The sequence below is a fragment of the Chenopodium album genome, chromosome 19, assembly GCF_948465745.1.
Source record: "Chenopodium album chromosome 19, dcCheAlbu1.1, whole genome shotgun sequence".
Classification (NCBI taxonomy): Eukaryota; Viridiplantae; Streptophyta; class Magnoliopsida; order Caryophyllales; family Amaranthaceae; genus Chenopodium; species Chenopodium album.
The window spans coordinates 1,141,992-1,210,184 of NC_137852.1; the positions used below are offsets into that span (position 1 = coordinate 1,141,992).

At 36.4% G+C, this 68,193-nt stretch overlaps 8 protein-coding genes and 1 pseudogene across 9 annotated transcripts; 7 read left to right on the forward strand and 2 right to left on the reverse strand.

Annotated features, from left to right (window-relative positions):
• The first annotated feature begins 297 nt into the window (after window positions 1–297).
• Window positions 298–7,838, forward strand: LOC145595279 (uncharacterized). Its single transcript, XM_081651664.1, has 4 exons — window positions 298–862; window positions 1,722–1,898; window positions 3,081–3,494; window positions 6,801–7,838. The coding sequence occupies exons 1-4, from the start codon at window positions 533–535 to the stop codon at window positions 7,698–7,700; spliced, it is 1,821 nt and encodes a 606-aa protein (XP_081507790.1). The 5' UTR covers window positions 298–532; the 3' UTR covers window positions 7,701–7,838.
• A 2,872-nt stretch (window positions 7,839–10,710) lies between these two features.
• LOC145594966 (uncharacterized) lies at window positions 10,711–12,852 on the reverse strand. Of its 2 annotated transcripts, none has more exons than XM_081651317.1 (4): window positions 12,614–12,852; window positions 12,370–12,484; window positions 12,001–12,118; window positions 10,711–11,553 (listed from the first exon to the last, which is right to left on the reverse strand). In XM_081651317.1, exons 1-4 carry the CDS (start codon window positions 12,712–12,714, stop codon window positions 10,886–10,888), a joined length of 1,002 nt encoding a protein of 333 aa, XP_081507443.1. In that variant the 5' UTR covers window positions 12,715–12,852; the 3' UTR covers window positions 10,711–10,885. The 2 variants fall into 2 exon arrangements, with proteins under 2 accessions (XP_081507443.1, XP_081507442.1); XM_081651316.1 differs by having other exon boundaries at window positions 10,711–11,568; window positions 12,614–12,851.
• Window positions 12,853–20,956: 8,104 nt separating this feature from the next.
• LOC145595171 (glycosyltransferase BC10-like) lies at window positions 20,957–22,535 on the forward strand. Its single transcript, XM_081651546.1, has one exon. The coding sequence runs from the start codon at window positions 21,003–21,005 to the stop codon at window positions 22,299–22,301; it is 1,299 nt and encodes a 432-aa protein (XP_081507672.1). The 5' UTR covers window positions 20,957–21,002; the 3' UTR covers window positions 22,302–22,535.
• Window positions 22,536–25,368: 2,833 nt separating this feature from the next.
• On the reverse strand, window positions 25,369–31,820 carry LOC145594475 (RNA-dependent RNA polymerase 6-like). The gene is made up of 3 exons (XM_081650783.1): window positions 31,614–31,820; window positions 27,150–29,905; window positions 25,369–26,555 (listed from the first exon to the last, which is right to left on the reverse strand). The coding sequence occupies exons 2-3, from the start codon at window positions 29,877–29,879 to the stop codon at window positions 25,662–25,664; spliced, it is 3,624 nt and encodes a 1,207-aa protein (XP_081506909.1). The 5' UTR covers window positions 29,880–29,905; window positions 31,614–31,820; the 3' UTR covers window positions 25,369–25,661.
• A 1,342-nt stretch (window positions 31,821–33,162) lies between these two features.
• On the forward strand, window positions 33,163–38,598 carry LOC145595128 (SPX domain-containing protein 1-like). The gene is made up of 3 exons (XM_081651495.1): window positions 33,163–33,564; window positions 37,112–37,238; window positions 37,962–38,598. Exons 1-3 carry the CDS (start codon window positions 33,274–33,276, stop codon window positions 38,405–38,407), a joined length of 864 nt encoding a protein of 287 aa, XP_081507621.1. The 5' UTR covers window positions 33,163–33,273; the 3' UTR covers window positions 38,408–38,598.
• Window positions 38,599–39,821: 1,223 nt separating this feature from the next.
• LOC145593547 (putative carboxylesterase 17 pseudogene) lies at window positions 39,822–40,775 on the forward strand (annotated as a pseudogene).
• A 1,505-nt stretch (window positions 40,776–42,280) lies between these two features.
• Window positions 42,281–47,913, forward strand: LOC145594882 (DEAD-box ATP-dependent RNA helicase 15). Its single transcript, XM_081651227.1, has 12 exons — window positions 42,281–42,402; window positions 42,534–42,655; window positions 43,150–43,250; window positions 43,698–43,870; window positions 43,985–44,216; window positions 44,352–44,470; window positions 45,063–45,119; window positions 45,202–45,386; window positions 45,984–46,128; window positions 46,224–46,307; window positions 46,953–47,016; window positions 47,559–47,913. Exons 2-12 carry the CDS (start codon window positions 42,540–42,542, stop codon window positions 47,567–47,569), a joined length of 1,287 nt encoding a protein of 428 aa, XP_081507353.1. The 5' UTR covers window positions 42,281–42,402; window positions 42,534–42,539; the 3' UTR covers window positions 47,570–47,913.
• A 1,147-nt stretch (window positions 47,914–49,060) lies between these two features.
• On the forward strand, window positions 49,061–50,230 carry LOC145596064 (putative F-box protein At4g17565). The gene has a single exon (XM_081652495.1). The coding sequence runs from the start codon at window positions 49,061–49,063 to the stop codon at window positions 50,228–50,230; it is 1,170 nt and encodes a 389-aa protein (XP_081508621.1).
• A 7,693-nt stretch (window positions 50,231–57,923) lies between these two features.
• On the forward strand, window positions 57,924–59,198 carry LOC145596065 (uncharacterized). Its single transcript, XM_081652496.1, has 3 exons — window positions 57,924–58,367; window positions 58,440–58,591; window positions 58,751–59,198. Exons 1-3 carry the CDS (start codon window positions 57,924–57,926, stop codon window positions 59,196–59,198), a joined length of 1,044 nt encoding a protein of 347 aa, XP_081508622.1.
• The last annotated feature ends 8,995 nt before the right edge of the window (window positions 59,199–68,193 follow it).

Here is a 68,193-nt window from a genome sequence, read left to right on the forward strand (position 1 = left end):
CAGATTCGCAACATCCTCCCCTCCTTTCAAGTTTGTTTACTGCAGAAGGTCTCTCGGGATATTGTCCGTCCTGCTCATAATCTTGCTACTTCGGCTAGGAAACGCCAGTTAGTTAGTTATCAGTTTTAGTTTTTTTTTTTTCGAGTTGATCTTTGTCAAAAAAAAAAAAAAAAAAAAAAAAAAAAAAGTCCCTTTTCCCTCTAAAACTATTCAACCTAATGACATGAGAATGTAATAAATTATATTAATAGCTTTCTTAGACTAAATCCTACCCCCAAATTCAGAATCCTTTTTCTTCATTCATCTTTTTTAATTCTCCACAAACTTCTTCACTAATCCACCATTTTCATCATCATTTCCGAAATTTCTTCATTAATTTTTCCAATTCCAACATTTTCCCCCCAAAAAAATTACATAAAGACTCAATCTTTCTTTGCATAAATTACACCATTTTCTACCAAAAACAAAACAAAAAACAGAGCATTTTCCTCTGTTTTTCTTCCTCTATTTTTGAACAATTTGGATTGAAAAGATGGCAATTTGGTCAGGAAAAGGATCAACAACAAAGAAATTCCAAGTAAAATTGAAGGGGTTTAAGCTTGAAGGATTACCAATTCTAGAAAAAGAAAGTATAAAAATGGCAATTGAAGTGATTTGGGAAGGAGCTCAAAAGTCTGGATTTTCTTCATTATACAAGAAATCTCATCAAAATCGAAGTGTATTTTCCAATGAAATTGAGCTTCTGAAAGTGGGTGAACCCATTGAATGGAGCAATGAATTTGATCATACTTGCAGTTTTTCAATTAATTCTAAGGACCCCACTTCATTTGCTCCTTGGATTGTTTCATTCCACATACTTTCGGTAAGTTTTTGAGTAACTCTGTTTTTTTAATGAACATAATTAATTATCTGACAGTTTCATGTGTTATGATCATTTTACTCCGTATATAACTATTTTGGTGAGTTTACATTTTTAATTTTCGTAAATTTAGATGTTTACATTTTCAGGGTTACTTAGCTTAATGTTCCAATACAATACACTGGTTGTATACTTATATGCAAGTTTTGTCACGAAATGTTTACGAATACTTTTTTACTCTTTCTCAACTGCCTTAGTTAACCATGTTTATGTGTATGCAAGTATAAAATTGGATTCTTGTTTATATGAGAAAAAGGGGTGGAATCATTTTTGTGGATGTTAGTTTGTTTTTATCCTCCAATTTTAGTTGGAAAGATTTTCCTAGATTTTATTTTTATACGGAGTATTAAAATTACTTTCCTGACCTTAAAAAGCATCATAGCATATACTCCGTACTTAGTATTTTGATAATTAATTACAATTTCGTTGTTGTGTTAGGGCCTGTTCACATTTACTTAATTTCAGTTCAGTTCAGCTCCAATCAGTTCAGTTCAGTTCAGTTCAGTTCCAATCAGTTCAGTTCAGTTCAGCTCTTAATTTCCCTCTCACATAAAATATTCATTTCAGCTCAATTCAGTTCAGTTCCAATCAGTTCAGTTCAGTTCAGCTCTTAATTTCCCTCTCACATAAAATATTCATTTCAGCTCAATTCAGTTCAGTTCAGTTCAGTTCCAATTAGTTCAGTTCAGTTCAGCTCCAATCAGTTCAGTTCAGCTCAATTCAGTAAATATGAACAGGCCCTTAATTTGACGTAATTATGAATGTTGAATGATATAATTATTTTACCTTGCTAATTTTACAGGGGAAGAGTGAAGAAACGTCATCATCATTAACATCATCAAGCGGTAAAATGCAAGTAATAGGGAAGACAAAATTAAATTTAGGAGAATTATTAGCTTCAAATAAGGAGGCGCAAATTCAGCAAAATTTACCCATTTCTTTAGAGTTGGATGAAGTTTCCATGGAAACTTCTCTTCAAGTAAGCAACATTATCATCATTTTTCTTAGTTTGCCTTTTATCATACAAAGTATTAATGATAACTAATGATATGCTTTATCTTGCTCGAAATGGCTTATACATGTAAAAGTTGGAGAATCGAATGCTCATATGTTCGTTTTGCCTAAAATTAGTAATGTGACAATTGAATACCGATAGAGTGAACGTTAACTTAAAGTGGAATCAGAATCTTACAAGTACCATTAAGATTATTGTTGAGAACTTTTCATTTTGTTATAATCATAGAAAAGACTTGATGAAAAAGAATTTCAACCCAAAAATAACTTAAGAAAGACAAGAATGAAGGAAAAAGGTTAGCATAGATTCTGTATAGTATACCATTATTTTAGATTTAGTATAATTTCATGTGATCGTAGTTGTCTGGTCAATGATTTCCATTGCAAGAAGCCAACCTCAATTGACGAATTCTTTGTACTCAATCAACATCTTCTCCCTTAAGTTATTATATAACTTTCTTGTCAAACATTGTTATAAACTTATAATATATCGTGATACCAATGTGTTTGTTTTATTCATATATATATAATTCGGAGTATATCCTTGTGCTATTAATCGAATAAAAATACTTTAATAAGCCAATTTGATTATGTAATCATCTTTATTTTGTTGGTGAGTCAAATACAAAATTAACATTATAGTTTTATAATCCGTGTCTAGAAACCAAGACGATTAAACGACCAAAAATAAACCAAAAAGTTACACGTCTCTTGAGGAAGAGAAAAAGGCAGAACATTAAATTATTGTTGTTCTACCTCAAATTATTTGATTATCTTTAAAGGTTGACTTTACTCATCAAAGTACATTGAAATTTGTCATATACAAGTACTTCGTACATGTCAAACTATGTACTTTCTTTGTAACTATAATGTGAAAATGTCATACATAACCTTATTTTAATTGGTAACGTCTTTGCCTAGACATTTTTTTTTGAACTATGCTAGGTTGCTACACAGTCTGAACTAAAACGATATGCTTTGAGTACTTGATAATTACGAATAGCTTTCCATTGTTTATGAATATGAGTATTTTTAAGAAAAAACGACAACTTTTGATTTAAGGACAAGTATTAATGATTGAAATTATGCATGACGAATTCTCCTCAGCGGAAACTAACCTGGTATATGCAATATTGGACTAATGCAGGTAGTTGTGAGCTTCATAGAGATGAAAAACACCTCTCACTCGCGTACATTATCTCACGACTCCTTCGGAATCGTACAAAACTCGGGTGACACGGCGAGTTTGTTAAGGAGAGTTAATAGTCAAGGGGCTTCATTAACACAAGATAAGGCTAAGAAAAACAAGCCTAGGCTATTTGGGAAACAGTTCAGTTTGAAGAACTCGGGAGAGTCTTCAGCAACTACATTCAACTCTGAGAGTGAGTACGTGGTTGTAGCATCTAGCAGCAAAGGCGATGAGTCAAATAACTCCATGACTGAGTCGAAGAGCTCGCTGAGCTCGGAGACTCAGTTGGACTTGGTGAAGAAAGGAGGGTTTTGGATATGGAAGAGAAGAAAATCCATGAAGAAAGTTGATCAGAAGGCTGACTCTAGTGTGGTATGTATACCTTTTCTTAAATTTACAACGTATTATATAACCTTAATTAATATATGACTACTTACGAACCAAACTAGCTTGGTGAAGTTTTGGGATTCACTGGCCTTATGACCTTACTTACATTACTTGAGAGTACGGGGATTCCCTAATCTACCCCTATACTCTCAAGCGTTGACTTGCGTATTAATTTAGCTTTTGTATTGCATGATGCTTAATTGCATATGCACTATCTATATTAATCATCTACTCTTTTGTGAAAGAAAGGTAGAAGGGACTTTAATAATTGGCTGTTAAAAAATAAAAAAATAATAATGGACAAAAACTTACAGTAAAATACTACCTCCGTTAACAGTTATTTGCAACATTTGCCATAAACGGAAGCTACCAATTATTTGCAACAAATGTTTTTTTTTGCCTCTTTTAGTAAGTTTTGTTGTATAAAATGACCAAACTGTCCTTACTTAACCAACTTACTCCTTTAATTATTTCACTAACCATATACTATTATAAGTTTATAACCCTAACTTAATCATCTAATCTTACAAAAAAAATCAGATCTTTTTTCAAAAAAAAATATCAAATCTCAACATTCATCTTATTCATCAAATTTCTCTCTCCTCCATCATCAAATTCTCACTCCTCCTTCATCTTCCCATCTTCTGTCCAGATCTGGAGGTGGTCTCCCGTGGGTTTCGTTGGTGTGGTGGTTGTGGCATGGGCGGATCTAGGGGGGGTTCAAGGGGGTTCATTGAACCCCAAGATTTTTTGAAAAAAAATTATAAGTTTTGATATTTTTTTTTTTAAAAAAAAAAAGAAAAAAAATAAGGTTAAAACAAATTTTTGTGAAGTAAATAAACAAATATGTAACTCTGGCACATTGGTAAGTGAGTGACTAATTGAGTAGTGAGGCTCCTCTTGATTATGGGTTCGAAACCAACCACCCTCATTATTTTGCTTTGTTTTTTTTTTTTTTTTTTTTTTTTTTCCCCTTTCGATTTCTTCCGTTGTTCTTCATGAGTTAGTCCATAGTTGGTTCAATAATTTTAGGAGGAGTATGTTGGTCATTTTGTTAAGTTAGAGAGTCAAATGAATTTAGAAGTTAATGAGTTTATTTAGTGGGTTTAATCATGGCATTATACTTTCAGTTTTGTAGCTTATTATTTGATGTTTGTTAGCCTACATATATGACTCTTGTATTTAGTGAATTAAGCATGAAGAAATATTATGAGTTCTTTATTTTACTTGCTTCATACTTATCTAATATTATTATTGTTTTTATCCTTTAGTACGTATTAGTTTCAACAGTCTCCTTATTCCTCTACTCCTCTTAATTCTTAATCTTTATTTGTTTGTAAATTAGTGATAATTAGATTATTTATTGATTTGTTTAATTAGTTTTGATATATTGTTGACATACAAATTGAATTTAGAAACTTAGAATTTAAAATTTTTACTTGGTCTTTTAATTGATAATTAGAAAAAAATTTCATTGTCAAATTTGTGTTTATTGGGGACTTGGGATTTTTGTTTTTCGTGTAATATTCATTTTTTGCAAAATAATTATAGATTTATCATTTATAGAAGTAGTAATGTTTTAGCACGCTTTCAAAGTATAAAACTCGAAGAATTCTTTTGTAGGGTTTTTTTTTTATTAATTATTTTGTAACTGTTAAATCCATCCATTTGTAATAAAAAATTTGAACTTATATATTGAATATTTAATTAATATATGAGCATCGTTTGTTTTTTAAGATTCCGAACCCACAGTTCGGAATTCCTGGATACGCCACTGGGTTGTGGGTGGCACGAGCTTCGTGGAAGGTGGTGTCATGGGTGTGGTGGTTTTGTGGGTTTCGTGGAAGGTGGTTTTGTGGGTTTCGATCGGGTAGTGGGTTCTAGGGGCGGCGTGGTGGTTGATTTTCGAGGGTGGGAGGCGGCGTTGATTTTCGAGGGTGGGTGTGGTGTTGGGTTTCGATCGGGTAGTGTTTGTTGGCGCATTTTGGTGGTTTTTGGTGGTGGTTGTCGGTGGGTTCGTAGGTGTTGGTGGTTTTCGGTGGGTTTTGGGTTGTCGGTGGGTTGGGTGGGTTCGGTGGTGGTGGTTTTCGGTGTTGGGTTTGGTGGTTCTGATTATTTGTGGTTTTTTTTTTTTTTTTTATTATTTTTTTTTTAAGGAAAGAGTGGTTTATTTTTAATTGGATTAGTGCTTAAGTACATACCCTTATATTTCAATAATCTTGTTTTAAAACTTTTGCCTAGGAGTCCGCGCATGTCCCTTTCGTTGCAAATAACTGTTAACGGAGGAGGTAGTATAAGGTTTGTAGCAACAATATATAGTTGCATGTCATTAATCATTATATCTACAAGAAAAGCCTTTTACTAATTATTACTCCATTTTAAGGAAAATGTCTTTCTCCTAAAAATAAACCTAATGAGGACTTAAGGAGTCAAAATTCAGACTTTCAAAGACATTTTAGGGCCATTAAAATCAAAGTGCATACAACAAGAGTGAAAATGCTACTGTAATAGAGAGAGGGCCCCATCAATGCTAAAAAGAAAATAAAAACGCACAAACAACAATGTAGATGGGTCCCAAGAATTTTGTTTTTGTAAAAGGGCATAGCATATAAGATGTCAAAGAACACAAAGGTTGGCAATACAATCCAGTTTTTAGGGAGAATCATGCTTCCTCTTTTTTAAGATTATGGGGTCTTTTATGGATCCCACATTTCCTTTTTCATTGTTAATTATTTTGATGTTTATTTTTCTTTGAGTGGAGGGTAGGGTTCATAATTCCATGGATATGCAATAATTTATACAACATCATGTTTTTGAACATTTGGAATCATAGTCTTTATATAGACATCCTTCTATATTAGTGTATGTTATACCACTAGCACCATCTTTGATGTGAAACCATCCAACTCCATTAGCCTTAGCGAATCGTCGATATAAAAAGACTTAGAATTTATTTTTCCATTAGCCTTAGCGAATCGTCGATATAAAAAGACTTAGAATTTATTTTCCCTTTTTATCTTAAAATTTCATTATCAAAACATATTAATCCTGTATGAATTATGTATATACGAAGTTCATTATTAAAATTTATTTGGCTGTTTATTTAAACTTATTGATTTCTAAGTGATACATTTAAAAAAATCTTTGCTATTGCGAGTATGTTGAATTGTTGATGCGGATTCTTGATGCAATAACATATTTGTGACTTTTTGAGTCAATAATGCTACACTAAAATTATTTTGCAGTTATATGAGCAATCTATAAACTTATCTATGCACAATCATTTTACAGGATGCTGATGTTGAGAAGTCTTGTAATCCTAGCAGTTGGGAAGAAAGGAAATTGGTGAGCAGAGATGGGAAAACAAAGCTCAAAGCCATTGTGTTTTTCGCCTCATTTGACCAACGTAGTGAGAAGGCAGCAGGGGAGAGTGCCTGCGCTGCAATTGTGGCAATCATCGCCCACTGGCTCCAACTCAACAGAGTCATGTCGTTGACAGGACCGGTGTTTGATCGCCTCATCACTGAGGGCTCCTCCGAATGGAGAAAGCTTTGCAATGATGAGTCAAATAACCCTGACCGCCATTTTGATCTTGAAACCATCATAAGTGCTGAACTTCGACCCCTTGCTGTCCTTTGGAACAATTCTCGCTTTGGGTTCTTCTATTCGGATGAATTTGACCATCTAAAAGACGCTGCTTCCTTCGATGAAATTTGGAAAGAAATCAATACAGACGTACATGAGTTAGAGCCAAGAGTTTATATTGTAAGGTGGAATGAGCATTTCTTTATACTAAAGGTTGAGGCTAACGCGAACTACATCATTGACTCCCTAGGAGAGCGACTTTATGAAGGGTGCAACCAAGCATATGTCCTAAAATTTGATGATTCAACATTGATGCTCGAGAAGAACGAGGAGGAGAAAGGCGAAGATAAGGTGATTTGTAGAGGAAAGGAGTGTTGTAGGGAGTACATGAAGAGGTTTTTGGCCGCAATTCCGCTGAGAGAGCTGAAAGAAGAAGAGGCAAAGGGTAAAACAGTTGATGTGTTTGCATTGTATAAGAGGTTGCAGATTGATTTTCATTTGAGTTCTAACAATTCTTCTGCTGCTTCTACTGCTAATACTTCTATTACAGCCTCTCCTGATACTGAGCCTCACTTACTTGGTGATAATGAATATGTACAGATTTAGACTATAGTTTTAATTGTGTATAGTTGTTTTTATTACTATGTTTTTGGTTAGAAACTTAGCTTAGGGCAAGAAAACTTCTTGGGTGTGCTGGTGAGAAGTTCAATTGTGACCATTTTTCAATTAATTGAAAAGTTTTGTCCATAATATCGAGAATAAAAAAATAAAATTACTCCCTTCAACCCTAAACATAGATTTCTCTTACGATATATATATACTGTAATTCAAGATACAAATTATAAATATTAAGAAACTTTAAATAACTAACATGTTAGGTACTTAACACACTTGTTATAAATCCTCACTCTTCAACAGCCACCGATTAGGGAAAAGAAAGGGAGCAAAAGTCAATAGATTAAGCTAATGAAACTTTTACTGATGTTGTTTCACTTTATAATAGCAGATTAACCTTCAACCCACATTATACCTTGCCTTGCCTCAAGTTAATAAATTCATCCTCAACAAAATGATGTGTGTGTGACTGATCAAAGGCACTTTGAGGGACCAATAATGTTATGTTTATGTTATGTTGGTGGTTGTGGTGGGTCATTATATTGTCCACTTTTGAGATGTTATCCACCATTTTTACTTGTTAACTAGACAAATTTCCCTGACCATATATTTGCTTCATTTTTTTATTATTTAATAATTTTTTAACATATACTTTAGATTTTTATAGAATTTTAAACCCTTTTAATAACATTGGCTAGTCTATTCCAAATATCAAAAGTTGAACTTTGGGCCACCTTCAAATTTACCTTGGAAAAAAAAAACTAATTCAATTTTTTTTTTTTTTTTTTTTTTTTTTTTTTTTAAGAGACTAGAAAAAGGCATCTCTTTGCACCCCAAGCACACAAGTCAAAACACCCCATTCTTCTACACAAGAACACAACCTAAAAAAAAAAGTCAACCTAGTCTATTATTTGTCTTTGCTTACTCTGTGCTACAAATAATATCCACCACCTGGCACTCTTATTCATCACACGTCTTTAAAAATCAGAATGTATAATCAAACATATCAATGAATTATATGGTCTAATGTTCACCAAGTGATTGAATCAACTCGAACGAGATTTTTCCAATTTAGCCAGAGGCCTCTGTTTCAAACCATGGAGTGTCTTCTAGTTCAAATCTAGATTAGTCAAATCTAATGGAATCTGATCACATTTGTACGTCTATAACAATAGTCTAAAACATTCAACTTTCAGCTGAGTTTTTAGATACAAAATACGAAAATGTATATCAATCAATCAATCAATCAATCAAAGCCTTAATCCCAAAAGTGGGGTCGGCTAACATGAACCAAATTTGATTATTCCGTGTAGTCATCAACATAAATCTTTCTCCTCCATCCCTTACGATCCAAAACTTCATCCTCACGTAAATCCATGCACTTCATATCCTTCCTCACTCCTTCCAACCAAGTCATCTTTGGTCTCCCTCTTCCTCGTTTAATCCCTCCATGGTCCCACTCTTCCACTCTTCGCACCGGTGCACCCTCGGGTCTCCGTCTTACATGTCCAAACCAACGCAGACGATTTTCCCTTAATTTATCTACAATGCCCGCCACACCTACTTTCTTGCGAATAACCTCATTTCTGATTCTATCTCTTAAAGTGTTTCCACACATCCACCTTAACATGCGCATTTCCGTAACCTCCATCTTTTTAATATGCTCTTTCTTAGAAGCCCAACATTCTGTACCATAGAGCAACACTGGTCTTATGGCAGTCCTGTAGAATTTTCCCTTCAACTTTAAGGGAATGCTGCGGTCGCATAACACTCCCGTGGCCGCTCTCCATTTAAGCCACCCTGACTTAATCCTGTGGGTCACGTCTTGATCAATGTCACCATTCTTCTGGATGATCGACCCTAGGTACTTAAAACATTCACTCATGGTCAAATCCTTTCCATCCAAACTCACCACTTCATTGCTTGTCCCCCTCTGAGTGCCAAAACGACATACCAAATATTCAGTCTTACTCCGACTTAGCTTAAACCCTCTAGATTCCAACCTTTGCCTCCATTGCTCCAACTTGACATTAACCCCATCCTTAGTCTCATCCACCAAAACGATATCATCTGCGAACAGCATACACCATGGAACCTCATCTTGAATTGGTCTAGTTAATTCATCTAGAACCGTTGCAAAAAGAAAAGGGCTTAATGCAGACCCTTGATGCAATCCGATTGTAATAGGGAAATCTTTTGTCAACCCTCCGCATGTCCTCACATTTGTTGACACATCCCGATACATATCCTTAACTAGGTCTACATACCTTCGTGGGATACCTTTCTTCAACATTGCCCACCAAAGTATCTCTCTTGGCACCTTGTCATATGCCTTCTCTAAATCAATAAAGACCATATGAAGATCTTTCTTCTTTACCCTATAAAACTCCATCATTTGTCTTATCAAATGGATTGCCTCCATAGTAGATCTCCCAGGCATAAAACCAAATTGGTTATCTGAAATGCTTGTGCATGCCCTCAACCTTTGTTCAATCACCCTTTCCCACAACTTCATAGTATGGCTCATAAGCTTAATTCCTCGATAGTTAGAACAATCTTGAGCGTCTCCTTTGTTTTTATAAACCGGGACCAAGGTGCTCTTCCTCCAATCTTGTGGGATCCTTGTAGCCGTCCATATCTTGTTGAAAAGGTTTGTTAACCAATCAATACCAATCTTACCCAAACACCTCCACACCTCTATCGGTACCCCATCAGGGCCAACCGCCTTCTTAGGTTTCATCTTCCTCAAATGTATAGTCTTCCTCAAATTGCAGAATAACATTATGGACCAAAAAAATAGACAGCAGTTAAGTTCGAGGTAATAATCAATGTTTGAGAATTGACAGCCGATTAAAATGATTCAAACTCATCAAAAGACTAAAAGAGTGATGCAGCTGAAATCAACACATTTGTTACAACAATTATGTACAAAATTCATGGTTTTTCAGGACTCATCCTAGCAAATGACACAGCTGAAACAACCTAAATGGGAAAGCATTCCGCAATATGAAACTACTACATTTTTACATATACAACAACGAAAATTTCCGCCGACTAACCTGAAGTTCTCTACGCATCTACTAAAGGCGGGATAACTACTAACTAACCTGTAGTACTTGTTCCTTCATTAGAGTAATTTGGCAAGAACTTTGGCTCCCATGGATGACGCGGATCCTTCATTGATCGACTGCCTTACACTTCCTTACCATCAAATTTACATCCAAACTCTCATCTCTAGAAACAGCATTGTTCTTATGATACAAGGAAAATCTCTCTATAGGCTCATGCTTAGAACCCACAACACTTACTTTCTCTTGAAAACCATTAATTTGAGCCTTTTTCTCCTCTGGCATTGAAGAAAATCCCAAGCGAAGAGATAAATCACACTCATTAGTAGGTGGATTGATAGATATATTTGGTTGGTGTCTCCTATTAATTGTACTATCCTCACTACACAAGGAAAAGTTTCGAGACATGTCAAATTCAGGGCGGTCATTGCTGACAGATCGTAAAGTAGAATGATCACCAAGCTTTAGTTGTGGTTCTATAGGTCGAGAGCAGGAACCATAATACAATGGATAAACAGCATATGATTGTGACGAAAATGAAACTTGACCAGGCAAGCAGTTTTGGGTAGAAAGGAAGGGTTCATTGTTCAAGCAACTTTTAACAGGAAGGACTAGATTTTGTGGCTCTTTTCCTCGAAAATTCGTGTAGTGAGGCACAAAGGATGAACTCGGCTTAGGATATGCTTCAATTATATTGGATAAATCCGGATTTCCGGTTAAGTAACCTCTGGGGTGATTGTTTCTTTGGCTCCTTGAAGCCCTTCTAGGAAAACAACCTAAATGAAGAGCAGCTGCAGAAAGATGAATCATATACTTAATTGCATAATTCGAGCAAAAATGCACATACACCTCTCTGCCTTTATAATCATCAAGCCAACGAAAGAAGCAAAATTTCTAAAATTTCACAGATTAAAAAAACACCAAGTTTACAATAAACACTTTCATAAAAAGATGAACCCTAATCATCCCAATAAAACTAATGCGAGCTAGCTTAGTTGGTAAAGTCTCGAGAGTTGGTACCAAAACCTAGAATCAAATCCCGTCTATATCACTACTCCATGTTTCTCAAGAAATAGATATGAAGTAAATCATTAACTCAAATTGCATACCAAAATCATCAAAATAATCAACACCCAGTTCGTAAATTATGCAATTATGCTCAAAGAACTCAACTTTCTTTTGTTCATATTCACCAAATTTAAAATATAAGAGAGAGAAAATACCTTCAATACAAGGCTGCAAAAACTCCCCAGTATCTTCAGAGCACTCCTCACGGCGGATTATGGTGTTAATCGCATCATTTGCTCGATCCCACAGTGTTTTTGGATCCATATATTCAGCCTTAAAATAACCCACATTGTAAATTTTAACCAAAAATTGATGTTTGAATTCAACAAGAATAAATAATTAAATAACCCTAATTGGGTGAAACATACAAAAGTAGTTACATTAATAACACCGATCGACTCGTGATTTTGACATAAATTTTAACGTCATAGCTATAGTTTGCCTTAAAGAATACATATATGAGATTATAAACCTAAAAAAATTACTAATTTGAATAATTAAAGAAAGGTTAAGGAAATGTGAACCTCAGAATTAGCTTTAGAGTAGATAATTTCCTCAGCTTTAAGAACAACAATGGGGAGTTTCTCTTGCCATTCTTTCTTCTTCTTTGTTGACGGACTATGAATCTCATTTGCAATCCTGAAAACCCCAAAAAATTAAAAACAGGGGAATATCAGAAACAGGGGAATTAAAAACAGGGGACTAAAAACAGGGGATTTTGTAAGTTTTTAGAGAGAGAAAGTAAGGGGTTAGAGAGAGAAAAAAGACCTGAAAATCTCTTGAATAAGGGAACCTCTAATGGGTTGGTGTCTTTCGCTATGCCAAGCTCTTCTAACACACTCATAAGGCCTTGGACCTGGCCTTGGCATTTTTGAAACAGGGGAGGAGAGAGAAAGTAGAGAGAGAAAGAGAAGGAAGGAGAAATGGTGAAGTTAGGGAAGAAGGAGAGTAAGTTTGGTTAGTGAGTGAGTACTCTATTTTTTTCGGTGAATGTTTTTGTGGGCTAAAATTTCTACTCTTTGTTGTTGGCTTGTTGCTACTCCTTTGCTAATGTGGGGGCAGTTTGCAGGTTTCACAATGTGCTCACAAATAACAATGCCTTTGAGTTATTATAAATGTGTGACAATTAAATTCAAATTCCAACTTTGTTAGGAATTTATCAATCCTAGAAAAATGATTTTAGCACACCATAAGTTGATTTTGGCACACGCTATGTGAGAGCACAATTCTTTAAGCTCTTCTTATATAGAGATGTGCTAATATCAATTAAGGATGTGTCAAAATCATTTTTCCTAAATTACGTACTTATCAAGTAATTATGTATGTTACTCAATTACGAGTATGAGTGTAAGGTGTGAGTACACATCTAAATGTTTGATACGTCAAGGCGGATTATTTCAATCATGGGGACATCGTCTAGAGTAAAGTTAGGCCTGTTCTCATACGATTATTTTCAGTTCAGTCCAGCTCCTAATTTCCTTCACTCATAAAATATTCATTTTAGTTCAGTTTAGCTCTAATAAGTTCAGTCCAGCCTATTAGTCAATGAGAACGGGCCCTTAATATATAATAGATTTTTATTGTGCTTTAAGAATTGAGTATTTGAAAGATAATTTTAAGAGTAATTTTTGCGGTGGATATTAATTGTAAAGGAGGCTACTACTTTATCTCAGGATAACTTTTAATCATTTTATAATAGCTTTATGCCATTGTACAGTAATTATTACCATCAGTCATTTTCCGAAATTCAACATAAATGTTTTAAACCTTAACTTGAACTTGTGAATTGTGGTCATGTTTTTACTCATGATGCTCCTTACAATCAATACTTCGCAAGGTCTCTTTTTACATGGTTTGCTTTAATTTAGCAAAAGTAAAGAAGATTTGAAACCCTATACTATTGCAAAGGTATGAACGTGTGATACAAGGAATAAGGAAACCTAATGTGTCAATAATTTACATGACAAAAAAAGGTAGAAGTTAAAGACAATCACCATATTAAAGTAAATCTTATGAAGTGGCCATGCACATTAGACTGTCCATGAACTTGGAGTTCTCTTCATCAATCATCACCCCAAACAGATGATCTCTTCGTCAAGGCTAATGTAAAAAGGACCGAGTAAATAAACTATATATAAATATTTGGATTGGAAAAAATAGCTACTCTTAAACAATTTTGGATCAATTTGGTCAAGCTTTGATTCAAACTCGTTTGTTAATGAGTCAGTTTTTTAGTTCTGAACTCAGGGTCTGTTCTCTTACGTTGAAATTCAGTTCAGTTCAGTTCAGCTGAGTTCAGTTCAGTTCAGCTTAATTCAGTTCAGTTCAGCTCCTAATTTCCTTTTCTTATAAAATATTCATTTCAGTTCAGTTCAGTTCAGTTCAGCTGAGTTCAGTTCAGTTCAGTTCAGCTGAGTTCAGTCAATGAGAACAGGCCCTCATTATTCTAAGAAATAGATGCATATTTTGTGAGATTATCACCTATCATTCACCCTATGTATATAAATAACAATTGAATTATAAACTAAAAGGGAATTTTCAACACGATGCACCTAAGTCAAATATTATAAAAATGACCAATAATAACATTATTAATTTTAATGTGCTTATCGTTTGAGCATGTTTAATAACTAGATATTATTTGCATTCTTGTGGCTAAGAGAAATTTAAGTCCTTTGATCATCAATAAACATTGACTCAAAGATCATGATTTTTTTATTTTGTTTTTATGAAAAACAAACATCATGATTTTTAAGTTAAACATGTTTACAGTTTTGGTACATCTTCTGTCATCTACCCTAACTATGATTTAGGGTCTGTTCTCATTGACTGAACTCAGCTGAAATGAACTAAACTAAACTAAACTGAACTGAACTCAGCTGAAGTGAACTGAACTGAAATGAATATTTTATAAGAGAAGGAAATTAGGAGCTGAACTGAACTGAACTGAATTGAGCTGAGCTGAACTGAACTGAACTGAACTGAACTCAGCTGAACTGAACTGAACTGAATTGAATTTCAACGCAAGAGAACAGGCCCTTACTTGGTCATTCTAGGATAATAAATGATTTCTTAATTTTTTGTTTACAAATCTACATTGCATCAATTATTTGTACGACTCCACATACAAACAAGTACCCCAAATTGTGTACTAAATAAATTTAAGCAACAGAATGTCAAAAGTGACGCGAATTTAGTAAATACATATTAGACAAACGTAAAAATTTCTCAAATCTCATGACACTAAAGTGAAAAATCTATAACAAAAAAAATGCTATGAAAGGGTTTAGAAACGAAGAAATCATGAGCGTTGTCACTCCAATTTTCCAACTAAATACACTTGTACACTTGTAGCAAGGAATTATTTTCTACTACATGTGTGAAAAATTACAACTTAAAAGAAATACTACTTTGAGAGGGGTTAGCCCGATTTTATTCCCTTTGTCTATTTAATTAAGTGCATCACTTTCTTAAATTACCCGTTTTTAAGCGAATCACTTCCTTCTGAGACGAAGTTAGTAACAATACATTAGAAAAGTGTGAGATTATGTCAAACTTCGTAAAACCTAAGTAAATATGTTTCTCAAAATAACACATGCTATGAAAGAGATAAGAAACGAAAAAAATTAAAATTGTACTTCCTCTGTTTTTTTTACTTGCAACACTTCTCTTTTCACGCTTGCCGATGCATTATTACAATCGTTTATATCTTTAATTAGCAATATGTAAAAATTATAAACGTTAGATATTAAAATAGTATAAAACGAGACGAATCTAACAAGATCACACATGACTATATTTTTTCTTAGCTATAAATCGTCAAATCTAGTCAAAGTGGAGTTCATAAATAGTGTAAAAGTCAAACTGTTGCAAGTATAAGAAAACGGAGGAAGTATCATTCTAACTACATACATTTGTATCAAACTAAAGAATCGTTTTCTACCACATGTGTATAAGATATTAGGACTTATAAGGGACTGTCATTCTGAGAGACGTTAGTCCGATTCAGACTGATGTGTATAGTACCAATCTAAATATATATAGTGAAAGGGAAAAAGTAATAGTGACATGATAAAAAGAAAAGGAGAGGGATGTATCAAGCCAAGAATTTATAATATTGAGAGGTCCAAAAAATTTCAAACTTTAATTTTATGTACATTCACTTGTCAATAATTCAAAGTAAGAAGAAGAATAAGGAGTAATTGACTGGGAGGGTAGGGTGTGTCCCCCACAAAGCCACATGCCTGCTTCCCCCAAACCCAAGGGCAGTTTAGACCCACCCGAGACCCGACTTTCTCAAATAAAACCCATATTTTGGAATGGTGGACCGCCCATTTCTTTGCTCTTGTCATTGTCGGTTTACTGGCACTCGGGCCTTCTTTGTAGGAGCTAACCCCAGCCTAAGGTTCTTATCATTTACTACTCACAAATAATCTCTTCCTTTTTATTAGGTGTCTCGGGTTGACTTTTTGCTTTATTTACATAATCCAGTTTGACTAATACTAGTGATTTAAATAAGAAAAAAATGTAATGATGTTGTTATTGAATTGTTTCTATGTATCATTTTCGAAATTATAATTTATACTTTAAAATTTAAGATACAATTAATCATACTTTTACATTAGCTTATGTATTGGATCAAATTAGGGCACTTTTTGCTATTTCTTTGATGATTATTTTTTCATATACGGAGTAGTTATGTATTATCACTTTATATCAAATTATTAGTCAACTAGCTCAGTAGTAGTTGAGTCCTAGGCTCAATTTAATGAATGTCAAAAGTTGTTTTTTTTTTTTTAGTAGGATGACCTAGATTTAAAAGAAAGGACATTATTTAATAATGAAACCAATTTATTATCTGAATCAATTTGGTCCAACTCTTTAAGATTCATAGTATTATACTTCTGGTTATGTTGTACGAGTGGTAAGTTGGTAACATGTGTATGTTTTTAACCTTCAAGTCCTCATGGGAGATAAGAAGTCGAGTGAATGTGTATTAATTTGATATGTTTTGAATTGCATCTTCCAATCCTTTTTGTTCTTTTCTTTAATTATTTAATTTGAATACTTTATGAGGTCAAGCGAGTCAAAATAAGAAGAACAAAAATATTGAATGGAATAAAAGTTTTTGGTCATCCTTAATGTACTCTTTGTGGTGAAATTCATGGGAATTGATATGATTGCTTTAAAATTGATCGCTGGTTTCTACCACTAATGAAGAAAGTGAAACTTTGTGCCAAATAATTGTATATTAGCCTATTTGGTGTGACTTCAATTAGGGGTGTAAATGAACCAAGCCGAACAATAAACTACTCGGGTTCAAGCTCGATTGAAGCTCGGTCATGTCCGTTTATTTGATAAATGAGCCGAGCTTGAACAAATTTTGAAGCTCGTTTAATAAATGAGCTTGAACACGAACATAGATATGCTCGTTCAGATAAGTTCATGAACAGCTCGTTTATCTATGTTTGTGAATTACTCGTTTATTTATATTCATGAATTATTGATTTATTCACAATTGTTAATTTAATTCTTAAGTTTTTTAATAATTAAGATTTAATTCTTAGGTTTACAATTAGGATTTAATTATTATGCTATTTTTTGAGATTTTCAAATGTCAAAGTACAAAGCTCGTTTATTACAAAAATCATGCATGAAACGCTCATTTATAAACTCGTTTAATAAATGAGCTATTCACGAACCGTTCGCGAACATATAGTGTATTAAATAAGCCGAGCTTGAACAGATTTTTGAGCTCGCTTGAAAGCTCGGGATCGTGCTCGGACTCTCCTAAGTTAATTGAACTTGAACATGAACAAGGTAGTACTCGGCTCGGCTCATTTACACCCGTAACTTCAATAAAACCAAGTTAGTACTTTGATAAAAACGACCCCACTGAAAATAATAGTGGCGAAAGATTTGAATTTTTGCAAGATTTGATTGAGAGAGGTCCATCTTCTTTAAAAGAAAAAAGGCATTTTTTTTATACGTGAATATATACTTTCTCTGTTATCTAAAAGAGTTAGAAATGACACATAAACCAGGATGAAGAAGAGAAAAACTGCTAGTTTACACATTTACCCGTGTGATTAGTTTGAATGTTTGATAGAGAGAATGTAAATGAGTAGGTGTATGTGTGTTGGTCCTAACATCTATTGAAACAAAGTTGAAGATATGGTAACATAATTTTCACACAATAAGAATTTTTAAAAAAGGGAAATGTTGCATTTATAAAGAAACTAAGGAAGTGATAAACAAAAACCCACAAGAGAAAACATTCATACATTGAATTATGAGATGTAATTTAGTTAAACTCCACTGAAAATAGAAAAAGAAAATGAAAAAAACTTGAATTTTGAAGCTTTTTAATATTTGATTCATAGACAACATATGTTTAAGAACGTTAACTGAGGATTAAATTGGATTAAAATAAGAAATTTAGTTTTAAATTTGCATATTTGTAGTCATAAACGAATCTTAAAGACTTCGTTGTTAGCTTAGAGTTATTCATTGGGGTTTTTTTTTTCAAGTCTCGGACTCAAATCATATATTATATTGCACTACTCAATTATGTCTTCACCTGACATTTTATTTTAATTTGTCATCCACAAACTTATTTAGAATCTATTTCTTTTTTGTGTAAAAATAGTGTTGTCGACCGTGTATTTGATGAAATTCTGTTTCATCAAGATTTCACTTTTGCAACAAAGATTATCCTATAGTCATCAAGGACCACTACACAAATCATACAACATAAAAAACACTCATTCATATCATATTCAAATAGTCCAAATTTGAAAATCAATCCATCACCCCTTGCCATACATACAATTATGCTCATATATATGACATAAGTTTAGGAAGGGGCCTCCCTAGCAAAGGTCACAATACATGATGTCATAAAAAGACCAAAAAACATGGACTGAAATACTGAAGCAATATCTTCAATATTCATAAGTAGTCCCCCCACGCTTTGTAAAGTACATAGACACAAAAGGGTGTGACAATCTCTACTCCTTGGGTAAATTATTTGTCACCTTAGTAAAGTTTGCTCTACTTTTAACAGTTTTATTTGTACTTTGCATAGGATGATTATGTATTGGTCCATTACCACTTTGACACGATCAAGTTTGTAAAACAGAAAAGGACTAGCAACTTGGCACTTGTACTAGTAGGTTTTGTCTATTCAGCCTATTTTTTTTTAAGAATTTTTTAGATCGGGATAGATTATGGGAAAATTGGTGAAAAATAATCCAAACTTTAAGTGATACCGAATGGTAATTTTTATGAACTTTTGGATTCATATTGCTTTTTTGTTGTATATTTTAAAGTTATTACTCCATATCACTATTCTTGTATGAAAAATTACCGAAAGTTGAATCATAACTTCAATTATGACCAATACTTGATTGAAACAATTATAATATATGATCATTATACATTTATATGTTAATTTTTTAGGCAAGTGAAGAAAAGTAATCTTATTAAACTAATATCCTTTGCAATTAGCAAGAAAGATTAGAGAATTCCCACCTTAAAAAGCCAATTATGAAAATGAAACTTGATTCGAAAAACTTGTAAAGAGGTATATTTTTGGCGCACACTATATGTTTGATTGGATTGCAATGGAAACATTGGGTTAGAAATTTATTGCCACGTATAGTACTAGTTCTGAACTTAACCGGCCCATTTTACATAAAGCATAGCATGAAAAGTCCACAATACTTGTGTGGGCTAGCCCAAAACTCTCAACGATTAAAACTCCAAAATTTTTAATTTTTTTACACCTTCAATGCAATCAATGTAAAATGTCAACCCATAAATTTATAGTGGAATGTGAACCTTGAAGATTACTCATTCCTAATTCCAATTTCCTAGACAATACCAAACAAAGCCACACTCATTGTTTTAACTTTTACATTTTATTAGTAGTTCTGAGTACTAGATTATGAGTCATATAAATCAAGTCAAGTGTCCTTGTTTTTCTCTCCATAATGTCATACTAAATGTAAAAATTAACATGCCAAAAAAGTGTTACTTTGGTAATTCACCAATTTGTACTTGTAATTTCTATTATTTCAAGTTTGTCGACCTTTATCTATGTAATATATATCATACACGTTTTTAGTTTCATGTGAAGTATAATTATTCATATTTATTAATTTGTTCTATTTTAATTGACACATTTCTTTTACCACATATGTTAACGCATAAGTTTGACGACTAATATTTGATATTTAATTATTAAATCAAAATTACAGGCAAAAGCATAAAAAATATAGAGACTTGATATATAAGATAGGACGGTTAAGTAAGGCACAAATTTTCACATCATGTTTGACGAAGACGAATCACGAGAACAACATAAACCATTTAACGTAGATGTGAACTTAACAAAATGAAGATAACACATCCTAAACATAAAAACAATGATTTTAAACATAACTTTAGTATGAAAATGCATGCATGAAATTAGGGGGAAAATTAAAGACTTGATTACTTTAAATCAAGACAAAATGAGAGAATTGAGGAAGCCGCAAAGCTTGTCACCTTGTCTTTGCTCCAATTTCAAGTAATTAGTTTAACAATTTACAAGAATCATAGTACATCATATCATAGTCTATAACACAAATATTAAAATCATGCATTTCATAAACCTTAAGTTAACATAGACAACGTGACCCCTCACGTGATCAGCATCATACCAGCCAAAATTGTATGATTTTGTGCATGGAAGCCACGTGTCCCAGCTTTTCCCCATCCACGGTAGAGAAGTAACCTCTAAGCGTGATCATACATGCATCACACGGCCATAAATTCATGCAAATTTAAGGTTAGTTGGCTTAGCAAACAAAAACCTTATTTGGAGTAATTATTATTGCTTAATAACCCTCCTAATCCCAATTTGTCTTCTAATATAAAAATGGACCGATGAGTTATAAGATTCTAAAAAAAATCTATTTTTAGAACATGTATAATTCTAGAAGAATACAATTTATAGAATAATGCATTAGAGAATGTATTTTTTAATCACTTTATACTAACTTTCAAGTTATATTATTATTAATTCTTGCTTTTATATTGTAACAATCTTTAGTTATTCTCAAACAAGTATGGTGAGTTAACATGATTATGGTAGCTAGTGAAGGGAAGGGAAATGCTTTCCCCTAACCCCCTTTCTCTCTTTTGTGCCGTCCTCCTTTGCTTCCCTCTTGCCCTTGTCTTTACCATTTCCTCCAATCCTTCCTCCATTGTTACTAATATTGTTAGTTACAACCTTGTAACACCTTCGCCACCGCCGCTTCCACCACCGTTATCACCCCCTCCTCCACCACCAATATCACCACCTCCCCCGCCACCACCACCACCTAAGCCCATTAACACCCCAAGAATCCCAACAAAAAAAGAAAACACTACACCTCCTACAAATAAAACCATTTCTAAACCACTTATTATTAAGCAACTGCCACCGCCACCGCCACCACCACCGCTTCCCGAGGATGACAAGGAGGATGTGGACCTCCTTAAACAAGCATCACAGGTCAACCCAAACCTGACCAGAGGCCACCTAAAAAAAGTGGCATTTCTATTTTTGACTGTCAGTCCACTCCCATTTGCGCCACTCTGGGAGTTATACTTTAACCAGAGTGGCGCAGGGAGTACTAATAATAGTAAGTACAACATATACATACACGCGGACCCAAACTCCCCATACGACCCTCCATTTTCCGGGGTCTTCTCAGGGCGCGTGATACCCTCATCCAAGCCCACGCGCCGGAACACTCCAACACTAATTACAGCAGCGCGTAGATTGCTAGGCCACGCGCTTCTCGACGACCCTGATAACTACATGTTCATCCTCCTCTCAGGCGCGTGCATTCCCATCCACTCATTCAACTTCACATACACCACACTCGTGTCATCAAACAAGAGCTTCATCGAGATTTTAAGCAATGAAACAACAGCATGGGGGAGATGGACGGCGCGTGGGGAGTCCGCAATGCTCCCCGAGGTAAGTTTCCATGATTTCCGGATAGGGTCCCAATTTTGGTCACTCACGCGCCACCACGCGCGCGTGGTGGTGGAAGATGTGAAGTTATGGCGGAAGTTTAGGCTCCCATGCGTGACGCTTGGCACGTGCTACCCTGAAGAGAATTACTTCCCAACATTGCTATCTATGGTGGACCCTCAAAATGTGGTCCCCGCCACACTTACTAACGTGAACTGGCTAGGACGGCACGACGGTCACCCGCGGACTTACAATGCGACGGAAGTGGACCCGGGGTTGATCCGATGGTTGAGAGAAGGTAGACCAAGATATGGGAGTTTAAAGATCAACGGCTCTGATTTGTCAGTGAGTCACAGGTGGGACCCGTTTTTGTTTGCTAGAAAGTTTGCTCCAAATTGTGTAGAACCACTGTTGAGAATAGCTAAGGATTTCCTATTCAAAGATTAGGTTGTCCAATTAAAAAAAAAATGTAAAAAATAGTGTGATTTAATTATATTTTGATTTTATTATTTTGGTAAAGTTGCAACTTGCAAGTGTGAATTTATACTTCGTATAAAGTAGTGAAAGAAAAAAGGCAAAAGGGTTGTTTTAAATTTCTATTTATAGTAATTTTATCTTTTTGAATTTTTGTAACATTGGGCTTTGATTTAATATAGTGCCAATAGTGGGTCTTTGATGTAGAAAGTGAAGATGAATGGACCTTGGATGTGAGTTATATGGAGCCCAGCCCTAATACACTAATTAAGATTTGCTTAGCAAAGCACACCTTTTTATCCCTTAAACACTCATGTTATAAGTGCATAGTATTATCTGTTCAATATAATTAATTGGTTCCAATTTGCAAATTTGCGTCGTAAGGTATGAGTAGTCTGCGTCATAAGTAATACATTTGCGCCTAAACATATGCAAGATTAGTGTGCACAAGAATTGAACTAAACTCAAGGAGAAACAAACTCAAATTGTAACATCACTTAAATCAAGAATAACAAATATGAAACTAAGCCTCTAAAGCTTATTTGCGTAAAAAAGACATACTACCTCTGTTACATATTATTTGCAACGATTTGACATAAACTAGAGAGGGAAAATGTCTAATTGTTGCAAATAATATGTAACGGAAATAGTATATATATATATATATATATATATATATATCAAACATAGATCATTGAATGGGCGGAAGTGGAAGTGGCGTAGGCCAGGATTGGAGCTGAAACCTGGCAGTGGACTTGACACGATCTGGATGCAATGTACCCAAAACCTTCAAGGATTTAGAGCGCATATCACACAGAACGAGCTCATCACGAGTAGTAAATACATAAAGCAAGTGCTTGTTAGTCGGGTGTATACCAATAATGTGACGCAAAAAAGTGGGCAGTGGCATTGATGCACTAGTGCACAAACCTCTGAAATTGTAATGCCAAAGTATCGGCACTGAATTGATATCCTTAAGATCTAACTCGGCACTCCTGATTGTGAATGTCAATGGAGGCGGTCCAGGTTTAGAGGAAAAACAAGTGTTGGCCATTACAACCAATTTGGTTCCTCCGCATTCATAGACTCTTCCTTGAGTATCATAATATGTTCGTAGCATCCTGGATCTAAGAGTAGAGTCATTCAGAGTACGAGGAGTAACATCGAATGGGTTAAACATTCCGAAATAAGGATGATGGCGAACACAAACCATCCCATTACAAAGCACCCCAAGAAAAGGTGCTCTGAGTACACCCGGACACCATTTTATTGATGACGGCCTCATCGCCACCGACACATTAATCGTTTTCCATTCAAAACTCTCGGAGCAAAAGACCATAAAACTGAAAGCTTTAGAGGGATGGTTAACTAAGTGGCGCCCTACGGGGGTAGGATGGATTGCCACAACTCGAAACCTGTAATCAAGTCGATCTATATTGACATTATAATAAGGGTCTTCACATGTCAAACACGCCCACGAAGACGACCCCCGTTGATCAATTGGGGAGCTCAGAGTAGGAGTCGGAGGAAGAGCAAGCCATTGCTTGGTTACAGGATTACAGATGGTATAATAATAATGCAAATTACTGATCCCAGGACTTGTATTCGTGCACAATATTAAATCCTTGAAGGTGTTAGCAACTTTAAACGGAAACGGCAGGAAATTCAGGGTAAATTTAGGAGAATTGAATACCTTATGATTTGGGATTTCATACTTATCATCATCTTCATCTTCATCTTCATTATTCGTCCTATTCATATTCATATTCATAGTACACAAAAAGGCCCAAGGTAGTTGCCCCTTTTTTGCGTGATTCAGGAATTCAACCACAAATTTAGGGTTACGGAGTATAAACAACCAACGTTTCGATACTAACTTGCAATTAATCACACTTTCATGGCAGGTAAGCCTGGTAAATATCTCACTCAATAATTCATCACCTAAATCTTCAATTGATGTTGCTAATGACTCATTTCTCTTCATAATCTGTGCATCCATAATCATAATCTAGGGTTTTCCGCAACAGAAACTAAAAAATTAGGGAAGAGATCGAATTCTGTCAATTTAATTACGAGTATATGGTAAAGATATGCAATTGTGGATTTATATAAAGTAATGAAAGAAAAAGTCAAAAGGGTTGGTTTTTTTTTTTTTTTTTTCTATTTATAGTAGTTTATCCTTTTGAAATTCTCTATTATCAGCCTTTGATTTTGTTTTGTTTTCTTTTTTAAAAAAAAAAAAAATTATTATCATTATTAAAAAGCTTGAAAGTTTTATTTTTAATAGATAAGTATAGAGTTTAGAGTAATAGTATAGAGACGCGATGTTATGTCCAACGGAGTAATATATAGAGACGCGATGTTATGTCCAACGGAGTAATATATAGAGACGCGATGTTATGTCCAACGGAGTAATATATAGAGACGCAATGTTAAGTCCAACGGAGTAATATATAGAGACGTAGTGTTAAGTCCAACGGAGTAATATATAGAGACGCTATGTCAAGTAAAAAAAATGTAAAATCAATGGTAAAGGAGTGCAAAATGTGCACCAGGTAAATTCAAACTTTAAAGGCAGTGTCTTCAATGTGTCAGTAAAATATTTAAGATTAGTTACAATTCTTACAAAGACATTTCAATAGAAGTCCATCTGCCTTGTCTCTTTTGAATATCAGGCATAATTAAAGAACTTCGGACCACTATAATAGTTGAGTGGTGGTGGTGGTGGTGGTTGTAGCCGATTCCTGTAAATGAGAACCACTGAACCACACCAGGATAGTGCAGGAATCAGTTTCAGTGTCAAGTACCCAGCCATTTCATTATTTGCAACGATTTTACTAAGTTTAGTATTACAGCCCCTATTTGAAAGGTAACTAACTACTAATGTACGCTGTAATTGTTTTGCTTGTACACTAGAGCATAACAAACTATGAAAGTGAAAGAAATAGCCATTCAAACAATCTATAAATGCATCTAATAAGGTATAACAGATAGTCCAATCTGATACTGGATCACTTTTCAATATAACATGATTTCCTGCAGTACATATTCTATTATAAGAGAAATAGTCTGAACATTTAGTTATATATCCAATCACCAAGCTTCTGAGCTACATAGGTTATATAGAAATTACCATTAACAAAGAGCACACAGACAAATCTATCTTAAAAAGACCCTAAACAGTACCAAAAGATTGAACATGGAAGCTACAGCATAGAGTACATCAACAGGACAAGCTGCAAAAACATCAAGAAATGCAGTGAACGTCAATAAGAAACTTACACTAATGGCAGAGTGGCCGTGCAGCCAATGTACATCAACAGAAATGAGAATTCAGGACATCTGCATGCACTTTGCGAGGTAATTTGCCAAAGAATTGATTGGCTTCTCCGTCGCAACCATAGTTCCCTTTTCTCTTCCACTCCTCACCTTGATACGAGCAAGGTAATCAGCGGGGACCCAGGCAAAACTCAGAATAACATTCACCTGTTCTTCGTCATCAGGGCCTAGCACCTCCATTGACTTTTTCACCCATTCTGAATGATAAGTCACCTGATACCACGCTGAAGCCTTCTTCTCATAAATTGAGTTCTTCTCCTCATCACCTAGGTGCTCAAAATCAGCCCCAAGTTTATCAAAATGTTGCCTAAACTCTCTCTTTAGACAACTGTAAGCATGCTTGAGCTTTTCCTTGAGCTCTCCTTGCTTCTTACTGCTGGATCTGGGCATGGACCATACATGTCCGGTTACAATCTCCTCTTCATTGCTGACTTTATACTGTTCTAGCAGGCCACAAAGCTGTCCTACATACGAGCACTTGAGACCCCATGCCTCGTTTGTGAAATTGTCTGAACCTGGAACCTCCAGATCTGTGTCGTAAGTAATATCCTTAGGACTGACGTTTAATTCAGGAGATAGATAACTGTCTTCATCATAAGCATCTAAAATTCTCCTGTACAATCTTCCAAGGATCTTGTCAGACTTGTATGATTGTGACTCTGGCTTTCCCATAAAATCGGGGTACATTTTGGGTTTCAGTTCGTTAGGCATGGTTACCACCTTGCCTGTTTTCGGAAAATCCACAGCCAATGCAGCGAGTTCTGCTAATGTGAGACACTTTTCATCTAATGCTCCATATGGAGTAAGGTCAGCATGTACTACATGGGCATTGCAAATTGTTCCCAAGTTCTCATTAACCATGTTCCTTGTGAAGAATTCTATTATGTCCTGCAGAGAGAGGAAAAAAAAAGAAAAAAGAAAAAAGAAAAAAATAACAGAGAAACCAAATATAAGTACGCAAAACAAGTTATCTTGGCTAAAATCAGAACCAGTAAGTGCCACAAAGATGAGTAATGATCAAAATTGTTATCCGCCAAGCACCACTAAACTCGAGGACTTCATTATACTGTGCTGTTGCATGCTTCAATATAAGTAACAATGTCATTGATAATGCTTTAAAATTTTTAAATGTATTCTGATCTTATTTCCTGGAAACAAGAATTCAGTGAGTCTAAAAAGGAAGGTGGGACTTAATAGAAAATAGGAGCAAGTACCAAATCCAACCCAAACCAGTTCCATCAGCAGGATTTAGTACTTCTACCAAGAATAGTTTTTTAAGGATAAAATAATGGCATCTTGCTTTTTAGCTAAAACAAGTAATGGCATCTTGCTTTTTAGCTAAAACAAGGAGACACATAACACTTTTATGTTACAAAAAACAGCTACTAATCACGAAATGCTAACAATTTTTTGGGTTATTCATGCAGACATCTTCTAACCATACCAAAAGATGAAGCAGTAGACAAAAGAGCAGATAATTACCAGATGGTTCACTGGACGAGGCAATTCCCTTACCACAGCAGGTGTATACTCCATAGGTATCCAGCTTCGCTTACTAGGTGGGATAAGATTCTCATCCCAAGAAACAAAGTATAGATCCCCATCCAAATCACTGCCTGACGCTTCATTTGTATGTGGTCTCTCCCCCTTTTGAGGAAAGACAAGACAATCAAAAAGATGATGCAAATCTGGGCAATCTACAGCCTCAAGAATCCTTATATCTCCTGGATGAAGACAAGGATTTTTGGCAACAATGACCAAGCCCTTAATAATCTGTAAATTCTTTTTCACTTCTGAAAACCTTGAACCATGTTTAGAGAAGCAATTTTCCAGCGAAGGGTTTGACACCTGTACAAAGCATTGACCTTGTTCAAGTACACCAACTTCATCTAGACAGCCCATCAACCATCTACCCAACTGAACAAATATTCTGGCCTTTTCTCTGAGGTCCCCAAGCTGCGCTGCCCTAATGCAAGACAACATGCCCCGTAGATGAGGCTCCGTTTGTGGCTTAAAACCAGCACTTAACATTATGGCTGCTGTATTACCTTGCTCGGCACATGAAGCTGTTAGAACATCAAAAGCCACATCAGTATTCACTAGCATCTGATTGAGTTTTGCAATCATTGTTTCCTGCATTCTCCAAAACACTTCATCAGGAACCTCAAGTGCTGAAAGCAAGGTCACTATTTGTCGGTTCAAAAACCCTGGTTGAAATCTTGTCCATGAACAGACTTCAACAACTGTGTGCCTCGATTGAAACTTATTCATACTTGGACGAAGATAAATTTTGATCTTGTCATCCTTTGGCGGCCAGCATGCCACAACACCTTTGCAACCTCCAAACCGGATCTGATATGCACAAGGTGGATTGTCTTTTAGTTGCAGTTTTTCTGCAATCTCCATGGCAAGATCTGGTGATATGATCCCAATTCCATCAGAGAAAACATAGCCATTCCTTTCGATATCTGGAAGCTCTGAGTCAACTTGATCTGATGAAATTTCAACAGTCGCGTAGGTGGAAGAGAAACATTGCCCCATTCTTGCAGCACATTTGGCAACATTCCTGTTGGTGAACTTTCCCATCCAGTTCCTTATGCTATTCACTGTCAGCCTCTTGTCCCTCTTGTCTTCAGCAAAGAACCAAGCAGAACGATCCCTCAACTGGTTTGAAGAAAATGCTAAGAAGGTGTACATCCTCCCACACAGGTAAAATCCGTTTTTTAACAATATGTTCACCCTCTTGAAAATTGATGTCCTTTGAGGATATGTATTCGATGTAATCATCTTCACAATAGGTGGAGCATAGTAGGAAAGGACATTGGCATTCAACATTCTCATTCCTTCATCCATGAAGGTTACTCTTAAAAAGCGATCAGATACATCTTTGTAATGCCTAAGAACTCGATTGGAAAGTTCTACATCAGGTGGAAGACAATAGGCCTTAGTCGGGGTTATGATCAGCCTCCTAACTTCTACAATGTCAGTCAATTTTGTAGAGTCCCTCAACAGCCTAGGATTTTTAAGCAACCAATCGTATACTAGTTTCAGTCTTCTACAAGCATCAAATACAGGACGCTTGTAAGAACAGATGTGCCTTAAAGCAGCCAAGTTGACCTCTGCTGATTGAGTTTTAAGCAAATCGAATAATTTCCCCGTTAACTGGTGCTGATTTATGATTCCTTTATGCACAGTAGCATTCAGCATAAAGGTTACATCAAATGGTACACCTTCTTCACGCTGGACACAGAAAAAGGGATCGGATATCTGCACACCAAAACCAGGTTCATCCCTGACCCTAAGTGGCAGTCTCAGATGCTCAACTGGGACCCGTCGTTCTATAAGATAATTTATAGCCCTCTCTAACTTCCGACCATTACGGGGTGGAACTGAAATCCGGTATGAATTACACCTACCAAAAACCCCACTGGGCGTGAAATCTGTAGTCCTTATCCAAGGATCATCATCATCTAACAAGCTAAATGGAACAGACTCAAAGATATCATCATCAGCAGTACGGTAGAAGAGCAAGGGAGAAGAAGAAAGCTGAAAAAAGATAATCAGTCCTGAACGATCTGTATATCGTTTAATCTCATTAATCTCCCTGGCCAAAAATTCAACTTTGAAATCACAATTAATAACAGCATTCTTTCTTTCGTCTTTGAATGCGAAAACTGTCTTTTTTGTGAAGTTGAGCCTGCAGGTTGCATCAAAAGGATCGACAAGGAAATCTACCCCAGCAGAAGGTCCTTTCCAGCCAACAATCATCTCATCCCGACTAACAAGAGTCCCAATATCAACACGAACATCTGTCAGCTTAAATGGAGTAGTCGTTCTCCTCATCTGATTAATACGAAAGGGATTCATAGGACCTAATGTAACTTTGAGCACTTTCCCGTACAAAATAAGACCATTTCCTCCCGCAACATCCAAAATATAGCGTACTGATTCAGGGGAAGCGAAATGAACAAAAGCATGGGGCTCCACCTTCTCATAATCATCAGTGTTAACCAAATCTTCAATACTTTGAATTTGGAAGTCTGGATATGACTCTGGAGGAGTCCAAGATTTCTTCAATCTGCACCTCCAAACCTGTATCCCCATTTCATTCTCAATGTAATCCGCAAACATTTTGGCGGTGATGTCATTATCAAACCCACCAAAACTGAGTTGAGTAACCACTGAACCTTTTTCAGTATTTTCTGATCCCATTTTACCCGAATAACAGACTTTTTACCCTGCAGTAACTCAAAAGAAACCAAATCAATGTATATCCATTTTTATAATAATAAGATAGAATGATAGATACATCCACCAAACAGGAAAGTTATTTTATTAAATAGCACATGAAATTTGCATCTACAAACACCAAAACTCCAAAAGCTTCACCTTGGCATGTACTTTACCCACAAATCTTAGAGCATAAATAGTACCATAACTGCAGGTACTACATTCAAGCCTAGGGCATAACATTTCTACAATAACAACTGCAGAGTATTTTAAACCTCAATAATTATATTATTGATTAAAAGCTTTTCACATAAATCATGTTCAAGAGCCTATTTGCATAATGCTTTCACAAATTTAGCAAAAGATAACATATTCCACCAGAACCCATAGCCAACATTATACACGCGCCACAAGATGGCCTTTCTCAGTTTGGAAGGAGTTGAGACGTTAATCAAGTGTAATAAAGTGTTTTATATGTTATGTGCAGTTACTCACCAAGCACAAAAGAAGTAATACATCCAAACTTTATCAAAATCTTAGCAAGAAGAAACACTTCTAAAGCACGGCTAGTACAAGATCCTGAACAGCAATAAACGAGTAAAAATGTTTTTCTATCCAACGACATCTTGTTGCTCAAGTTAACATATAAGGGGAAAGGAAATGACACCAATACAGTGCCAAAGAAACTTAAATTGCTAATGAGTGCTAGAGACTACTAAGAATTCAATATGGTCGTCAGAAAGAGAAGCTGCAACAATATTCACCTTAATAGCTCACTAACAACATATCATATCAATATTCACTGGTCTTCTACATTTGAAAACAAGGACTACATCAGTCAACCTATATTAACTGAAATAAATTCAATAAATAAAATGCTTGATAGACAACTATCTCAAAGCATACATAATAACTCCACTTGAAAATGCTAATTGGTAAATATTTAACTGAATGTGACTAATGGCATCACAAAACATTTACGATCCTGTAATTTGATTTGAGTCAACAACCAAGCAGAGGATAGTATCCAAGAGGCATAACATCAGTAAGCAGGAAACATAGTAATTATCTCATATAAAGAAGACTTCGTAGTTTCGTATTCACCCAATGTATGTTATCTGTTACAAAGCCCCTCATAGAAAACACACATATATACTGATGACTCAATTAAGCAACATATTCATGAATAATTAAGCAACGCCAAAAAAAAAAAAAAATAATAAATAAATGGCAAGCTTAATACACTAATCAAACCAAGAATGCCCCAATTCAACAATCAAAGCATAAGACCCCATACTAATGTTGGGATACATACATCTAAAACCCACATAATTAACATCATTTTTTTGCCAATGTCAAGAAAAATAATCAAGAACTGAAAACAATTACAGTGTATTTAATATCCTTGCACACAAACATAAAATTGGAAATAAATCAATTGAAAACTCAAAAGAAACATAATTACACCAAAAAAAAAAAAATTTAAAAAAAACAAAAATTTAAAATTTTCACCTAATTCACAAATTTGTGTTTGAAATTCATAAATTCTGGACATTCAACAATATAAAGGTCATAAAAAAAACATACCCACAAAATAAAATTCCAATCATCTAAAAAGGAAGTGTAATTGGACTATTGGAAGCATTCAAAAGCAAGAAAATACCAAAAAAGAAAGGAAGAAAAAAGTAAGGATTGTAAATTGAAAGACAAATTCACCTGGTAATTAGAGTTGATCAAAGTACAATGCTTGAGAAATAGGGTTTCATTGAGGAGAGAAAATGGAGAAGGAAAATTGACGAAAAAGGGCGAAACTTTGTTGTGAATTTGAGAATGTTTCACTGTACTTTGGTCTTAGTCATTTCCTTCGCATGGAAGTTTTCAAGTGAGAGTGTGATGAGAGTGTCTGAGTGAGGGAGAATTAGAAAAGGGAGACTCTCTTTCAAAAAAAAAAAAAAAAAGGGAGACTCATTGACTGTCCAAGTCAATGTGTGTGTCAATGTATCGCTGGTTTCCGCCCGACATAGATGTCGACTAACTTGGTTGATTAACGTCTAATTTGAATGATGATACGTGAAACTAAATCGTGCGGAGTATATAAATAGTGTACATGTAGGGTTGATTAACGTCTAATATAAATGATAGTACAATCAAATACTACAATTTAAATTTTAATGGTGTATGGTGAACATATTTGTACTCCTTAAAATCAGTATGGAACCTACCATAGAAATTGAATTTATCAGGCTTAATATGACAAAATAAAGAGTTAATTCCATAAACTATTGCATACAAACACTTCTACATATACTGCGGAATAATCTAAAAAATCTCACACAATCTTTGTGCAATGGAGACTCGTCTTAGGCATGAGTAATAATCGATGTTCGTTGCAAAGTTATAGTGGAACAATCAATAAATTTGTTACAATGTATTAAGAACAACTAGGCTTTCAAAATTAGTGAAATACAACTACATTTATCAACATAAAAATAATAACATTATTATAATTTCAACCCCCCTCCCCCCCCCCAAAAAAAAAAAAAATACTCTTTTATTTTTGTGTAAGTATATAAAAACTCATACAAGTACAAAATAATAAATAACTTAACATTGTCACTCCAACAATGACATTTAACAAGATTCTACCATGGCAAATTGGCCATGATCCTTTAAGATGGTGATTATGCTAGCTTGTTGTCCTGCTCTACCCTTTATCTTAGTTCACTGTTCTTTTTGCTTCCCTATATACAAATGACTAGCTCCCAATTTGATTCATCAATCATGTTTGTTGCATTAATAGTTGATAACAAATTAGCAATCTAGTTAATACCAATAACCTAACTTGACTATCTATAATTTTATATACTTCTATTCAAGGCTTATTAGTCAATTACAACATTTTTCTTAACAGTAAGATATGGGGTGGTTCCCATCGAGAGGGGTAATGAGGATCAAACCCCCATCACTTTGTTTTGTTTTGGGGGGGGGGGGGGGGTGGAGGGACTATCCATCTCTCCACTCCTAGATCCTCAAACTAACTACAACACATCACATATTTGTGTGTCGCCTATTGTGTAGTTATGTTCCAAAAAATAGTCCAAGCTTAACTTATAGTCATAATAGATATGAGATTAGTGTACCGTGTCATATCTATCCTTAATCTCTTGCCTAAATCCCGTCATGTCGTGTTTTTTTCATGTCACATCTTAAAATTACATTAAATCAAACCATCCTTATGAAAAGGCATATAAAAACATCTATCTTATGAACCACCACCATGCTCTTGATATATTCTCTCCATCTGAAATTCTGACATCTCCCTTTCCACCCAAATATTCCATCTTCTTTCTCTCTCCTCCAATTTCTTGATTCGATTATGAAATTCTGGAAAATCTTAAGCTCTTTGATCCTTCAAACCCTACCCGATTGGCGCGACAAATTTCTATCATACAAAGATCTCAAGAAACAATTGAAGCTTATTTACCCCATTAATGGCGATCACGACGCTTCTAAACCCAGTAAGCGTCCTAAACTTAGCGTCGAAGAGGGAGAAAGCGACGCCATTCCTAAGGAGGTTAACAACTTCATCCACCTTCTAGAAGCTGAAATTGATAAGTTTAATTCCTTCGTTGTTGAGCAAGAAGAGGAGTATGTTATTCGTTGGAAGGTATTCTTCGATTTTCGTGTCCTTTGTTTATTTATTTATTGGTTATTTGGAATTATTGACACTACTTGTCCCAACTATGATCGATTTACTTTAAAAGGTCTCGACTTTCGATTAACTCGTTACGGGGTCCCAGCTTAAGGGGTTGGGGTCCGGACTATTGGTATCAATTTTTCCTTTTTGCAGAGTATTTTATATTTATTGTTCGATTTGGGATGAAATTAGGTTATGATTATGCATGATTTTGATTCAATTAGGTGAAATTTGCTTGATTTTTGAGGTGTAAGATGATGAAGAAGCAGTAGCAGCTGCATGTAGATGTAGTAGTGCTGATGAAATTGTTTATTGTGTTATTATAAAGTATTATTTTTATTATTAAAATTATATGAATAGATTATTGTGGGAACTAAAATATTCATCTTTGATTTTATCTTCTTGCCTAAAAAGGAATAGTCTTGATTGTTTAATTAATTTGTAGTATCAATAATTGATTACCTTAATCGAGATATTTGAGCGCTACTTTGGTCAGCTGTGTCGGGTTGCTGTCTTGAAGAGTTGAAATGGTTTAGACACTTGACAAATAATCTTGGAAAATAATATTTGAGAGTAATTATGTATTGTAGTAAGTTAGTAACCATTAGTTTACTGGAAAGCTAGAGAGTCGGAGTGATTGCGACTGATGACACCGTGATCGGTCGCTGCATTGTGAGGACCCACATATGCTTAAGCATCTAAGGGATGTTAGTGAGTGTGGTGATGTTGGCAACTTGTTGAGATGCTTAATACAAGTGGGATGAAATTTATATTATTAAGGCTTGGCAATGAGGTTCAGTTGACATTCTTGAGCATAAATGACATCTGGAAAAAGAGTGGAGAGTGTTCTTTATTCCCGGATAAAGTAGTCTTTTTCAAAAACTTAAATAAAAAATATAAGTCTTTGGTCTTTGTGGAAAGGGTGACCGTCCTCGTAACTTGTAAGGTTATGTGGTTTGAGGAGCTCATGAAGCTAAGTTGCTAACTAGTAATGTATGATCTTTTTATATGAGTGACTTGATCTTCTTGGTGTTTATCTTTCCATTTACTAAATTTAGATGAATTAATCGTTTGTGTTTGCTATAGACGTTGAAGAGAACTTTAGCTAAGTATAATAAACCCATGTTGTGTTGTTTGCTAGACTAAGATATTTTGGGAGAAAGTTGAAGAGAACTTTAGCTAAGTATATAATAAACCCATGATAGTGTTTGCAATAGCGATGAAATATTGCAGTGCTTGATAGCTAGCTGTATTGTTTATGTTTCTCTTTGGTAATTTGCGATAAGAGCCATAATTTTTTTTTTAAATTTTTCCCTTGTTGGGCTGTTCCACATGAATGGTACCAACTTAGGCTTCTTTTTATAGCTGCTGATGTATCGTGTAAATGCTTTTTACTTCTTTGCACCTTCCAGGATGTCGCAAAGGCAGTCTTTTGGAACATGGGATTCAATTTTTAACCTTGTTCACCAATATAAGACGGAAACTCATTTTTCAAAAATGACTTATCTATCCATATCTAAGTGTGTCCTGAGTTACCCTTGATTCAAGACCCCCTACCCCCAATAAAAAAAAAGTCCTCTGGAACCTGCTAGGATCCGTCTCCCTTCATTGAAAAACCTCATGTCTTCATGCTTCATTTTTCCCTTAATTTATGGAATTGTTAATGATTTGATATGGTACCTGGCCTGCTTGTGACTTTTGTTTTATTGTTCCTTAGAATACTTATAGTGCAATTGAATAATGAATGGCATCTGTTGACCTCATGAAAGGCATCTGTTGACCTGGGACCTGAAGATTTATTGGCTTATTGCTTCAATTTATTATTAGTCATGTCCTCATCCAAAGGTTTCCCCATTTCCACCATGGAGAATTTTGTCAAATATTGAACATATTGAGAAATACCCTTAGATTATTGATTCTCACAGAAATGACTTGTTACAATGGTGACATGATTTTACCAAAAAGATGGATCTTGGTTTTACCTCCTTAGTCACCAGTTAAGTTTCTGTGCCTCAGAGATATTTCATTTAGTTTATCCTAGATACTGTCACCCAACTTATGTAGAAAACCATTGTCTCTCATAAGGAATTTTTGAGAAACTGATAAGATATGACGTGGTTGATGCACAAGATGATGATCTCTTTTGACCAATTATCATGCAAAATTGGATGAAGTTTACTCAAATCTATTACTCAAGATGATGATCTCTTTTGACAAGCCATACTCTATGTTTGTTACCTGTATTCTTTTACCTATGCTCAATTGCTCATAATAACAAAAAAAAAAAGAAGATTTTTGCAAGTGTGTTGGTATTGAAGGTGATGACTGCAAGTTTAATGAGCGGTGTTATTATTGTCTCTTACATGTTATTATGGCTTGTTTTACCCTGTTAAGACTAGAACCCCTCTTCTCTCCTTCTTCTTCTTCTTCTTCTTCTTTTTTTTTTTCTCCAAATTCTATGCAGTGCTTACTTTGTTCACGTGACTTCCATTCTTTTTTTTTTTTTTTCCTTTTTTCAATTCTAGTTAGAGTTAGGTGAAGATTACCTTTTTAGGTGTTGCTCCCTACCTCCTTAGATTTGAAACAACTTGGGGAAGAAGAAGAATCTTGCTATTACTAATCACAGGGTTCAAACTTAACTGCAGAGGCACCCTGTCACTTGGATACGGCAACATTATTTTTTCAATTCTGGCTTGGAAATCATGTCATTGGTTATAAATTGGGATTTTGTTGATTTTGTAATACGCTGTCAAAATTAGATTTTCTAACTTTTTGTTAATATTTGTTTATATACATGTTATTTTAAAGAGGTCCTGAATTAAGGCTTTGAATGTTAACTAATAGCTCTAGGTGCCATAATAGACTACTTGTCAATTTCTCATTTTTATTATTAGCTGTACTTTAAAAATTTTCTTGAGCTACTCTAAGCTTTGTTGATCCCGATGCTTATTTTTTTATCAGCATTGTTGTGTTTCAACTTTCAACTGTAAATCCATCTTCTTTGTAAAAGTTGAGAAATATGGCCCTTTGCCTTGATTATGACTGACTGCTTGAAATTAGAAGATTTATCTGTATGGTTTTGATCCTTTGGGGTATGCTTGGATTGGGGGTAATAAAAGTCAAACTTAGCAAAATGAATGTGAAAATAGGGAAGAAGGAGAAAGTGATGGTCTGATTGTAAAAAAAATTATGTAGTAATAGTATGGTGTGAGGTGAAGAAAGAGGAATCAATACCCTCATTTTGGGGGTAATAATTACACTAGAAGGAGGGTGGGTAATTATTACACTCATTATGAGAGTAATAATTCCTCCATCTCTCTTTTTTCCTCATGGCACAACTACCTTATTTCATTTGTAAACACCATGTCTTCTACCACAACACCTCTAATTACTTTTGTTTTTTCAAGTTTGACTTTTATTACCCCCTTAATGTATTACCCCCAATCCAAGCATGCCCTTAGTGTTTAAATTGTCCATTCTTCATCCATTTAACCTCTACTCTCTATTTCTAATGCAGGAGCTGCAAGACAGGTTAGCAGAGGCCAGACATTCGAACGAGGAGTTGATGAGAGTTGGTAGGGAAGTTGTAGATTTTCATGGAGAAATGGTTCTGTTGGAAAATTACAGTGCACTTAACTATACAGGTGTTTAATTAATCATTTTTTCCTGCCTTCTATCCTTTGGTGGCTTAATACTTTGGTACACTACTATACAGTGCACTTAACTCTCTGGCATTTGATATAAAATTTCTTTGCTCGTGAATGTTGTATTCCATGTTTGCTTTTCTTTGATACAGTTTGAAAGTGTCTTTTGCTTAGCTTACTTGATGCATGGATAATACTGATAAATGATAAATTTTAAGACCCATAACACTTCATGTGCTAGTCTGTACCCAGAAGTTGAGTTATAATTATAATATGAGAAAGAGACAATAATAATTAAAAATGTGGAAATGTTGTTCCATGGATACAGTGTGAAGATCATTTGCTCTTTGATTGATGACTTGGGTTTTAGCCTTTTAGGCGGTTAGGCCAATAGCACATGGTAAGCCTAGTATTGGTTCCTTTCTAGTTTATGCAGAGTAAATACTTTCAAAAAAGTACTTTTGTTGCAAAACAATTTGTCATGTTTCATTTGCTGTCTTTGAACAGTTGTCCAAGTAAATTCTTAAAAGTTACCCCTTCCCCTAATCTCTTTCATGCTTACTTTTGAGAGGCTGGATTTGGGATGGATGGAGCTAGTAAACGAAGTGCAACAAAGACATGTTTGTGTTGATTAGTCTCTAAGAAAACTTTGAAAATTTATCTTGTCTTTGTTGTCTTGCAGTTGAAACACTTCTGATGTGCTTGTCACTGATGTCCTTGCAGGACTGGTGAAGATACTTAAAAAATATGACAAGCGCAGTGGTAATCTAATACGCTTGCCGTTCATCCAAAAGGTTTTGCAAGAGCCATTCTACACAAACGACACCATATCCAAGCTTGTTAAAGAATGCGAAGCCACTCTCGATCGCCTTTTTTCCCAAAATGAAGCATATGAAGCATCCCTAGTAGCCAATACAGGTGAAGCTTCTGAGTCAAATTCTGGTAGCACGAAGAAAGAAAGGCTGCCTACCGCTGATAAAGAGATATCAGAAATTGAGCATATGGAGAATATGTACATGAAACTTACTCTCTCAGCCTTACGAGTTTTAAAAGAAATCCGAGGTGGAAGCTCCACGGTGAATGCATTTTCATTGCCTCCGTTGGATAGTAGCACTTTGGAGGAAGAAACTTGGAAGAAAATCCCTTTTGTAGAGCAAGCTGCCAAGTAGAATGAGACAGAAAAATCCCTTTTAGGCTGACATGCTGTTCGATTTATGAGGCCTTTTACCTATTTCTCTGTGTTTTTTGTAGTTCTGATTTGGTTCAAAACTGTCATTGCTGTAAGTATGATCACTGTATAAGAACCTTTCTTCGCTGGATAGAATGAAGGATGATCTTTCAGCTTGTATGGATCATTTCACTGTTGGTTTTGTCAGGACTAATTTGTAACAACTAATGTTAAATTGTTGGTGATGTACAAAAAGATCTAAAGTTAGATGGTACTGTAATTGTGCAGTCTGTTTACCATTATTTTACCCGTTTTCTACTTTATTACAGATTTACAGTGTATTTTTAACTAATGTCTTCTTCTCTGCTTAAGAATGGATAAATCAGCTGATATATTTTATCAATTACGGCGCCTGTAGCTCAGTGGATAGAGCGTAGGGATGGCAATATTAAGTGGATATCCACTAACCCGCTCCACCCGCAATAAATAAATGGACGAAAATCCGAATTAAATGGATGAGAAACGGGTGATGGATGAAGCGGATGATGGATCGGATCGGATATGGATGATACTTTTTTCACCCGCTAACAATCCACCCACCCGTTTAACATATATTAATTTTTTAATCAAAGAATTTTAATAATAAAATATGAAATGTGCAAGAAAATTATATGTATTTTTTGTTGCAAATTAATTTTTCAAACAATATATTGTTATTGTTTCCTTTTTAATTAATAAAATTAATAAAACTATTGTACAAATAACCAAATATTAAAGTTTATGTGAGTTTTTTTTCAACTTTAATACTCATCCATTAGTCATCCGCTCCACCCGTTTCATCCGCGGATGATGGACGGATGGATATGGATGATGGGTGAAGCGGATGATGGATGGATGTGGATGGAGCGATTAGAGTAATGGATGGATGCGGGTGAAGCTCCACCCGATCCGAATCCGATCCATTGCCATCTCTAATAGAGCGTCTGTTTCCTAAGCAGAAGGTCGTAGGTTCGACCCCTACCTGGCGCGGTAAATTTTTTATCCTCCTGCCTATTACCCTGCTATTATATCCTTTACCTCACTTTCTTCTTGTGCGTACTAATTCATGCTAATGTATCTGATATAACTCAGTGTCACAATTTCTGTGCTTTGCTACCTGTATTGATCTTGTTCTCTCTCTCACTTTCCATTGCACTCCGATTATCTTTGAATGATTCATCCATCTCAGCTACTCTCCAACTAATTTCATTCTAAGAATATAAAAAAAAATTCATTCAAAACGTCTGTCCTCTTATTGCCAAAGCACCAAGCTTTCTCCAACATCAATTTCTAACCCTTCACCTCATCCGTTCTCCGTATATAAATAGGCATCAGGCATCAGTGAAACAAACGAACAACCCTTTTTGAATCTAACAATGTCTCTTATAGCCGAAGCACCAGGTTTCCTCCAAGTGTTTTCCGATGGGACTGTGAAGCGTTTTGCTCCAGACATCGCCTTTGCCTCACCAGAATCTTCCGAAAGTTACAAGTCAAAAGATGTAGTCATTGATCCATCCAAACCTATAACAGGAAGAATTTTCCTTCCTAACACACAAACAGTAAACTCTTCGACTCGTAAGCTTCCTGTGGTGGTTTATTTCCATGGGGGTGGATTTTGTATTGGCTCAACAACATGGCTAAACTACCATATTTTTCTAGGAGACCTAGCTTCTTTAGCAGGAGCAATTGTCTTGTCTATTGACTACCGCCTTGCACCTGAGAATCGTTTGCCTATAGCCTACTCCGATGGTTGTAGCTCACTTGAGTGGCTAGTTAAGAGCTGCTACACCGAGCCATGGCTTGAACGAGCTGACCTTTCACGCGTGTTTCTCTCAGGGGATAGCGCGGGTGGTAATATTGCACATAATATCACCATCAAAGCTCATACAAGTGAAGATCATGAGCATGACTTAAGTGGCATTCATATAAAAGGGATCTTACTAATACACCCTTATTTTGGTAGTGAGGAAAGAACTCCTCAAGAAAAGGCAGCTGAGAGTGGCATAGAAGTACAAATGAATGATATGTTTTGGAATTTAAGCATACCTAAGGGATCAAATCGCGATTATTTCGGGTGTAACTATGAGAAGGGTGGACTTAAACATGATGAATGGAGTTTATTTCCTAAGGTGGTGGTTTATGTGGCGGAACTCGATTTTCTTAAAGAAAGAGGGTTGATGTATGTTGAATACCTTAAAAGTAAAGGGGTTAGGGATGTGAAGTTGATTGAAGCCAAAGATGAAGGTCATATACATCATATCTATCATCCTAAATCCGAATCCACATTTTTGCTTCAACGCCAAATGGATGAGTTTATTAACAACTTATAGTGTTAACATTTTCTACAATTACACTATGAGGTTCACGTTTCAGAAAACACGGAATAGTTATTGTAAAATAACATGCTACACGATTTTTTTATCTTTTATACGGCTATAACATGTAATGGAGAAAAAGAAAGGAAATAAAAGATGAGTTCTTTGTTTGCAAGAGCTATTATTTTGTATGGTACTCCGTTATAATATTACTCGTAATAGATATTGGCAAAGACGCAAGGTTAAACATCAAGCTAGTTGCCATTTCTGTTGATAAATAAATAAGGCCACTTATGGGGAGAGGGCATTTTGAATCAAGGATGCAACTCTTACATGTAAAGATGTTAAAAGGATGCCTCTATTGACTAATGAGTAATGATTTTGATAACACTCTAGAACTAATATGTACGATAATAAAAAATTCAATTCCTTAGCAGGAAGACATAAAGGGTATAGTCAATTAGTCACCCTAAAAGTGTAGTGTACGTTGGTAAAAAAAAAAATGTGAATATTTAAATGTTAAGACCATATGAAAAGATGTTGAGTTTTCATTGTTTTGAACACCGTTAAAAATAAATGATGTAACTCTTTAGTAATAGAAGAATGTACTTTATATTGAAATTTGCTCTAACACTTATTTAGCTTAAATCTGCTCTGTTCGGTTTTGCTCCTGTGCCCTGCCTGAAACTCAAAAGAATAGGGTCGACGTATGTCAATAATGACTATGACATACTCCATACAAGTATAATTCTTAAAATGGTACTCCGTAATTTGTACAAGTAAAGTTTGTATATTTTGACAAAATTACATGTTGATGTGATTAATGATTAGTACTGTAACTTTATCTTCTTAATAAAGTGACTCTAAAGACATCATATACTATCATTTACTTGCCTAAAAAAATCATATTGATTTATATATTTAGGGCCTGTTCACATAAACTGAATTGAACTGAACTGATTGGAGCTGAACTGAACTGAACTGAATTGAGCTGAAATGAATATTTTATGAGAGAGGGAAATTAAGAGCTGAACTGAACTGAATTGAACTGAACTGATTGAAGCTGAACTGAAATTAAGTAAATATGAACAGGTCATTAGGGTTTGTTCTGATTGACTGAACTGAACTTATTGAAGCTGAACTGAATATTTTATGAGAGAAAGAAATTAAGATAAGAAATGAACTAAACTTATTGGAATTGAACTGAACTGAAAATAGACTAAAGAGAACAGGCCTTTACTGTATTATTTTCCTTAATTTTAATTTTAAAAAAATCAGATAATTTTGAAACTTTAAAAGAAAAAAAAAAAAAAAGATAATGTGATCATCCAAAATTGGAGGTAAGAGCCAATAAGAGTTCAAATCAAGTAAAATAAATCTCAGCCGTTGATTTTTTTTCCTCTGTCCACCTTTAATCCCTACGATTATCTTACCGCCTCAAATGGCAGTTCCCAAAATTACTCACAACCAACAAGGATAAAATCGTCCCAAAAAAAAAAAAATCCCATTTCATTCTCCCATATAAACCCTATTATCCCCTCCTCCAATTTCTCTCTCCTCGATCTCCCTTTTTCGTCTAACCTTTTCCTTTGCAGACGTTCGAATAAACCCTAACCCTAGTTCTTAATTTCTACTACCGAAGGTATTATTCTTCGATTTTTCTTAATTAATCTTGTAATTTCTGTTTCTGTTGGGTTGGATCTTGTTTAATTATTGTTTGATTTGATTTTGAAAACCCTAATTTGATTTGAATTTGAATTTGTTTGTGTTTAGATTACTATGGGAGAAACCAAAGAAAACGATGCTTATGAAGAGGAGCTTCTTGATTACGACGAGGAAGAAGAGAAGGTTCCAGATCCCGCTGTCACCAAAGCTAACGGCGAAGCCGCTAAAAAGTACGATTTTTTTTTTGAACTCCTGCTTTATCGATGTAATTTTCTATTATTATTATTGTAGTTTTTGATTTATTTGTTCAATCGAAATTTGTAATTTGTTAAATTAGGGTTTATAATGCATAGAAATTTGAATTTTGTCGCAGATCTTATGAAATTAATTGAATTTGTTGATTATTTCTTTTAATTTTGGGGTTGTATATCTTGCGTAATGTAAATTAAGTCCTTTTGATAGTGATGTATGATAAATTGATACTGTTGAAGTTATGACAATTTTATCATGATAGAGAAAACTTATTAGGTTGATAAACTGATAACGTATTTCAATTTGGTTTAATAGTTTACTTTGGTTGAATTCTAAATTTTGTATTTATATCTATATATATGTGGATTTATATTTAATATGCTCTGTAAATTTGTATGTCAAATTTGAAAAATGGAGTTTAATTTGAAAATGGAGTTGTTTTGCTGATTGAATGGTTTTTGTGCTATCCTAGGGGTTACATTGGAATCTACAGTTCAGGATTCAGAGACTTCTTGCTGAAGCCAGAGCTGCTGCGCGCAATTGTTGACTCTGGTTTTGAGCATCCATCCGAAGGCAAGTGCTATGTCTTTGCTCTGATAATATGCTGCTGTTTTTGTTTCAGCTCTGGTCAGAATCGGCCAATTATTGTTTTATCTTATGAATGTTGGTAGCATAGTTAATAACCTTGCCTTCAATATGCTGAGTATCTCCGGTGGAATTTTGTTTATTGTATGATTGTATCCCTCTATGTTGGATGGTTGTTAATCAATGGTTGTGAAGTATTATTTTTTGGCCAAGTTATATAGACTCAACTATATGATTGTTACATTCTGATTTTACTTTTCTTTAGCTCATGATAGGGATAGTTCTAAATTTCTGCTATGCTTTTTCAGGTAATTAACTTATTCACTCAACTTGGAGATGTTAAATGGTCTGGTAAACATTTCAATTACAAGGACCAGGAGGTCATATTTTACTCACTGCGGGTTCCCTCGCACCAATTTTTTGGTATTTCCTCAGTTCAACACGAATGTATTCCTCAAGCTATTTTGGGTATGGATGTCATCTGCCAAGCCAAATCTGGTATGGGGAAGACCGCTGTCTTTGTTCTCTCAACCCTACAACAGATTGATCCTGTGGCTGGACAAGTTGCTGCACTTGTTCTTTGTCACACTAGAGAATTGGCATATCAGGTATATATTTTCCTGAGCCTTTTTCAATAATTATTAAATTTAACTTGGTAATATATATTTGAAAGCTAGTAATTAAAGTTAGCTGACACATACTCTTTAATCTTCTTGCTTTAGATATGTCATGAGTTCGAGAGGTTCAGCACATATTTACCTGGTATTAAGGTTGCTGTTTTCTACGGAGGTGTCAACATAAAAATTCACAAGGATCTGCTCAAGAATGAATGCCCTCACATTGTGGTGGGTACTCCTGGAAGGATCCTTGCATTGGCTAGAGACAAGGATCTGTCACTAAAGAATGTCAGACACTTTATTCTTGATGAGTGTGACAAGATGCTCGAGTCACTTGGTATGCTTCTTATACATGTTCATTCTTGCAAATCCTGCTTTTCCAGGTTTCATTTATGTTGTGATGTCTTATTTTTTTTTACTAAGTGTTTGGACTTTCTTTTTTTTTTTTTTTTTTTTTTTTTTTTTTTTGCAGACATGAGGAGAGATGTGCAAGAGATCTTTAAAATGACACCCCATGACAAGCAAGTGATGATGTTTTCTGCAACTCTTAGCAAGGCAATCCGACCTGTTTGCAAGAAATTTATGCAAGATGTAATGTCTCGTGGCCAGTTCTTATTGAATTTGAAGTCTTCAATTTTCCAAGCTTTCTGCAGAAGATATCTACCTAGGTTTATAGATGTTATGGTCTAAAATGCTCCCTCTCTCTTTGATGCACTTCTCGTCTTTTAAGTAAACAAGATACTTGGACCTTTGGGGTAGGCTAGGGTGAGCGTAGTGTAGGCTTTATTGGGAAGTTCTCTGTGACTTGGTTCGACTATTTTCCATCAGTTCAGTTTCTTTTTGTCCGTTCTTATGTTGTTCTAAGGGCTTGGGTGTCTTTAAGTTTTGACTGTTACTTGGTGGTCATGTGAGTGTATATTTTAGAGAGTAGTTGTGGTTTGGGCTTAAGGGTATTCTGTACTGCTGTTATCCTTGGAGAAGAATCCTAGTTTATAGATGATGTGATCCAAGATGGGCTAGTAATTGGCTGTAAAGCAATGTTGTGCTAGCTCTGTGATATCAAGTATCTTCAAGGAGACATCTGTGGATCTGAGAGGGATCTTCGACCATCTTCATTTGATATGGATTCCTTTCGATTGGAGATGCCCCTAATATGCTTTACTGTGACATTTCTTCCTTTCAGCCGATGGAAATATATGTGGATGATGAAGCAAAATTGACCCTTCATGGTCTTGTACAGGTGTGTAAATCAACTCATGATTTTTTTGTGCATTGACTATGGATGTTTTCATCTTAACTCATTTGTTATATTTGCATTGTAGCACTACATCAAATTGTCCGAGTTGGAGAAGAATCGCAAGCTGAACGACCTGTTGGATGCTCTGGATTTCAATCAAGTTGTCATTTTTGTCAAGAGTGTCAGTAGGGCTGCTGAGTTGAACAAACTTCTTGTGGAGTGCAACTTCCCTTCAATCTGCATCCATTCTGGCATGTCCCAGGAAGAAAGGTTTTTGCTTCTTTCTTTGTTTTTAACGTTGAAAAGCTTATTTTGTAGTCCTCTTGCTGCTGTGATTTTTAACCCTCAATGTTATCAATTGGAACTTTATATTTTGCTTGGGATTGTGCATAATTCCATTGAAGTATGACAGTATGTTTTGCTGCTGGACTTCTTTGTGGTGTTAGATAGCTTTAGAACAATGCTATCTTTGTTCTATTAATGCAGACATTTATAGAAGTCATCTGGTTAGTTGAAATACAGATCATCTCTCTGCACAATTAATTGAAGTAGGGATTTTTGCTGGTCTTTGTTGTTTGCATCATGTTAGTGTTTGTTAGGAATTTTTGTTTACCTTTTAGTAGGGCTATTCCAAGAAAGCAAGTAAGCTGCAAATATAATGTTATATAAATCTTATGTGTTGCAACTTGCAAGTGAGTTTTAGTTCACTCTCTTCTAATATGGTTCATGTCCTTTACAATTTTTAGTTTCATACATTTATAATTCTGTAACATACAATATTCTATATTTTTGTAGAGTTTTGTAGTCAAGATTATCGATAAATTTTTCTTGCGTTTAATGTCTTATTCTCAATTGGATTGTTTGTAGATTGGCTCGTTACAAGGGATTTAAGGATGGCAAACAAAGAATTCTTGTTGCTACAGATTTAGTCGGCAGAGGAATTGACATTGAAAGAGTGAACATTGTTATTAATTATGATATGCCAGATTCAGCAGACACATATCTGCATCGGGTAGGAAAATTTCTCTCATCTTTATTCAAACACCATCTATTTATTCTCTTTCGCCTGCTGATTACATTTGTTTTGTTTATATCAACTATCTGCAGGTTGGCCGTGCTGGGAGGTTTGGAACTAAGGGACTTGCAATTACGTTTGTAGCATCTGCTTCTGACTCCGATGTATTGAATCAGGTATGGTATTCAGCTGTTTTCTTTTATTTGATTTACTGTTTGCATTTTTTTGTTGGCTTCTTGGATAGTTGAATGTACGAATATGTTATCTCTCTATAATTTTTTTCATGCTACTTGGAAGTAATTATTCTACCGATGAGTTGATTGGTACAAAGTATTGTTTTAGTTTATGTAATGTGATCAAAGATTGCATTTGTTTATTTTTTTAAGTATTTACTTGTACTATTTTACTGAGGTCGTACTGTATAAATTTTATTGATTATCTTTGCTAAAGTTTTCTCAAACCTTTGTTTTTACTTCCACTCTTTTAGAACTCTTTTAAAATTTACTCTTGGAACTCTAAAAAAGTCTCTTTAATTTTATTCTTTGTCCTTGTATAAAACTCTTAAAATTTTATTTGTGTGTGTTTTTATACACTTTTTTGAAAAAAAAAATCCTTATTCTCAGCTGTTTAACTTGTAACATTTTCTTCTCAGACGGTTCCTTACGACTATTTATGGTAGTCAACCCCATATAATTTTGGAACTATGGCTTTGTTGTTGTAATGTGATAAAATGAAGTATTTATTGCTTTTGAATGTTTTGTTGTGGTAAACCTTGTTTAAAGGTTCAAATCCATTTATTTTTTTCCCTTTTAACCTTACAGGTACAAGAGAGGTTTGAAGTCGATATTAAAGAACTTCCAGAGCAGATCGACACTTCGACATACAGTATGTTCTATTGTTTGCTTATCATCATTGCATAAAAAGTTTGTTTATGGTTTGCATCTCTGGCGTACAATTTGTGTGTTCTCTCTCGTTATATGATTGTAAATTATGTACTTGTAGGTTGATTCTGATGAATTTGTCTTTTGATGTGCGTGTATTTTTAGGATTGTGTTTGTATATAATCTGGTTCATGTACTTAATATTTCCGAGTCTTGAAGTACTACAGTGTATGTATGTTTTTCCCTTTTGACTTTGATTTGCGTTTGCAATGCTGCTTTCTATTCTGGTAATGCTTATGTTTTATTTCTTCACTCCTTCCATCTTTGCTTGAATGTTCTGTTTTTTTTGGCATTTATTTGTTACCCCTTTGGTTATTCTCCCCAACACTTGATTAATCATGTGTTTTCACAATATTTCTATCGACATCTAAGTACTGTAAATTCCATTCTTGTTGCTGTATAAAACGAGCTGTGTGCAAATATGAGCTTTTTATATTTATTTTTAGTAAATTGTGTATGCTGATTTTTTTTCTTCCTATGATGCAGTGCCATCATAATTGAACGCGCTACATTGTTTGATCACATTGTGGAACACTAGGCATGTTTGGAGAAGGCTGATGATAGAATAGAAATCTGACCGTGGCTTTGAAGTTTGCTCTGTGAGCTGTTTAGTTCAGCAGTGTTTGTAATTCTGGCAGTCAGATTTCATTGTACTAGTTATGTTTTTGTCGTAGTGACGCTAAATACTTCCAATTGTAGTTTTCCTATGCTCAACTTATCAAGGATTATTACTTTTTATTGCGATACATAGGATTTTACTAGCAGGTTTGTCTACTGACTTCTGTGGATATGAGCAGGGATTTTTGTGGCCCTTTTTACCCTTTTATAGGGGGCCTGATTATTTAGTACTCAGTAGTTTCTATTTTAGATTCAGTTATATAGCATGATAATAATGATTTTTTGGCCCATTTGAGATGTGTATGATGCTAAAATGGGGATATATGAAATTTGCTGTCTATTGCTTCATTCATTGCTAGTGTGTATCCTTTATTGGCAAGTAAACATTTGCATTTGCAGTATTGAGTTACTCCCTCCGATTTTTTTTCTTGCTCAATGCCAATGTAAATTTTTTGTCAATAGTATCTCTAATTATCAATTAGGTATAAATTATAATAATTGAAAATAAATAGTTTATTCATTACGACTGCTCCAATAAGTTCCATGTTTAGTTGGAAGTTTTCCATGAATATGCTATTTCCTCATTTATTTTTTTTATTGTTAACCAAATAACCCTTTTTTTTTTTTTCTTCTGATTTCCACTTTTCTTTTTTAATTTTTGCAATCAAACAAATTCTTAATAAAATGATCCGTTTGATTATGTTTTTGAATTATTCTTGAAATTTCACATGGGAAACAAAAATATCATTTGATTACTATTGTGGTAAATTGGTAATTGATATACTTCATGTGTTTTTTTGCCGGTCGTTCCATAACTTAGAATTACCATCTTACGAAATGCTTAGGATAAGAGCCAATTGAATTTAGTTTAACTGTGGAATTTAATCACATATATGCTGTAAAAATCTTCTTTTCTTGATATCCTTTGAAACTTTCACGCACGTTCTTCATAAAATCAAAGAAAAATAAACATTAGTATTACATAGAATTTCTAATGTAAGTTTATTCTTGATTTGCAAATTGTGTGGTATTTCATGATGAGTTATGCTCCGTGTATTACCGTATACATTATACCAAAACTTACCAAAACTCAGTTTCCTTATCGTTGTAAGAATGTAGGATTGGTTCCTTATAACATAAAAACAAACTTTCCCTCGAAAAAAAAAAAAAGAAAAAAAAAAGAACAAACTTTATCTTATTTTATCTAAAATAAGTTTCCTAATTATCTTAGGTAATAGAGTACTATTAGAAATAGGATTGAATGCTTTTTATTTCAAAATAAAAAAGAGAATTAGGATTTTATACTCTGTATATATAAATACACGTTGTGTGAATAAGGAGAAGATTGAGAGCTTGAGATTAATCCGACAATGGTTAATTGGAGTGATTTACCCGTTGATGTCCTTAGAGAAATAGTGTTGAAACTAGATTCTGCCCAAGACTTAGTCTTTTTCTCGGCTGTATGTCAATCATGGCAGTATGCGTATTCTACGGCCAAAAATAATTGGACTAGGACAATGCCGTGGTTGATGCTACCCGAAAACGCACAAAATAGCCCTAATTACCCTAGGATAATATACTGTCCTAATAAACAAAGGTGTTACCAATTACATCTCCCTCAAACTTATGGTGCTAGATGTTGGGGTTCGTCGTGTGGTTGGATAGTCGTACTCGATCATAACCTAGAGATGTACATGTTGAACCCGATAACTAAGTCTCGTATTAGCCTACCCCTTTTATCAACCATGCCCGACGTACATGTTGATTATGAAGACCCTGAGTGGTTTCAAATATTTATCTTAGAAAAGGCCGTCGTAATTGAAGCTGATGGAAAATACATTGTGATAACAACACCTGGTGTCTTTTTTCGCGGCTCAAATTATGCAACGCCTGGTGACCAAAAATGGAACGGGATTTATTTCCCCGATACTATTAAAGGGTTTGTGAGTGATGTTACGCGTTGGGGTTCAAAATTGCTATTCATAAACGAGTATGGAACAGTTGGATATTGTGAAATAAGTACATTCTCAAGTTCGCAGCCTGTTACTTTGACGGAGTATATACCTCAACCCTCATTTTTGTCTAATTACATAACACCATTGTCGGTTAAATGCAAAGCGTTAGATCAAGTATACTTGTTGGAATCATTTGGTGAACTTGTTATGGTATTCAGAAACAAAATGGAGCTTTACGACGATCCTACTTGGGAGTATCAGACGATAAATTTTAAGGTATACAAGTTCAACTTTGAGACCAAAATTTGGGTGCAAGTCAATGACTTGGGTGATGTTGCAATGATCCTAGGGAGTAATACTTCGATGTCGATTCGTGCATCGCGTATTCATAACTGCAGAAGGAACTGTATTTATTTCAGCAATGATGAGTGGCTATTTCGGAATGGAATCCCTTATACCTTTGGAGGTGACAAAGCTGACAATGGACTTTTCGACATAGCAAATCAGGCGTTTGAAACCGTTTATAGAATTCATGCAAATTATTCTAAATTAAGCTCTTCTTTCTGGTTTATGCCCAAGTTTTAATTTGGGGACGAGTACAATTTTTTTTTTTTTTTTTTTTTTTTTTTTTTTTTTTTTGCATAATTAAACAATTTTGTTTTAGAGTGCCTTTATATTGTGTATCAAAAACTAGTCTGTTCTCAAAAAAATTAAACTTGATTGTATTATAAGTTTTAAAGCTCTTGTGTTGGCTGCATTTTATGTTTAAATTACTCTAATTTTTCCAATTAATCCCAAAACTATCATCCCAAAACACGAAACTAAACTCACCAACTTGGAATGTCCTCCAATAATCCCAAAAATATTAGGTCAACATTAGAATTTCGGTCAAAGGTAATATCTTACAACATTTTAGCTTTTATAAGGTAGTTTAATTTCTTACAACATATTTTTTATTAGGTAGTTTCTCACAATATTTGTGTGGGTACTAGCTTATTGCTGAAATTTATTGACATGTTATTCATAAGGATATTCTGCTCATGAGGGTGGGTCTTTGGGTTAATAAGGATGGTAGTTTGCATGGGGGTTAGGGATAGTGGTGGCCAAGAGTAGTAGTGGAGACATGTGTGCATTCAACTTGTTCTTTGGGTTACCATTAGCTCTTAATAGGTCATGGATCAAAATGACAAGATAATATGAGTAAGTGTTAGGTCGGATTATATTAAATTAATGAAAAAATCAGACTAATATGAGAAAAGAGGTAAATATTTAAATCTAAGTAAGATCAAATTGTAACAAGATTTAATTCTCTCTTACAACCTAAAGCTCTTTAATTTATAGAGGCAAAATTAACTTTAAAATATTGTAAAAACAAAAGATTAACTAATCTCATAACGAAATCTATGAAATTAAAAGATAATTAACAATTAAATATTATCTATAATGACCATTGAAAAGATAAAATTTAAATAGCACTTCAATGGATCTTCCAGATATGCATCACTTTATCAATGGTGGGAACAACATTCATGTTGGCAGTCTAAGCTTTACCAATATAATTAGTGTAACATTTTCACTAAGGGTCCACGATTATCAGGTGAACGCATGTAATACACCTCTATTTTTTTATTTTAATTTTTTTATTAGTTTTTTCGAGCTTAGTTAACATGTTTTGACTTTTACATTGTTGATATACTATGTTTTGATTGTCTTGAACTTGTGTACATGTTTTCATCCAATTCTTTCGTCAAAATTCATCAGATTATTCATCAAACATGATATTTCTCAATTACTACAAATCATGAGATCTCGATTTCCCAATGAAACAAAGTATTCATTTTCCATTTAAGAACAGAGATTAAAGACTATTGAATGATTTCGTTTAACTTGTTCACTTTGTATAATGAAATGCACGGACTATGAATCAATTGAATCATATGGCAGTTTAGCAATATCAAATTTTGCTTCACGCAAAGCATTCATACAATATATATATATATACTGTATGGGATGAAATCTGAGCATGATCGATATCTTGTGAAAGCACGTGTCCAGGTTCCAATAATTATAAGGGGATGCTGATATGTTCCAGAAAGAAGACATGTCGGCTCGCCGAAATTCAACACGTGGCAACAGAAGCTCGACACTTGGCACAAAAGGCTCTGCATGGATGAGAGCCACCTGTCAAGGTAAACTATTATAAATAGTAGGTAAGACCTCATTAATGAGGGCATTAATTACACTCTCTTACTCTCTCTCTACTTTCTCTCTCTTACTTATCTTCTTCTCTTAAACACTTTCTGACTTTATCATCGGAGTGGTTATCCCCGGATCACCCCGGGGTTAGCTAACTTCTTCTCATTTTGTAGGTTCTCAGCTTGCCGATAGGAGTATCAGGATCTCAGGTCCGAATTCTTGGGGAAGTCAGGATCAGACTGAAACAATTTGGCACTAGAAGGAGGGGAAACAGTTGATCACTTCTATCGCCTAAGAACCTCACACAAAACATACATACAACAACAATAATCATGGCTGGAAACAATGGAATACCAGTAGAACAACCCCAGGTGGAAATAGTAGATGAAACCCATACCCTAGAGGGTAACCAGTTCCACGTGCCGATAACCCCCCCTGCAGGAGGAGGGGAGGCAGAGGATCCTATGGCGGCATTCACTCCAGATGAGTTGGAAACGGCCGCAAGGGTGATGAGTGCGATGAGTAGGAAGAGGAAGGAGGCTGAGGCAGCACGGGCTGAAAGAGAGGCTGCTCAGGCCGATAGAGGAACATCGCACCGTCACCAGGAAGAACAACACAATCAGTTGGAGAACCCGTCGAGGAGACCCCGACATGAGTCGTCGGTAAGGACGCATACAACATCACGACAGGTTGAACAATCCTCGAGTCATGTTGTGAGTACCAGAACTCAGCAGCAAAGAAGTTCGCAAGTAGAGGGTCAAGCAGTGCGCACGGTGGTGCAGTTAAGGGCATCCCCATTTGCCCAGCATATCTTGGATCAGCCAATGGAAAAGGTGAAAATGCCAACTTGTAGGTATGATGGAAGAGGGGATCCGGCAAGATTCATAACGTCCTATGAGGGGCACATGATGCTGTACACTAACTCGGATGCAGTCTGGTGTAAAGTCTTTCCGACAACTCTGATTGGGGCTGCAGCCGATTGGTTTAACAACCTTGAAGTTGGGTCAGTAGACAGCTTTGAAAGATTGACTGAGATGTTTGTAGGTCAGTATGTCAGTAACAGTGTGAGGCAGAGAACCTCTGGAGAATTGTTGGCTGTGGAGCAGAAACCGGATGAATCTTTGAGGGATTATATCAGGCGATTTAACAATGAGGCAAACACCATTCCGAAATTGCAACAGGAAATAGCTGTGATGGCTTTAATGAATGGATTGGTTGATTCGGATTTTAAAAGATATCTTACAAGGAAGAGCCTGCCGACATTGGCAGCGGCGTTCAGCAAAGCCCATGATTACATAAAGAGTGAGGAGCTGATGAAGACAAGTAGCAGACATGTGGTTGCCGGAAAGGGGCAAAGTCAGTATGAAGGGACCTCGTCTGGAGGAAGCAGGCCGAGAGCTCTTGCCCCAGGAAGGGGAGGAGGAAGTCGGCAAGATTCCAGACCGACAAGGCTGCCAATGAGATATAGCACCTACACTCCCTTGAATACACCAAGGGCAGCAATCTACTCAGTAAACCAGAACAGAGAAGATTGGTCAAGGCTGATTCCCATGAAGGCAAGGCCAAGGGATGTAAAGAAGTACTGTATGTTCCATAGGGATGTGGGACATTATACGGAGGAGTGTACACAATTGAAGGACAACATTGAGGATTTGATCAGAAAAGGGCACTTAACACAATACCGGTTGAATGCAGGCAGGAATCAGCAACCGGCACAAGCAGCTGAGAGGCAACAGATAAAAGCAAGGCCCGAAAGGACACAAGGAAGAATAGTCCGACAAGGGGATGCAAGAATACCACCGTTATCTACAGGAAGGGTAGATGTGATAACGGGGGGACCGATTCATGGAGGGATGATTAGTGGGGCAAAGAAGCATTTGGAGGAGCACCGTCATCTGGTTTGTGCTTTGGATGTAGACAACCGTCCTCGGCCGGCATCAATACCCCAAGTTGTGTTCACGGAAGAAGATGCACGAGGTGTAGTATTCCTGCACGACGATCCATTAGTCCTGATAACCAAGATCAATGGGGCTGACATCAAAAGAGTGCTGGTGGATGGAGGCAGTTCAGCAAATGTGTTGTTTATGCAAGCTTTTAGTGAGATGAATATAGGAAGGCAATACCTGAAGCCGGTATCGTACCCTGTGATCGGGTTTAATGGGTCAACAGTGAGGCCAGAAGGGAGTATTGTGTTGCCGGTAAGGATGGGTGATGGGCTACAGGCAAGAGATCTGATGGCAGAGTTTCTGGTGGTGGATGTTAAGTCGGCTTACAATGCAATCATCGGCAGACCGATAATACATGACATGCAGGCTGTTGTGTCAACTTACCATTTGGCAATAGCCTATGTGTCGAACTTGGGTGCTGTAGAGAAGGTGTATGGAGGTCAAGTTATGTCAAAAGCTTGTTATGTGACAGCTTTGAAGAATCCGGTTGGTAATGCTACGGTGCCGTGTAACCCAAAAAGAGAAGGTGAGCCGACAGCTCAGGATTTAACTATGAAAAACTTTGATGCAAGACCCGAGGAAACACCAAGGCCGTTACCGGGGGGAGAAACCGTCCAAGTTGAATTGCAACCAGGCAACCCGAGTAGAACAGTGAAGGTTGGGGCTGATATGGATGTGGATACTAGGTGCAACCTGATAAGCTTGTTGCGTGAGAACGCCGACGTCTTTGCGTTCTCGGCCAGTGAGATGCCAGGAATACATCCAGAAGTGATGGAGCACAAGTTGAATGTTGATAGAAAGTTCAGGCCGATAAGGCAGAAGAAACGCAATTTCTCAACTGAGAAAATAGAAGCAATCCAGGCTGAGGTAAATAAGCTCTTAGCGGCAGGGTTCATTGAGCCTTGCACATACCCAGAGTGGTTGGCGAATGTAGTAATGGTGAGAAAGCCGACAGGGAAGTGGCGAATGTGCGTGGATTTTACAGATCTGAATAAGGCCTGTGATAGAGCGTCGCCAACCTATCAAATAATAGACCTAACTCGATCCTGCTAAACTAGTAGCAAGGGCAAGAAAGGGTCGAACCCATGAGAGGCGTTGAATCAACCACCAAATGTTAGTGTTTAAACAAGCTAGATTAAGTCGGGTTTTTGGAATTGGTATTATGTCACACCGATCTAATTCAAATCAATTAATTCTAAGAGGTGATTAACGATATTAAGAAGATCTAGGATATGGGTTACACCGCTCAACTTCATCACAAATAACGATTAGCATACATAGCAATGGTAAAATGGGAGATAAATTAGGGGAAGTTACCTAAGGCACCCTACTACTCTCTCAAGCTAGAGGGATTACTTGACATCAAGAACATAACCTACTCTCGTGATTATGGGCAAGAAACAAGTGTTAAAGCATTATCACGGTAACATACAATTCCCTTGACTAGAAGTTCCTATTCTCATGGCAAATCAAGTCAATTAAGCATAAGGAGCCCTCTCAAGTTCATCTCTCGATCCTTCGTTGAAAAAGCTAGATAAATAATTCAAGCAATGGCCAATTACAAGAATTAACAATTAATTCACTTAAACTCAACTAATTAACATCCCACAATTACCAAATTAATACATGCAACAAGCTATTGGTGACTACATTGAGGGTTCACCCAAACCCCAGAAATTAGACTACTCACAATCCATGGAGATTAAAGCAATTAAGTGTTTCAAGTAATTCATGACCAAATTAAAACTAGGAATTAAGTAGAAATTAACAATCTAAGCATGCAAATAACAATTAACAATGAAGAATAATAAGTATTAAAGCAAGAAAGAGGGAAGAGAAAGAGTAAGAAATGGTTACTAGAAGCTTCAACTTGAATAACAATGGTGGAACTTGTTCTACAAAGATTTGGATTGAAATTTCCAAGCAAATAACTAAAATCTACAATTACAAGCTAGTGTTTTTTGGAGTATTTTTGAGCTACCAACTAAGAGAAATAGATTTCTGGAATAATAATGGCCACCCCCTTCAAAAACGTCCAAAGGGGCTATTTAAAGGACCCCCAAAAAGAAAGGACGGAGAAAACAAGAGAAGTCGCAAAACTGACTCTGCACGGACGTGCCAAATTCTGCACGTCCGTGCAGAGGGTGGCAGTAGCTCGATTTCAGACTCAGGCCAGTCTGCACGGCCGTGCAACATCTGCACGTCCGTGCCAAACTATGCACGACCGTGCAGAATGCTGCACGTCTGTGCTGTCTGGGGCAGAAACTCTCCTTCAGTTTTGGCCGTGCTGCACGGCCGTGCTAAGGCATGCACGACCGTGCAGCCCTCCCTCGGGGCTCTAACGACTCCAAAACGCTTCCTCCTTGCCTCGTGGGTCCCGCATGATGCTCCCCTTGCCTTGCACTCGTCGCTCCATCACCAAAGGTGCTCGGATCATCGTCATTTTCACCTGAAAAGTGCATCAAAAACACGAACACCTCGTGAAGCACGTAATACACAAAATTACATAAAAATAAGGTAAGATAGAGCAAGTAAGTGGATAAAGACACGGAAACAAGCCCTAAAAGTACCCTAAAATCATGTTTGATAACAAGTTATCAGCCTGCCCTAAGGATTGCTACCCACTACCCCGGATAGACAGGCTAGTAGACTCAACCTCTGGTCATGCTATGCTCAGTTTTCTGGATGCGTTCTCGGGATATCATCAAGTCAGCATGCATAAGGCTGATAGGAATAAAACGACTTTTATAACAGATGTTGGTGTATATTGTTATAAGGCAATGCCGTTTGGGTTGAAAAATGCAGGGGCAACCTACCAGAAGTTGGTAGACAAGATTTTTGAGAAGCAGAAGGGACGGAATGTTGAGGTATATGTGGATGATACGATAGTAAAGAGTAAGGAAAAAGGAGACCATATAGCAGATCTGAGAGAAACATTTGAGACTTTGAGAAAATATCAAATGAAGTTGAATCCGGAGAAGTGCGTTTTTGGGGTGAGATCAGGGAAGTTTCTAGGCTTCATGGTCAGTGAACGGGGGATAGATGCGAATCCAGATAAGGTGAATGCGGTGCTTCAAATGAAACAACCAAAAACCATTCGTGATATACAGAGATTAACTGGCAGGATGGCAGGGTTAACCAGATTTATCAGCAAATCAGCTGATAAGGCACTTCCGTTTTTTATGGTACTAAGAAAGAATAAGGCATTTGAGTGGGGAAAAGAACAAAGTGATGCCTTAGAAGTAGTAAGGAATCATCTTAGATCTCTTCCCACAATTGCCAGGCCTGAGAAGGGAGAAGTGTTGCAGTTATACATCTTGGCATCGCCAAAAACGGTAGCAGCCGTTTTGTTAGGGGAAAGGAAGAGACAACAACAGCCAATTTACTTTGTCAGTCATGTTTTGAATGCGGCAGAGCGCAGATATCCAGTGATAGAGAAAATGGCGTTAGCAGTAATAGTGGCAGCCAGGAAGTTGAGGCCTTACTTTGATGCACATCCGATAGAGGTGCTCACCAATCATCTCTTAGAGAAATCATTGCGCAAAATGGATACATCTGGTAGATTACTGGCATGGGCAGTTGAGTTGTCGGAGTATGAAATAAGTTACAAGCCCAGAACATCAATTAAGGCTCAAGCATTATCAGATTTTATTGTTGAAACCACATACACAGATGAAGAAGAGGAGTTGGGAACATGGCAGGTATCAGTTGATGGATCAGCCACAGCAACGGGGGCAGGGGCTGGAATTGTGATAACGGCTCCAGATGGGAAAATGTTTGAATACGCCATGAAATTTAAGTTCAAGGCAACAAATAATGAGGCCGAGTATGAAGCTGCGGTAGCCGGAATGCAGTTGTCAATAGCAGCAGAAGCAAAATGACTAGTCTTGACAACTGATTCTCAGCTGGTGTCAAGTCAATTTAGTGGGGAGTATGAGACTCGAGAGCCGGCAATGGTGAAATATTTGGAGAAGATGAAGCAGTTAGTAGCTCAGTTGCAGTACTTTGAGATCAAATTAGTTCCGAGATTGAAAAATGCTCAAGCAGATGCGCTGGCAAGACTGGCAAGTTCAAGTTTTAATGACTTGGAAAGGACAGTTATGGTCGAGGTTTTAAAGTAGAGAAGCATAGATGAGATGTCGGTAGAGGTTTATTGTGTTGATGTGGGGAATCAATGGTATGATAAAATACTGGCATACATCGTTCATGGTGTAGGGCCAACAGATAAAGGGGAGCTGAAAAGGTTGCGGAAGGATAGTGTGTGGTTCGTTATGTACCAAGGCCAGTTATACAAAAGGGGGTTTTCACTGCCATTGCAAAGGTGTATAACGGATTTTGAGTCAGCAAGACTGATAGAAGAGTTGCATGAGGGAAGCTGTGGTAACCATCTCGGAGCAAGAGCCTTGTCCAGAGAAGCGATGAGAAGGGGTTACTACTGGCCGACAATGAATGCAGACGCAGTGGCTTACGTTAAAAAATGCGAGAAGTGTCAAAAGTTTGCCCCAGTTATCAACTTGCCCCCAAATGATCTAACTCCGATATTAAATCCAATCCCTTTTGCCCAATGGGGAATGGATATAGTAGGCCCGTTCCCATCGGCCACGGGTGGAAGAAAATTTCTGATAGTGGGAATTGATTACTTCACAAAATAGATGGAAGCAGAACCAGTAACGAAGATAACGGCATCGGAAGTGAAAAAGTTTATATGGAAAAACATCTTCACAAGGTTTGGGTTGCCGATGGCGATGGTTTTTGATCATGGAACCCAATTTGACTGTAAACCAGTCAAGGATCTCTTAATGATGTATAAGGTGAAATTTGCTTACGCAGCAGTATGCCATCCACAGTCTAACGGCCAGGCAGAAGCAGCAAATAAGCAAATCATAACAGCAATTAAGAAGAAGATCGAAGATGCAAAGGGTTTGTGGGCAGATTTGATACCGGAGATATTGTGGGCAAACAGGACAACAATAAGGGAAGCCACAGGTGAATCACCTTATAATTTAGTTTTTGGAACAGAGGCAGTCATACCAGCAGAAGTCGGATTGCCGACATTTAGGGTTCAGCATTACTGTGAAGACCAAAATGTTCTACTCCTACGACAACAATTAGATTTCCTGCCAGAGCTAAGAGAAAAAGCAGCAGTTAAGTCAGCTGTGTTTAAAGAAAGAATGTCCAGAGCATACAACAGAAGGGTATCTCATCGGCCGTTAAGAGTGGGAGATCTGGTACTACGAAGAACAGCAGCAACCGGTAAGGGGAGTGAAGATGGAAAGCTGACTGCAAGTTGGGAAGGGCCCTATCGGATTAAAGATGTCGTCATCCAAGGGTCGTTTTATCTAGAAACTTTGGATGGGACACCTCTGAAAAATGTATGGAACTCAGCTGTATTGAAGAAATACTATGTGTAATGAACAATTTTTATGTGAAGCTGATATCAAGAAAGATATCAGTGATGAATGAAGAGGTATTCAGACAATGTGCATTGAAATAGGCATCCTCCATTTAACAGAACATCGTTAAATGGGACGGACAGCTCAAAACCGCTTCCATGAAGTTAACAGTCATACAACCTGATCAGTTGTATGCATTAACTCATGAGGTTGCTGGTTCAAAATATAATACCGGCAAAATCAATTCGAGTATACGCCGATATGAGGCGTAGCTCAGAAAGTGATCGCCGAGAGGGTACCTAACTGGCTGAAACAACAAAGCAGTAGGTGACCAATGTTATAATCTGAACCATCAACAACCGGTAACGGCTCAGTGTACATAGCTCTAGCACGAACTATGTACACTGGGGGGAGCAAGGAGTGACATGGTATCTGTGATATCCGTAATATATTACTGATTTGTGATACCCATAGTACGCTGGTAGTTTTTAATGTAATTTTTCAAGTCAGGTAACGATCTGATATCTTCCAAAGCTGAGGTTTTGAGATCTGATATCTTCAAAAGCTGGCGTTTTTTAAGAGGTTTCCAATTGGAAGTTGTCGGATTTCAAATAAACTATCAGGTAAACCTTTATTTTTTGCAAATTGTCTTTTATATGCTGAAATTAGCAAGGCAATATAATTATCATAACATTGTTAAAAACAAGCAAATTAGAAAGTAATAAACGAGAACAATACAGTTACGATAAGGGATGCAAAAATATGTACAGTAAGCAAACAACGAAAATGAAAACAAGTTTACGCAACAAGTGAAGTTGACAATCGACAGGCATCACCACAAAAAAGGGGTATATGCCGATAGAACAACATTGTCAAAATAAGTGTTTTAACACATACAAAATACAAATAAAAGAGAGTTATAGCTGATAAGGCCCAATAATACAAGACCCACAAGAAGATGTCGGTGATGACTGCCCGCCCCTTCAAGCTTGTGTATTCTCAGGCACTGGGGAGTCCAAAATACTGAGATCTTTGGGGCCGTCATCAGCACTGGGCGCCAGATTGTACAAGTCCTCCTCGGAGAATTGTTGTGTCTCGAAGCCGGAAGGGATCTTGTAAGCTTCCTCGTTGAAAGCTTTTTCAACCTTTTCCTAGTCTTCTTTTTTCCAACCGGCAGCTTGAGCCACACACCTCTGAGCGGCAGTCCAACCTCCATCAAAACGGTCTTGGAGCTTGGAGCAGAACTCATCTGAAGTCAAGTAACGGCCCACGGCTCTCTGGCGAATCCCAGGCTTATCGGCTTCCATCTGCATAACCTTCTCTTCAAGGTTTTTTACTTTAGCCATGGCATCGCCGAGATCTTTCTCAACTGAAGGAAGGCGCTCAATGGCTTTATCTTTTTCAGCAATCTGAGTCTTCAGACTCTGTAATTCCAACTCCAAGCCAGCAACCTTCTCAGCCTTAACCCTCAACTCCGACATCTCCTTGTCGTCTTTTTCTTTTATCTTCCTCATGTCATCCAGGGCCTTCTCAGCGTTCTTGACGATTTCTTGCATGGCACTCTGACTGGAGGAGGCTTGATGGTGCTTTTCTTGATAATAACGGTACATCTCCACAAGCTCCGTACCAGACATAACAGCCTGAGAACAGGAAAGAATTTCCGAATAAGAATTAACAAAAACCATGAAACAAGCAATAAGAGTGCGTAAAACACATAACATAATACAAGAAATAGGTTAAGGAAAAATAGCGAAGTAAGCATACCTTCATCATGTTGTGCATATGAGCAGCAGCGAGGGGACCGATTGGACCAGCAGGTCTGTCCATTGGAAGAGTAAGGTTACTAAGAAGCCGGTAACCAAGGGTCCCACCCTGCATTGGATCGTCGATAATCATTGATTCATTCCGACCGATATCCATGTCGGGCTGCCAGCGGTCCCCAGAATGGCCGGCAGGAATAGCGAAGCCTTTCAGGACTTCATCTGGAAACCGGCCGGAAACTCTTTCTATCCACTGGTTGGACCGGTATGTTAAAGCTGGAATACTTGAATCAGACCCAGCAGCGGTAGGAGCGATAACGGTGGTGGTTGGTTGAGGCTGACGAGGAGACTCAACGGCAGTGAGATCCTCAATTTCGATCCCTTGAATAACCTTCTTAACGATGGCTTCAGGGCTCTTTGTTGTTTTGGTGAGAGGAGACTTCTCGGTTTCCGTTTTGTCCTTTTTCTTCTCACCCCGTCCTTTGGCTTGCCTAGGACTCGAAATCACCACACCACCACCACGCCGATTGGCGAGAGATGTCAGCTTTCTCTTCTTGGCGTTGTCGTCAGCCATTAATTCAGCTCTCCTCTTAGCACTAACAGCCGGTGCGCGACCGCAAATTGAAGCTAAAGTGTCGTAAGAAGTGGTAGCTTTAGGACAACGCCTGAGAACTCTCTTTCCGTCAGCTGATAAGCCCAGCAACTTGTTGTCCAACTTGTCGATACCTAAAAAAACAAAAGGGGAAGGAAAACGATAATAAGCTACAAATAAACAACATCAGAAGCAAAGTAAAAAAAAAAATATATATATATAGTAATAAAACTTAGAAAGATAAGTTATACCATGTTGGTCAGTCCAACAGAGACCGACACGAGATAACGGTGCGTTGCCTAGAATGTAACTCACATTCGGCACCCACACCGCAGGAATTAGACGGACCTTGCCGTCACCTTCATCAAATTCAGAGATGTCAAAGTGATTGACAACCCTTTCTTCATGCTTACCGAGATCTCTCTCGGGGATTGAGTCGAAATGGGGATGAGGCCTGAAAAAAGTTCTCCTCAAAGGAAAGTCCTCTGGGACCGACATAAAGAAAAACCTATCTTTCCAACCTTTGCAGCTGGATAGTTTAGGATGAACGGTATTGTAGACACCCATTTGTGTCTCCCCAAAACCAAACCCAGTGATGAATGCCTTGCACGTTGTGTTATTATCGAATAAGGTGAAAGTGATTCGAAAGTCAAGTGTTGCGGTTAGTTTTAATTAAATTCTTCTCTCTCTGTTTTTGAAAACCCACTTTATTTTTATGAAAACGTCCATTTCAGTTTATTTTGGTCCATGATAAGGGTCCAATAATGGTGTAGATGGATGGGGCTCGAAGAGACCTTTCCGACGATATATTATAAGCCCGATTCCGATGAATATTGAGGAAGTTATGGCCAAAATACTAAACTGGGCCCAGTTATTTATTTTAATACGGCCCAATGATCTAGAGGAGGACCCAATATTAATTGTTATTCCTAAAATTACTAGGATTAATTATAGTTTTCTAGAAGTTTCTAGAAAGTTCCTTTTAATTCTAATATTGTTAGATTTAATAATTAATTATCTTTAAAAAGATTTTTATTTGGAATAAAATATTGTTTTGTTATCTTAAAAATACGTATTTTATCTTCTGTACGGATTCCGTAGATCAAGTTGATTAAAGATCGGATTCCGCGTGAAGAAAAAACGCGCTAATACAGGCTGTCGCCAAACGACAAGTCTGTCGCCGCGCGACAGACATTGTCGCGTCGCGACAGAGTTAATTCCTGGCGACAGCGTGGAGTTTTATTCCTTATCAAATTCTATGTTTTTCCGGATTATTTTCATTATAAATAGCGTCCGAATCTCTGTTTTCAAAATCATCTATCATCAACTTTTATCAACATCTATCATCAACTTTTATCAACATCTCTCATCAACTCTCATCATCAATTCTCATCATCTTTCATCAACTCTCTTTCTCAATTCTCTCTATTCCCTCTCAAGAATTACTTAATTCTTTTCTTTCTCCCTATTTCTAAACCAACCTTTTTACATACAATATTCTGCATTCACAAGACTTAGAATCTCTTAGCCAAGTTCGAAGTTGCCTTCGCCCTAGACGTGCAAGGTTTGATATTTTCTGAGGGTTTGGTCCAAAACCAGTCTAAACTTTATTTAACTTGATTTAATTCTTTAGTTCTTTAATTATTGTTTATTATTTTCATTGAAGTTTACTAACTTGTGTATTTTGTTATTAGAAAGAGGTACGAGGCTTCAAAGTATGTAATCTTATTACTCTCTTTCAATGTAGAAAGCATGCTTATTATTGTTTTATGATTCCTAGTATCGTGTTAGGATGTTTTTAATGCTTCCTAGTATCATGTTAGGATGTTATTATTGCTTTCTAGTATCATGTTTAGGGTGCCTTTATTCTTTCTAATATCATGTTAGTACCATGTTAGGTTTAAAGCTTTGATCTTTATTGTTTAGTGACATGCTAAGGTTTGTTATTAATCTTGTTAGTATCATGCCTCGGATCTTGCTATTATATTTAAGCTTTATTATGCCTTATCATGCTATTATTATATATTGTTTATTATTTATGTTGCTTGATATATTTTATTGTTATTGCTTGATCACGCCTTTTATGCAGGTTTAAAGGGAATTTGTACTTGAAATCACGCTTAATAAGATAATTAATAATTTGGTTTAGGCTAATGTGATTTTAATTCAAGTGATCGCCAATAATAGTATTATTTGTGCATTAATATTCAACCAACATAGATTAAACAGGGTAGGTTTAATATAATGTTTGTATGTTATTCGAAAAGCGCACATGAATACGAGCAGAACAAAGTAGAGGCCTATTTTATAGGGCGGGTCCTTTCTTTTGTAGATTGGATTCGTACCTTCATCCCCGGACCCTATTTGGTTCAAGACCTTATGAAGTAGTTGATGGTCCTTTTGGATTGTCTTTTGGGTTTACAAGTTCCTAAAACTTGTTGGCGACTCTTTTTGCTCTTTGTCTTTCCCTTTGGAACGCCACCGTACTTTAGTGTATGATCACAGTGGGGTTCAAGTTTGGGGTTATCGTAATGCTTGAAATATTCCCTACAGTTTTTGGCGACTCCACTGGGGAGGATTTCTATTTATATTCCTGAAATTTATTAAATTTTGGCAATTATTTAGAATGAGCGGATGAGACTTGAAAAATTCTAAGTATTTCATGTGCGTGATTTGATTAACATTATTGTCATATGCATTAAAAGGTCCTCATGGGAGTACCCCATGAGTCAATCCATAGGAATTTTACACGTAGGAAATTTGGGAAATATCTTTCATGACTAGAATCGAAAAGATGATGCGAAATCTGGAAAATTCGAAGAACACAGAAACTTGCTAAGGCATGTAGGAACTAGCGTCTAGAAAACAGGGCTTGTCGCCCGTAAAAAGTTTCTGTCGCCTGGCGACAGAAGCTTTTTTGCGGCGACAGTCCCTGTAGTCTGGCGCCAAGTTCTTCCAATACCGAGCCAGGGGTCTGCTTTCTTGCTTTGACCTTTTCTAGTGTTGTTGGCTCGATTTTGCTTATTGATTGAGTCATTTTCTCACTTTTCTGAACCCCATATGTATTCTACATATGGAAATAACCCTCTGGGGGTTCCTGCTTCACCTGCCCAATGGAATATCCCACGATCATGTGCAAAGTTCAGATTTGGGTACGTGTAATGTTTGTGAATCCACCAAACCATGGAGTCGAGTCCGATTTCATCTCGCACTCGCGGAATCCTGTCCATTCGCTCCAACCCTCCCGGTAGGCTTGTGTGCAATGCATATGGATTCTTAACCATGGACCTTTTTTGACTTAACCCATATCCTCGAACTTTAGAGAACTAGAGCCATGGTTAGGTTGCAAACTCATCTTGTGACTATGTGAACTACTTGTGCACCCTTTCTTGTATTTATTATATATGTGCTAACCGTTTGTTTGACTTGTGATTAAGACTAAATAAATTGACTAATGATTAAAAGGACTTTGTCTAATTAACTAATTAATTTTGAATTAATTAAAGGCTAATAATTTAATCAATTCGACTTAGCACGACTTTAGGCATGTCCATTTAGAGTAAAATTACTGGAAACAATCCAGATTAATGTTCCAGCAATGGCGCAGGAATTTGGACTGTGGCGCTGCAGTTTAGCGTCTGTCGCCTGGCGACAATTTTGTCGTCTGGCGACAGGCTCTAAACCGTATCGACAGTCCTGTTGTTTTAGCGACAGTCCAGTTCTTTTGCTCGAGTCATCACGACGAGTCTAATTAACAGTCTACTAATCGGATTAATCAGTTTGTTAATGGTTCAAACCATGTTTAAGTCTTTAATTGAGCTTAGGCACTTAAAGTCCCATGGTCATACACTAGTAGTCAAAGCATGTCACTCACATACACATAAAGCACACACATAACATGTTTGTCACATTATGACCATGTCTAGAGAGTCTTGAATGCGTGTTTTCCGTCATTTTTTTAAGGAGGGTAAGTCGGATATTAATCCTCCAATTCTTAAACCATTTTTTTAAATTCCCTTAAGATATATACCCCATTTTTTCACTTTTTCTTCTAAATCTTTTAAACATAAAGTCAAGTCAATTAGAGTCAAATATTAAAACAAATATGGTTTAAATTACAGCGCGTGGTCAAGAAAGGAAGGGCGTTTAATCAAAGACAACACTTTTGTTCAAGTTTTACTTTTCGACAAACCAGTCGGTAGGAAAAGGAAAGCTAAGAAGGCAATGGCTAGTCAAGAAGAACTTAATGAAGTCAAGGGACAGGTAGCCAACTTGGCTGAAATGCTGCAAAACCTATCACTGCAAATAAGTAATCCTGAAAAACAAAAACAAATGGACCTAATCCAGGAAAGCTTGAGCAAATTGTCCAGCGACTTTAGATTTCAAGAGATTAGCTCCCAAGGGGTCTCGGTGGATAAGGACCTTCTCCCACAAAAGTTCAATCCCAATGACATCCCTAAGTTCAAGGCTATGGACAATCCCTATTTTCATTTAAGAGCTTTTGAAACTGTAATGGGTATTAAGGGGATAGATAGAAAGGCATTTCATTCTGTATTTTCATTATCCTTAGAAGCTGTATGTCAACAGTGGTACTTTTCACTTGATAAAGAAAAGACCTCCAGTTGGGAATCTATTGTGAGCGCTTTCATTGAAAGATATAAATGCAATATACAAGTTGAAACCGATCATAGAGAATTAGAAATGCTGAAACAAAAAGAAAACGAGGGTTTTACTTCCTTCTTCAATAAATGGAGGGAAACCACTGCAAAAATGGTTGAAGTGCCTAGTGAAAAGGAATCCGTCAGGATATTCATTAAAAACCTTCAAGAAAAATATTCTAAGCATCTCAAATATCAAAGCAACTTAAATACTTTCAAAGCGGTATATGACATTGGAATTAACATTGAAGATGACCTTGCTAAGCAGAAAACTGCTAATAACAACTCAAGTAGTGGCTGGAAAAATAAGAAGAACGACAATCCTTCTTCATCCAAATCTACCCACTCAAATAATGTTAGCACTTTTCCTCTTAATGAAGTATTGGCATTGAATAATAATCAAGGACAAAAGAAACCATTTAGGAAGAATTATACTCCTATTGGTATGAGTTATGACACCGCATTTGATCGTTTACATGCAAAAGGTCTTATAACTCCTATTGGACCATTTGGGGACCCACCTGTCGAAAGGAGAACGGCTAGCTGGAACCCAAATGAACATTGCAAATATCACCAAGGTAGGGGTCATCCTACAGAGAATTGTTGGAGATTAAAGGAAGCTATTCAAGATTTGATTGATAGTAACAAGCTCCCATTACCTCCTGCAAGTAAGAAGCCAAGTATCAATACCGCACCGCTATCGGATTCTTTGGCTATTTCCGACGAAGAAAACCAAGAGGATCCATCTAATCTCATAGAGCCTATCGAGACCATTGAAGAAGAAATCTTTGAAGATGCTCTCGAATTCCATGGCCAGGAACCCGCAACTAAGCAAGAAGTATTAGCATTAACATTAATACTTTCGAAATTGAAAGAATTAATCTCACAAACCTTCGAGGCCATAAAAGAGAAAAATGAGTTGCTTAAAAATAAACCTCCTCTTAAGCAAAAGAAACCATTTTCTCTCCAAGTAATTGACACTCCCAAAAAGAACAATAGGAAATATACTCCAATTGGGACATCATACACAAACATGTTCAAAATGCTCTTCGAGAATGGAAAAGTTCAACCTCTCGAATCAAGACCATTTGAATCACTGAAAAGGACAGACAAATATTATTGTGCATATCATCAATCAGGAGGACATACAATAGAGCAATGCTTCAAGTTTAAGGACTTAGTTCAACATTTGATTGATGAGAAAAAGTTAGTTCGACTTCCACAAGATGCCCTGATTAATGGAGTATGGGACAGTGATGATGAGGATGTTTACCTTAAAGACATTGAAGAAACTCCTCTATCAACAATATACCCAGTAAGTGACATTTGGGACGAGGAGGACTCACCCATAGATGTCCTCACTAGGTCCGGGAGAATACAACCTCCCATTTCAACACAACCCATACCTTCTATTCAGCAAATTCCCGTGCCTATTATAGAAGACAACGATGTTGTCAAACAGCTAAAAAAGACTAAAGTAGAAATGAATGTATGGAAATTTTTAGCCACATCTCGAGAACATAGAGTCGCAGTCATGGATGCACTGGCTAAGGTAGGCATAGATTCGGACACCACTCCCGAGGGACTTGCAAACTTCCTCACGAGCGATCTCCCAAGTCCAATTAATTTGGTCACTTTTTCGGATAAATATCTACCACCGGAAGGTGACCAACACAATAAAGCTCTAAACCTCACAGTCATATGCAAAAGAATGAATGTCCCTATGACTCTTGTGGATAACGGTTCAGCAATTAATGTGTCCCCACTTAGAACCGCAAGAATGTTAGGAATAAGAGATGAGGATTTATCCCCATCAACCCAAGGAATAAGAGCCTATGATAATTCACGTCGTCAAGCATTAGGGACGATCACTATGAATGTAACAGCAGGCGCAATTGAACATGCTACTACATTTCAGGTAGTAGATATCAAAGCATCTTTTAACTTGCTATTAGGACGCCCTTGGCTTCATGATTTAAAGGCCGTCCCTTCGTCTCTCCATC

What these genes read in the sequence shown, in the direction of transcription:
- LOC145595279 (XM_081651664.1), top strand. Translation starts at nt 533, where the DNA reads ATGGCAATTTGGTCAGGAAAAGGATCAACAACAAAGAAATTCCAAGTA. An exon ending in CCATGGAAACTTCTCTTCAA is followed by an intron (nt 1,899 to 3,080) that starts GTAAGCAACATT and finishes GGACTAATGCAG; the next exon opens with GTAGTTGTGAGCTTCATAGA. An exon ending in AGAAGGCTGACTCTAGTGTG is followed by an intron (nt 3,495 to 6,800) that starts GTATGTATACCT and finishes ATCATTTTACAG; the next exon opens with GATGCTGATGTTGAGAAGTC.
- LOC145594966 (XM_081651316.1), bottom strand. Translation starts at nt 12,714, where the DNA reads ATGCCAAGGCCAGGTCCAAGGCCTTATGAGTGTGTTAGAAGAGCTTGG. An exon ending in CTTATTCAAGAGATTTTCAG is followed by an intron (nt 12,485 to 12,613) that starts GTCTTTTTTCTC and finishes TGGGGTTTTCAG; the next exon opens with GATTGCAAATGAGATTCATA. An exon ending in ACTCTAAAGCTAATTCTGAG is followed by an intron (nt 12,119 to 12,369) that starts GTTCACATTTCC and finishes GGTTATTTTAAG; the next exon opens with GCTGAATATATGGATCCAAA.
- LOC145595171 (XM_081651546.1), top strand. Translation starts at nt 21,003, where the DNA reads ATGCTTTCCCCTAACCCCCTTTCTCTCTTTTGTGCCGTCCTCCTTTGC.
- LOC145594475 (XM_081650783.1), bottom strand. Translation starts at nt 29,879, where the DNA reads ATGGGATCAGAAAATACTGAAAAAGGTTCAGTGGTTACTCAACTCAGT. An exon ending in CTCGTCCAGTGAACCATCTG is followed by an intron (nt 26,556 to 27,149) that starts GTAATTATCTGC and finishes CTCTCTCTGCAG; the next exon opens with GACATAATAGAATTCTTCAC.
- LOC145595128 (XM_081651495.1), top strand. Translation starts at nt 33,274, where the DNA reads ATGAAATTCTGGAAAATCTTAAGCTCTTTGATCCTTCAAACCCTACCC. An exon ending in AGTATGTTATTCGTTGGAAG is followed by an intron (nt 33,565 to 37,111) that starts GTATTCTTCGAT and finishes TTTCTAATGCAG; the next exon opens with GAGCTGCAAGACAGGTTAGC. An exon ending in CAGTGCACTTAACTATACAG is followed by an intron (nt 37,239 to 37,961) that starts GTGTTTAATTAA and finishes ATGTCCTTGCAG; the next exon opens with GACTGGTGAAGATACTTAAA.
- LOC145594882 (XM_081651227.1), top strand. Translation starts at nt 42,540, where the DNA reads ATGGGAGAAACCAAAGAAAACGATGCTTATGAAGAGGAGCTTCTTGAT. An exon ending in CCCTTCATGGTCTTGTACAG is followed by an intron (nt 45,120 to 45,201) that starts GTGTGTAAATCA and finishes TTTGCATTGTAG; the next exon opens with CACTACATCAAATTGTCCGA. An exon ending in GGCATGTCCCAGGAAGAAAG is followed by an intron (nt 45,387 to 45,983) that starts GTTTTTGCTTCT and finishes GATTGTTTGTAG; the next exon opens with ATTGGCTCGTTACAAGGGAT.
- LOC145596064 (XM_081652495.1), top strand. Translation starts at nt 49,061, where the DNA reads ATGGTTAATTGGAGTGATTTACCCGTTGATGTCCTTAGAGAAATAGTG.
- LOC145596065 (XM_081652496.1), top strand. Translation starts at nt 57,924, where the DNA reads ATGTCGGTAGAGGTTTATTGTGTTGATGTGGGGAATCAATGGTATGAT. An exon ending in CCCAATGGGGAATGGATATA is followed by an intron (nt 58,368 to 58,439) that starts GTAGGCCCGTTC and finishes TTCACAAAATAG; the next exon opens with ATGGAAGCAGAACCAGTAAC. An exon ending in GTCAAGGATCTCTTAATGAT is followed by an intron (nt 58,592 to 58,750) that starts GTATAAGGTGAA and finishes GTGGGCAAACAG; the next exon opens with GACAACAATAAGGGAAGCCA.